The 72,089-nt window shown below is 43.2% G+C and overlaps 1 protein-coding gene across 1 annotated transcript; it reads right to left on the reverse strand.

Annotated features, from left to right (window-relative positions):
* Positions 1-14,963: 14,963 nt before the first annotated feature.
* LOC147880000 (protein IQ-DOMAIN 3-like) lies at positions 14,964-18,681 on the reverse strand. Its single transcript, XM_087371470.1, has 5 exons — positions 17,437-18,681; positions 16,964-17,281; positions 16,488-16,715; positions 16,272-16,403; positions 14,964-16,192 (listed from the first exon to the last, which is right to left on the reverse strand). The coding sequence occupies exons 1-5, from the start codon at positions 17,530-17,532 to the stop codon at positions 15,374-15,376; spliced, it is 1,593 nt and encodes a 530-aa protein (XP_087227596.1). The 5' UTR covers positions 17,533-18,681; the 3' UTR covers positions 14,964-15,373.
* Positions 18,682-72,089: the final 53,408 nt, after the last annotated feature.

Here is a 72,089-nt window from a genome sequence, read left to right on the forward strand (position 1 = left end):
GAGAAGGAAAGAATAGCAATAATTTCTATTATGAAATTGATAAAGATTTGATACTGGAGAAAGGAGAACCATCCGGGAAGGGAAGTTCAAAATACGGTGGAATGGAAAGTAACAGGTGATGGTCTGCATGTCAAATTTGATAAATAAGTTAGGACCCATTGCTTCCCGTACACAGATACACCAACGGCAGTTGCGAGAACCAGATGGAGAACGTGTACTATTGAAATGAAAGTTAGAGGAGAAGAACCCTCCACGGCAAGTGGTGGAAATGAAAGTAAGAGGAGAAGAACCCTCCAGGGCAAGCAGTGAAAACATCCCAATGTCATCTCATGATGATGCTGGTATGGCTTTGCCAGATGAACAATTGCAGCGCAATTTGGTTTTGGTAATCGAAACTATGACCGTTGCTTATGGTACAGCCCAACAGATCATCTTAATAGATTCAAACAAACTATGGCGAACTCCTTGAAAAAAAAGATATTTGGATTTTATTCCTACATATGGGTGCACTCTTGCTTTTGATGGATGGACTAGCAAGCAGGCCAGACCCTTGATAAATGTAATGTGCATTACTCCCAAGGGAACTAAGTTTTTGGAGAGTATTGATACGTCTCTAAAAGAAAAAACTTCAGCAGAGTACACACGATACCTATAAGGGAAGGTGCTCACCCTAAGGTATGTGGACCTTATCGCACAAATCCTAAGTATGGCACCATGGTTTATGACGAGCTGGAAAAAATCCTAGATGTTGAATTCATCTATGAGATAGAGTACACTGATTGGGTTTCACCCATCGTCATTGTGCCTAAATGCAACAAGAAGCTCGGGATATGTATAAACTTAAAAAATGTGAATGCCGCCACAATTAGGGATCACTATCCCCTACCCTTAATAGAAACAGTGTTGGAAAAAGTGGCAGGCTCCGAAATAGATAGCTTCTTGGATGGCTTCAGTGGCTATGACCAAGTCCAAATTGCTCCTAAAGACCAATCAAAAACAGCATTTGCTATAGAATGGGGTATTTTTGCATATAGAGTCATGCCATTTGACCGTTGTAATGCCCGAAGCAGTCCTCTATTTTAGTTCATGGCCTTCTTGGGCTTGCACTCTTAGTAAGCCTCCCGAGAGATCCTCTGACCTTTGTCAACCTGCGTGTTCAAGCTCCAGAGAGTGTTGTGAAGTATCCGTGGCCTCCTTGCTCTCTCAATGCAGCCCAAACCTGAGGCAAGATGGATGCTGATCTCTGGCCTCCATGCTACGTGCAAGATAATACCTTGGCCCCATCGATGGGGCCCTATTATAGGGAAAATGCCCACCTGATCAAGCCAACCACAATCTGTGTAGATACCCGACAAACGAGCCCTATGCCGATGGCCTGCCACATGACAAGAACCTACTAGCCCAATGAAACTCGTTACTCCTTGCAAACTGCTCACGTCCATTATCTGCGGTCTACCAAGCTGTCCTCCTTCTACAAAGTACCAAGCATGCTTGATTTGTTTCAACCCAATCATTCTCCAACATCTGCAAACTCGAGCCTCAGAACTTATAAAGTGAGAACCTTGGGACTGCTCCACATAGCTCTTCCAAACTGATCCCTTTCTGGTAAATCTGGAACTCCTCACAGAATCACTATCACTTTCTTGGATGAAGAGATCTGGTGATAGAACGTCTAGGAGCCACTCTTGTCCGCACCTTTTGGCTAGCTCACCTTCCTCCGATAGCACCAATCCTATCGGTTTCAATCTACATAGTGGGAGAGCTCCAATCTATGCATTGAGTGTTCTTGATCTCTTCAAGCTGATGTAGCTTCAAGTAGTCAATTAGCTCTTGTGCGCCAAGTTGCTCCTAAAGGTACTTGTGCTTGAAAACCTTATGGAGGCAGCTTGGTGATTCAGAGTTTTCAATTGGCATTAGCTTGACGTTCTTCTAGCTCGTCCTTGTTGGTTCGATGTGCAAAATGCAAAATCATATGAACCCAAGGAAGGGCACGTTCCTTGGTCTTATAATTTTTGGAGAGGAAATGTGCCGACTCTCCCCCCACACGAATGTGTGGTTAAGTTTATTTGTTTATGTGTTGGATACAAAGTGCTATTTGCTAAACATAAAAATGCTAGTTGATCAATGCTAAGTGCTAATTCTAAATGCAAAATGATATGTATGAAATTTAGAGTGCTATTTCTCAAATTCAAATTGCTACCAAATATATACAAAGTGATAAATGAAAATTGCTATATCCCAAATTCAAATAGCTACAAATGTTTGGCTTAAGTTCCCCGTCCTTTGAGTTATAATCACTATCACTTTCTTGGCTGAAGAGATCCGGTGATAGAACGTTTAGGAGCCACTCTTGTCCGCACCTTTTGGCTAGCTCACCTTCCTCCACTAGGACGAGTCCTCCATCGGTTTCAGTCTACACAGTGGGGGAGCTCCAATCTGTGCATTGAGTGTTCTTGATCTCTTCAAGCTGATGTAGCTTCGAGTAGTCAAGTAGCTCTTGTGTGCCAAGTTGCTCCTAAAGGTACTTGCGCTTGAAAACCTTGTAGAGGCAGCTTGATGATTCAGAGTTTTCAATTGGCATTAGCTTGACATTCTTCTAGCTCGTCCTTGTTGGTTCGATGGCCATGCTATTGATGCTTGCAATTTGAGCTGCTACGCATGGGTGATTGCCAACAACCTCAAAGTTTTTTGTACTATAGAATTGATCCATTAAATTTTCAAAAATGCAAAATACTATGTACAAAATACAAAATCATACATTTCTAAAAACAAAGTACGATGTGCAAAATGCAAAGTGCTATGTTCTGTATCCCAAACTCAAATCGCTACATACTATATGCAAAATGCTATGTGCAAAATGCAAAATCATATGAACCCAAGGAAGGGCACGTTCCTTGGTCTTATAATTTTTGGAGAGGAAATGTGCCGACTCTCCCCCCACACGAATGTGTGGTTAAGTTTATTTGTTTATGTGTTGGATATAAAGTGCTATTTGCTAAACACAAAAATGCTAGTTGATCAATGCTAAGTGCTAATTCTAAATGCAAAATGATATGTACGAAATTTAGAGTGCTATTTCTCAAATTCAAATTGCTACCAAATATATACAAAGTGATAAATGAAACCTGCTATATCCCAAATTCAAATAGCTACAAATATATGCAAAAAAATATATGCTAAACACAAACTGCTATGTGCAAAAAGAAAGATCTATTTACCATGTTCTATATTCGAAATGCTATGCTACATTCAAATTCCTATATGCTATATTCAAATTGGTATCAACATAAACTAGAGACGTTATAAATTTTGAGTGAAAATAATAAAGTGTTAACAACCTTGATATTTTGTTTGCAGATTATTCGAAATGGTGAATTTCAAGTAATTTTTAATGATCTCATCCACAACGGGAAAATAAAGTAGGTGCTTCTACTTCAACATATAATTTACTTTACAAATATGAAAAGGTCTCTTATTGAAAGGAGAGAACGTGCTTCCTACATTAGCATAGAAAGCAAGAAAAGATGCTTACAACCAAGTTTCTCCTCATGGTTATTCATCGATAATTTTCTAAAAGAATGGAACCAAATCACTTCTCAATATATTTCAAAGATGCAATATTGTGTATATTGTGGTAGAATAGAATTTAACACAGGTTCTTTTACAAAGTTAAAATCAGTAATATCAGTACTAGAATCAAGTATCCAATACATTCATAAGTTTGCATGTAGAAAATGGCCTAGCACATAGATAAAAAATGCTTGTAAAGCATGCATAGATAGTCCATTCAGAAAGTTGTACTCGGTTCCCTATGATCCAGACTATTTACAGAATGTATTAGGTGCAGACATATTTCAAATGCAAATGCTTTCTATAATTGATATATCACTAAACGTTTCTAAAGGTATTACATCTTTAGCAACAGGTATACTACAAAGGAGATCGATGTTGGATAATCCACTAATATGTTGGAATCGCCAACAAAGATTTTGTAGTAACTCAACAAACTTACTATCAACAACAAAACACGTTCTAGCGTTTAACTCTAGAACAAACCCCATATTTAAAAAATACTTAACAATGTATGAACGACCGCATCCAAAACTAGGAGTAAGTGTTCTTTCTTCAGAAGTTATTTCTGATATTCTTGAAAGACACTCTGCTGACTCACCATTCGATCTTATGAAAATTGCACATGAGGACAACTACTTGTCATTACTAGAACAAATCAACATGCTACCTACAACTCATCAATTAAAAAAAAATACATCACATGAAGTCGGGACAATTGTACTTCGTGATTCAACAAGAATTATTGAGCGTCAGCTCATAACATCTATGGAAGGTCTGTCACAATGTGACGAATTAACAATAGAGTATGCATTATTCCCATTCCTCTATCCTTTCGGATATGGTGCTCATGATGGTAAGATGTTCTTCAATGTATATTTAAAAATGAGAATATCAACATTGTTCTCCGTGTTCACTCTTTACAAACCATACTTGTTATTGATGTACCAAATACGTCAATCTATTTTAATAGCAAACTCTACTCAAACTACAGTACTACAAAGAGATATTGACCAACAAAGACGACAAGATCCAAGAATATCTGAACAAGAGATAATTAGACGTATTCTTAAGTTTCAGATACCAAATTCTATTCCTGGATCTCCTTCATGGCACCGTAGAAACTTAAAAGATCTAATGGCAATGGTTGACACATGGGGCCTTCCCAATATATTCCTTACACTTATTGCAGATGAGGTATCAACCACAAGATGGTGTGAAATCGATCAAATAGAAACCATTGCTAAACAATTCAATAAAAACTTCACATGGAGAGATTGTCCAGTTGAATGCACAGTGCTCTTCCATGTTAGATTGCAACAATTCTTAGCAAGATATATTCTGTGCGATAAAGGACTACTAGGTAGAGTCAACCATCACATCATAAGATACGAGGTACAAAATAGAGGATCTATGCATGCACACATGATGCTATGGATAGATGCACAAGACATAGATATTGTATCAAACCAAATAGATGCACATATCCCTTACATGAATGATTTTAATAACTGGCCAGAGAATTCAATTCAAAGAAAGCTTAACTATATGGTAAAGAGAAAACAAATCCACACATGTAGGCCAACATGCAATCTATTTGACTCAACCACAAACCACAAATGCAAATACGGATTTCCATATCCAATACATTTAGATACTAAACCTACTATAGATCCTCTCACACAAAGATGGATCTACTTCCGTCCATCACTAGAACATCGTAATGTCGTTCCATACCATGCAGGAATATTACTCTTGTGGCAAGCACATATGAATATTCAGAAAATAACAAACACAGGCCTCTCATATTACCTTCTAAAATATGCTATGAAAACCGAACCCATGGGACACATGAACTTGAATCCAGGTGATGCGAAACTTCTAGGACTACATAATCTAGATCCAATTAAATTAAAAATGATATCTGCATACATTCTTTCAAATCCAACAGAGGCAGCATTGTCATGCTTACAAATATCTACCATTCAAAGAAGCGAATCTGTACATTTCATTGACTCCTCTCCCCCATCTATGCGCCAAAAATACCTTCGTGAACATTGTGTTTCTGTAATGCATCCTATAGATACATATTACGGTCATCCAAGTGTCATGGAGAACTTGACCTATGAATTCTGGAAAAAATTCAATGTCCAAAAGTCAAAGAAAAAAAACAAAGATAACATAACTATCGTAGATTCTTTCGGAAATTATGTGTATCCATCAACACGGATCGTACGTTTCATAGATTACCACCCTGCTCATCATTTTGAAGGATTTTTTTACAACCTTCTACTAAAGAACGTAAATTTTAGAAATGAGAATGAGCTCATTTCTGAAAACAATCATACAAAATCTTACTTCTTAGAATGCCATATCCGAGACCTCGTAAAAACAGAAGAAGACATCGAAACTCTTATCGTTCAATATTGCAAAGTGCACTTGCTAATAGATCAAAATCGCCACCAACTAACAAACATGATACTCCAAAAAAGCCCATTACGTGTTATTCAGAACTCCTTCATGGCTTCAACCGACCTTCATGAAGATACCAATATACATAACACAACACGCATAAAATTACTTCAAATGATGAACGAGTTCAAGGATTTCGAAAATGCAACTCTTTCTTCTGAACAACAAGAAATTTACGAAAAGATAAAGGGATCACCCACAGGACTTCATGTCATTTGTGGTACTCCTGGTTTAGGAAAGACATTTATGATCAAGTACATTACTTATAATTATGTAAAACAGGGAAAATCGATTGTTCTAGCAGCAACAATAGGAGCTGCTGCAATGAGACTAAGTCGATTAGCAACTACTGTCCATCATCAGTTTGCTCTACCAAAGAGACACGATATGTTTCGTGCCTCCTTACCAGTGTCAGACGAACGATACATAGAATTGCAAAATGCAAAAATCATAATAATTGATGAGATCTCAATGATGACATGCCAAACATTAAACACAGTAATCAGACAACTGTGCAAAACTTGCAAGCAAACAATCTTGCATCCTTTTGAAAATAAAAAGATGCTCTTATTCAGAGATACGTCCCAGTTACCTCCAGTATGCAAATGCAAGGTGCAAGAAAATGAATTCTGTAGAAAATGCTATATTGGAAACTCGGGTTTCTGGACAATTGCCACCTTTTCATTCCTTCACACATCAATACATCACCTAGAAGATCCAACATACATAGAATTCTTAAACATAATTAGAATAAGACAACCAACGGTAGAAGAGATTCAGTATTACCTAGGTAATTTAATCATAACTGATAGTGAAGCAAACGATTTCATTGACAAGGACACAACTATATTGTGCACCCATCAAAAAGACACACGATACTATAATGAGCTCATACTACATAAGAAATTCAAAGAGCATCAAATTAAAAGCGTCACTGTAACATCCAATGCAAATCAAATCTTAGAATTAAAAGAATGGATAATGGATCCAAATTTCCACTCCATACAACAAATAGCAATAGGAGCAAAAGTGATGATTACAAAAAATATAGATCTCACAATCGGAGCTACAAATGGCGCTATTGCAAGTGTCATATCACTAGAAATAGATAATAACACAAACAACATTTTAAAAATTTATGCCAAGATCTTATCAACAAATGAAAAAATCACATTAAAGCGATCAAAACATAAACGGAAGGTATTAAACTCAATATGGTATCACAAAACAACTTTTCCAATCACACTAGCATATGCAATTACAGGACACAAGTCACAAGGATGCACACTCAAAGGAAAGGCTCTTGTAGTAATACAAAAATCATTTGCACCAGGACTAACATATGTCATGCTTTCACGAGTCGCCACTCGAAAGAACATAAGAATCTTAAATAAAATCAATCCATCTGACTTCATTCCAATACTTACATGAACTTTAAAAAAATAGTAATCAATAGAAAATCCTTTTATTAAATATTCATCATTTAAGAGAAAAGAAACTTTTGATATACAAACTAATATGCAGGATCTATCAGAAAACTTATTTGAAGAACAACCAATAATAAAATATGGCAACATCAGACGAGGTATGTTTTCAATATTAAGCATTGTAGTATTTCTTCACATTAGTTTATATTCTAATTTATAATAGATTACTATTTCGTAGATCTTTAATCAATTCAAAAGTAAAGCCCGATAAGAGAAATCAACAAAAAGAACAAAGGGACAAAATTACTTCTTGTATATAGCTCAAATGCGTCTTGCAAACATGGCTGGAAAGGAACCAAATGAATACATCTATGGATGGAGCACATTGCAAGACCTTAGGAATTTCATGGATAACAATCAACATGAAGTACAACAATGGAAGGCAGAACATGGGGACAAAGAAATGAGAGCAAACGGTTAGTAACCCAATTTTATTTATAAAAAATGATTAAAATTTAAATTTTAAAAATACAATAAATAACATATACATAATATCAATTCAAACATAATGCAAGTCTAACTAAGTACATAATTCAAAAAATCACAAAAGAGGACGATATCATTACTCCAATGATGTTGAGAACAGAAGCACAAGCTATAATAGATAAGCACTCAGAAGGAATTTCAGCTTATTGCCTTGAACTTCTACACTTTGGCTACAATGTAAGCTTAGCCGAACTCCTCAAAATAGATCATAAGACTGGAAATGTCATACTAGCGGAGTTCAACAACATGTTCCAAACAGATGATAAAAAAAAAGCAAAAGAGTTGCCATTTACCATAGAAGGTATAACTTCCATTATTGATTTAAATTTTGCAAAAGAAACATATGGCGAACATTTTGAGTTTTTCCCGACTCCAACAAAGAATAATATATTTCAGCCCCCTACACGTACATTCTTGACTCCATATCTTAAAATACATACAAACTTCATCTTCTAACACACAAGAAAAACTCATCGTACTTCATTTTGCTATTTCAAATAGGAAATCGCGAAGAAGACAAAGAAAAAGGCACAAAAGACCCATATTACATATATTCTATTCTATGTATTGCTACGAAAAAAAAGATATATTGGACAAACTAGAAATCTTGAAAAATGGATAGCATAACACCAAACCAATCCTCCATTAAAATTGAAACATGATGTTAACATGTACAAACCGTTCAACTCGAACTTCAAAACAGAAATCCTAGCCACCACAAACTTTAAAAGCAAAGCTGATACACTCGAAGAGAAATACATAAGAGAACTAAACACAACCAACTCGAAATATGGATACAATAACCTCAGTGGAAATCCAGCATCTACAAAAAAAATTTACTTTCTCAAAAATAGAGACATAATCTAGTATACATGTAAAGGACTTCCTATTTCAAACTATAGTTACATCATACTCTTGAAGGACTCTTAATTCATAACATATATTACTCATTTTTTTTGGTTTTCAAAGCATTACTACTTTTTTTCAATACACATAAAATAATTCATATATAAGCTGTATTAAAAAATGCTTACAAAAGCATCATGTTTTTATTGATATATAACTCCATTTATAACAATTCCAATAATAACCACTTTTAGGTATACTATATAAATTTTCATGTATTGTTACTCTTATAATAATATTATAGTGTATTTCAAAAAATTCTACTATTATAGTGCTCTTCTTCATATCATAATTAATTCTTCTCAATTAATGTTTACATAAATCTAAGTTCTAAATTCACTTTAACAATCAAGTCAAGATGGAAAATATTATTTAACAATTTTTACGAAATAGCACTAAATTCATTCATATATATTCAAGCTCAATACAGCTACCTGCCCGGATCTAGTTACTACTTTGTAGGATGTGACTATGTTTAGGAAGATGGTTGGAAGTCTCATATATCATCACTAGATTGGACTTGAGTATGATAGATATAGCAAGAAGCCGGAAATGGTTTAAACCGAACCTTCTGCGTATACACAACCTTCTCAAATAGATGCACCACCACAAAATCAGGCATGGGTTTACTACAATCCCATAAAACCCATGCTCTTTTAGCACCAAAAACCTTATGAGCAGACGTTAGCACAACCAAAATTTTACCGAGCAGACGTCCCTAGAAAATCCACCAAATTGTAACACTCCCTGAACAGAAATTCATGAATATTGAAAGGACTTCACGGAATCGACAAAACCATCGCTCCTTGAAACACTAGAGACGAGCCATAATATCATCTCGCGAATAAGCTTAGACACACACCGCAAAAGAAAAAATCCTTTACCCATAAATCTTGCTTCATACCCTTTCATTGGAATCTCATAATTGGAAGCCATAAATTCTTGCATTTTTCCCAAAGTAGGCACGTGCCCGGTAAAGAACAATTATACACCTCCATTTGCAAGTTTTTCCACTTATGGTTTGATTGTACCAAAATGCACATAGCACTGTGTTGCATGCCTAACCCTGACCTCCCTAAGATATTGCTTGGCTGGCTCAGTGTCTCTCCTGACAATATCTGCACAAATGATATCCCAAGCCTCTTCATTTATTAGGGACGAAAATCCAATTGCAAGTGTCTCTGCATACAATGCCGGTTCCTCCTCCCTACCCCTTGAAGAATCATCTCCTTCCGCAGACTCCCCCCTGCCTCCCCACTCTAGCCTCGCTACATGCAAGCTATCTTCAACCCCCGAGGTAATCGAATGCTTAATCTGTTCACAACACACCTCACCCACCTCAACTAGCGCGTTGCTCATTGCACCGTGCACCACCACCTCACTCAACATCTCCTCACATCTTCTCCTCTTCACTCGTCCACTTCCTATTGATAGACGACAAGATGGCTCGCCTTATCACCCTTCTCTCCTTATCACCCGTAGGTTTCTTCTTCACGTAAAAAAGCCCTTCTTGCCCACATTCAAGTTATATTAGTGAGCTTAACATACCAATTCAGTGATGATATTAGAAAATATATTTCCATTGGTTCCCACCATGTTATGTAATAAGTAGTCTTGACTAAATCTTTTATTGCATTTTTTAAACAAACTGGTTTATTTTATCAATCCAAATCATGTTCTTCAAAATTAAAGTCACAATAGATTCTTCTTTTGGAGACCCTTCAAACAAGTACCCATGTTTCATAACAAGCTTGCTTACAATGGCAATCCCATTGCTCACCCTTAACCATTATTTATTCATCCTCAACTTCTTTCTGTTTGAAAAAGTCCTACATTAGCTATACCCTCTCTAAATGCCACATTAACACCCTCCACTCACCCACCCATTTGGCCCTATCTAGGGACATCTTGCCCTAGGCCTATGCAGTAAGTTGTAGGACTCGAACACAAGGACTCGAACCCGAGCTAACCGCCCATGTAAGCAAGCATACTACCTTTGGGCTACCAGAGGCTTGGTGTTCGCTCTATTAACACCCTTGACTAAGTCAAAGAGAACAATCTTATTCAACTGTGGCCAACACCATAATTCCACAATCAACTTTAGTCCCAAGCTAATGCTATTCTATGTTAAACCTTGAACAAGTGTATCTAATTAAGTATTTAAACTAAGGCTCTTAACACATGAGAGGAAATATAATGGGAATGGAAAAAAGTGGTCCCAACCATGCTCAATGTATTTCTATCTTATTCCCCTCCCACCGTGTGGATTAGAGGCTTAGCACATGGGAAGAAATAGGATGGGAATGAGAAAAGGTGGTCCCATGCATGCGTCTATCCTATTCCCATCCCACCATGTGCTAACAAAACAAGGTGAATGATAATAAATCATTCATAAGGCTTGCCCGAGATCCAATAGCGATAGAGGGTAGAGATGATGAATTGAAAGCCGTGAGAGAGAGAGAGAGAGAGAGAGAGAGAGAGAGAGAGAGAGAGAGAGAGGCTAAAAATGTGAAGGATTTCTAGAGGAAACAATTTTGTTTTCACAAGTGGCATGCATTTAAACAAAGGCAACCCAAGGCGAAAATTTTTTTAAAACAATTCTTGAGGGCAACTCTAAGGGCAGAAAGACTAGGCATTAAAGCACTTTGACGATGGTGCCTCCAACAATAAAGAAACCTCCAACAATAAAGAAACCTGCAACAACAAAACACTTGCAATAACTAATGACCAATTGCAAAAAAGAAGAATTTCCAAATTTCCAAGCTTTGTAAAAGTAGAACCTTTGCTAAGGCTACCAAGAGGGCAAGCCAAAAAGAACAAGGATGGGTTTAGGTGGAAGAGAACACATGGCATCATTTCATGTGTTTAGGAGGTGGGGACCTCTGCCCATTCTAAATCCATCCTAGCCCACTTGTCTAGGATGGGAGTAATGATGACAAAAAGAGTCCCATCCTTGACCCATGGTAGCCCCATCCATGTGCTAAGGCCCTTACTAACACTCAAAAGAACTAGGGATGAGAGGCACATGGCATCAATTTTGTGTGTTAGGAGGTGGGGTGTCATCATTCCATGTTTTCAAATAGGAATCCCAATAGGCAACCCCCCCCCTCCCCTTTGGTAAAAAGGAAATCCCATTCTTGGTGAAAAGGGGATCCAATGGCTATTTCCATCTTGGATGGGTTTAGGATGGGAATACTCAATACAAAAAAGATTCACAATCCTAAACCCATCTAACCTAAGAAAAGGCAGGAGCAGTGTGGAATACATAATTATCACAACCGAGAAGCGCAATTGCAGGAAATGTTTGGTGGTTCAATCGACTTCGTTCGCTATTGTTCGGGTTTTAAATCAATCCAACGCAGTCGTTCGAGTGTCGGGCAATGGGACGCAGAGACTTTTTGATCAAGCACAGCATCCAGTGCACGAGCAATCCGCCCCTGGGCTCAGCACGGAAATTCAGTGTAGGAGCTCCGATTGAACGCAAGCTGTGGAGGGTAAGGGTACGGAGTCCTGGAGGCTCTGAGAACTAAATAGCTTGATACGCAATCTCCTTGACCGAAAATCCCATACGCGAAGACGCTGATACGCAGCAGGAGGATACGAGGACAATGCCACCGCAAATGCAAGACGATGTAATCAATAATCTAATAACTCAGGCTATGGAGCGAGTGTGAAAGGAGTCGAAGCAAGAAAGAGCATGGAGAGCAGAAGATTCTTGTGTCACACGTTAGCAGAGTGCCGAGAGATCCAGCAGCCTAATGTCACCGGGCATAAGGGAGGGGAAGTTTGGGGCAGTGATGTAGCATAGACGTGAGGAAAGCTATTGAGGGAAGCTAATCAGATGAAGAAATGAGTGCGGAACAGATCGATTTAGATCTGGCAAGAGGAGGGCAATATCATGATGCCGGAGATAGAATTTAATTAGCGTTCAAGATCCATCGTCGTAATCCCTCCACGTTGTCATTTTAAGCACTTTAATACGGACGGGCATGGCAACAATCCCCTTGCCTTGGCAGTGGGAAAATTACTGATGTCCTACTTTACTTGCTCGGGAAAAGAACTCTCACCTCTTTACTTGCTCGAGAAAAGGGCACTCTCACCTCTTTACTCGGTCGGGAAAAGGGCTCGCCCTTTTCTTCAACCCCTTTTTCTTCGTTGGAAAGTGGTTCCACGGCCATATCCCCTATCCAAGGTAAAGAGGCCATTCATCGAACATCCTCAGTGTCTCTAGGATTGTGGACTGGATGGGAGTTCAAACTTTTTTTGGGGAGCGAAATGATGTAAATGTGCTTTTTGCCAACTGTCCAAAGTGGTCCACCACTTGGGATTGCCACGTTAGATGCATTTTTGTTAGTAGTACTTCTCTACATTTTCACAAGGTTTAACTCAAACTCATTTTTTCAAATCTCTCTAGGAATTGCATCACAAATACGACTATAGAAAAATTGATGATTATGAGAGACTCCTTCAAAGATATAAAGAGGTGCCTACGTATCCTTGATGCTAATTTAATGTCATCGTATGCATTTGGTTCATGACGACTTTGTTGGCGCTATTGTCCTTTCCTCTCAAATGAAAAACTAGTAACAAAATGTAAAAATTTTAAAGATTGAGCCAATATTTTCAAAGATTATTATTTCCATAATTATACTCAGGAAATTATGAAGAGGACTAGTAAAATGTAGAGTGAAAAGCAAAATCATTAAAAAAAGAATACAAATCCTCGCATACGATGTTCCTTAAATTATGCCAAAATTTCATTTTCAACCCACTTACAATTTATTCGTTTGTAAAAGCGTCAAACTTAGAGAGCTTAGGTAGATCTCTATCAAGAAAGTCAACTACTAGCACTAACTATCACTCACCATGTGAATAATGAAAACCATTGGGATTCACAACTATAATTCATTCGCTCGCCTTTACCAAAAGCTTTTGGTTTGCTCCCTATTCACCAACCCAAAAAACAAAAAGATGGTGCTCTTGTCAATTCATTTAAGGGGTCGAAAGTCCTGATTACCAAAACCTAAAAAAGAAGGGGTACAACCCCTGGACTGTATTCCAATCTGTCTCAGTTACATGGAAGAGCACAAATATGGGAATTGAATTCTGCATCTACACATCAAAGCAGCACATTTGCCTATACAGCTTGTAACACCACAATTGCTCAGTGTCACTACAAAAGAACACTGAGTGCAAGAAATATGGCAGGTCAACACTCATAAATCAAGACTTTCGACTCCAGGCGTCTCTCTCGACAGTACATCTACTAATTTGGCTTCTAGACTTCTAATAACAAACACATTGGAGTCTGCTGAATTAGCCGTCTCGAATTACACGGAGGTTTTACAATTCCGCTTTTCAGAAGCTTGAGCAAAAAGACTAGAATATATTCAAGTATGATATGTATTATGTATCCTACTACTAATCAGAACAAATAACGTTAGACAATGTCACAGTATCTTTACAATATTAGTTTGGAATCCATAGTGTTTTTTATTAAAAAAAGATTAGAAGACCTTTGAAAGATTACAGGTGTTGTTGACTATACGATTCTTGTCTGCTTCTCCACCAACTGATGTTTATAGCTTGCAAACCACGTGCATTCATTAAGGTTTACGCAGATGCCTGAGGAGAAGCAACGAGTACAAAAGCATAATTCTGGCTACACTATAGAATAAGTTAGGTTGCTTCTCCCACTGGTACAAAACACATTTTATTCCAGGCTCCCAGGCAAGAAGCCAAAAGAACGCCCCACCACAAATTTTGATTTCATGGCAGGAAAAGCCATTCATTTAGTGCAATTTGCAAACCACTGCAGTTGCATCAGAGATAAGACATCTTAGACAGTCGTATGGAATAGCTGTGACTTGTCCACAGTACCAAACAGAACATGCTCTCAAACCGCATACGCTCCTAAAAGGGGAAGTGCTTGCTCCCCGTTGCTATTAAAAAACACGATGAGTGACTCATCTAGAATAGATCGTCTGACAGGCAACTTGGGGTGTTTCACACAAAACATGCTCCAAGGGTCAAAAGCATGACAATAGCTCAAGGAAGACAAATACAGCTGAATACATTATGAATTCAAGATTCCATTAAAACTTCCAACAATTATATGATTGCAGCAAAAATACCGCTAGCTTGAATCAGTTCATTTATAGTCGAAGGCGAAACAAAGAAAATTATTGGACACGGGAAAAAATTTCTCAACTTCTTAGTCAGAAACTAAAACAAATAGTAAGTCATGAAAACCACAGCCACTGAAATGAGGAAGGATAAGATAACTTACCACCCATTCAGAGACCTGTTCAAAGCCTCTTTTCAGCCCTTTAGGAGAAGCCTTGCATTTGTCGTTCAGGCTTCACAAATACAATCATCCAGAGCCATTCTGCTGATAACCCTGAACTCGACAAAAAGATATACAAGACAAGGATGTGAAAAGCTAAGACACACTACTTAAAATGCCTTCTCACATCACCATTCAGAGAAGCAATGGATTCTATGTTCGCCTCATTGAAAGATCGTTCAAACTTCAACGGTCCAGAATGCCCTCTGAGACTTGGACTTCTCTGAGGACCTGGTGGTTTGCTTGATTTCAAGGGTCCAGAGGTGCCAACAAACGATTCTGTCAAGGGAAATGAGAGTCGTTTCTTTGCAGACGACAAGTGCTCCTTCTCTGGAGTGCCGGGCCGTTGCTTTGGTGTACTTTGAGACCTGACTTTTGCTTTTGCTGATTGTGTAGGCGCCATGTAGCTTGGAACCGCAGGAAAGCTGACTAAACTCTCGTCATCACGCACAGAAGAGGTTGCCACACTTTGTCTGGAGCTAAATCTTGGGGGGGCAGATACCAAAGCAGGAGCACTTCTCGCTACAGAAACGGCACTTACATCCTCATCCAGAGTTCGGGTACTGCGAGGACTGGCAGAGCGAGCATTGTTTGCAACCGGCTTGGATGTGAGCGGAGTAATAGGGGACTGGATATGAACAGGTTGTTTCAATGGTTTTGAAGCTGTCGTTGAGATAGCAGGGCTCGTATGGCCTGGTGCTGCAGGTGGTGCTCGAATTTTGGTGCTCGCACTTCGGTGTCCAATGTCTACTGGTATTTCTTCTAAGCTCTTCAAAGATGACACTTCAGGAACATCCTTCTCTACGGAATGACCATCCCATGTTCTGCCAGCCATCCATCTCTCCAACCAGCTCCATCCCCAGTGGGATTTGTCTTGCTCGCTAGTAAAGAGCAGAGCCTCCGACTCTGGTGCAGCTTTCCACAACTATGACAAGGAACAATGCCGATCAGATTAAGCGCCCGAAATTCCGAAATTGAAACTAACGAAGCAGCACCACACGCACCTGATGCCTGTAGGCATATGCCAATGCTCTCTCACGCCTGAGTTCGGCTTCTTGCCTTACTTGTAGCTTGGTCTGAACCTCTTCGGCGGAATGTGCTCTGTCATCCCAGTCGTCTTGATGACTGGCATCGGACTGCACAAAACACAGTGAAAGAATGTCAAATTTGTGATTCCGTTTCCTGCGTGTATCTGCAAGAAGGATGTAGATCGTACGTACCAAGGATCGTCTGGAGGCAGTATCACGTTGCTGCTTCTGCCAAAGCTCTCGCTGTGCGACTTCACGCTCTTCGGACAAGCGAGCCCTCCTTGCACGAACCCGTGCTTGCACTCTTACGAGCGCTTGCATGCATCGCAGAGTAATTGTCGCTTGACGTCTTACAGTATGGCCTCGAACAAGAGCTTGCAACCTCACCAGACCTTTCAAAGCTCGAAGAGCTCGGCGTGCCTGAAGTAGAGGTTCAAAGCTCAGAAACTGACTCTCTCCTGATAAATTCACGTGGCGATAGAGAACTCATCCCAGATCAACACTCTTAAGATGCAGCTCCGTTCACAAGCATCCACAAATGAAGAGCACACAGGATTCATCTGTTGCGGGATTCATTGTTTCGCCGCGTTGTGAACGACGGGAATTAACAGCCATGAATCACTCCTGTCGAGCTTCGAAACGGACAAAACAGAAAGAAAATTACTCACCAGATAACCTCTAAAAGCTGCCTGAATTTTGACGGCTGCACGTTCCTCCCTGCTCCAGCCACCGTAGAACGAACCCCGTGCCGCTCCTGTGAGTCTTACAACTTCGGCAGCCGCTTGTGCTGCTGCAACTGCAGCTTCTGCGGCTGCTGCAGTCGCAACAGCGACGGCCATTGCATGTTTATTCTGCTCGTCATCTACAGGCGAAAAAGGCTTCTCTGGCAGGGCGGGCAATTTTCCGGTCTTACTTGCATCCACAGGAGTCTCTTGCTGTGAAGTTCTTCCGAAGTTCCATCTCTTCTTCTCCTTGGTCGGATTCTTCTGCAGGTAAAATAAAGCGAATCGTGAGGAACAGAAAGAGTGTCTCCGTGATGCGCACACAGATTACGAGAACGTAGTTCGATCTACGACAACCTGCAAATCGAACGTGGCAAGAACAGAATGTAGATTCGAAACGGAAAGCGAGAAGCGCGTACCTGTGGTTCCTTTGTCGATCTGCCTTCTTTATCACCGTCTTTTGAAGGAGAGAAGGCTTTCTTCACTGCACTGAACCAACTTCCTTTTTTCCCCATGGTGCCCTTCGAAAGAACCAAGATGTTCCAGCAGGCTTTCAACTCACAAAAATGTCAACTGGACGGCCGCATTCGGTCATGAACCATCCGTGCAGGGCTGCAACGCGGCTGGATTCTTTACGAAGCTCTACGAGGTAATGAGGTGAGGACGGAATGTTGAGGAGCGGAAGGTGTGGATTCTCTGTGAGTGTGCAAGCGAGAAGGTCGATACGCAGTTTCCGAAACAACTCAGTCAAAAGTCGGGCAAGAAAGGAGGAGGATCTCCCGTGAGTGGAAGATGGAGCTGCAAGGGACCCATCCAGGAGAAGCTGGACGACAGATGAGCTTGTTGGGGAGGAGAGGGAGACAGCTCGGAAGCCAAAACGTGATCTCGATCTGAAGAAACCGAGTCCGTGCCGCTGCTGCTGCTTGCCAGAGCTCCCCCTCCTCCCCTGAAATGCTCGAAAAATGTCTTCCTGCTCGAACGCCGCAAATCTCAACTCCAACGAAGCCACGCTTAATGTATACGCATCGAAATGGAGATGGTCCTGTAGCTTACCCCGGACATCGTCATGACAAGGACCTTGCTTCGCTTCGAATCCTCCACTACCACCAACGCCAGGATGTAGTCATAATCTACCGAAAAGAAATCCGTCCTTCCCACCCCACAGAAGCTGATATCGATCAGCAGCAGCGATGACAACACGCCTACGCTTTCAGGCCACCGATGCGGATACGAGAAGCAGCTTTTTACGACTGGGAGGAAAGCCGAGGATCAGGGAAAGACCTGCAATGAGGTGAGGGAGCCCACGGGAAAGAACTCACTACGGTCTTGTCGCTGGCACAGAGTTCGAGGAGCGATGGAGCTTGTAGCTGTCGAGCTCGGGAGCGACGCCCGGAATGGATGACAGGCGGGAGACAGAAGGGATGAGGCGTTGTTTAGGAGTGAGGGAGAGGGGGCGCCATAGCCAAGGGATGAAGCTGAGTACGCCATAGCCAGGGGATGAAGCTCAGTACGCCATAGCCGCCAGAGCTCAGGTCGCCGTAGCCATAGCTGCGACGTGCAAAGCTGTGAGGAAGATGAAGGGGCGCCATAGCCAGCGAATTAAGCTCAGTTCGCCATAGCCAAAGCTGTTTGCAAGCTCTGAACGGGGGCATAGAAAGGAGGGGAAGCTCTAAGGAGCCAATTAAGCTCAGTTCGCCATAGCCACAGCTGTTAGGAAGCTCTGAGGAGGAAGAAGGGGCGACGTAGCAATGAAGGGAAGCTCAATTCGCCATAGCCAAAGCTGTTTGCAAGCTCTGACGAAGCGCCATCGCCAAAGCTGCCAGCCCGCCCATTAAGCTCTTGTGATGAAGACGATGAAGAAGTCGCGTACCACGTTCTTCTAACTTGACCTTACCTCATCCCCCTTAACCCTAGCTACTGTCCATCCCGTCTCTTAACTCCCTTTATTATTTTTTATTCACCCCTGCCACCAATTTTTTAATGGGCTCTGCACAGACTCAGATTTTGGCCCCCCGCCTATCCTAGCCTTCCCTCTCTCATTGGCACACCCCCCAATTTTATATCACACAACTCCTCTACCACACACTCACATGTGTCTCTGCATGTGTGAGTGCACTCTCCATGTGGGTGTCCATGTGTGCATGCGTGTGTGTGTGCGCGCTTTGCATGTATGTATTGAATCCTCTATGTATGAATGGTCCTTCATGTGTGATGTGTTGAAATCTTGTGGCTAAAACCTTTCATCTCAAAAGTTGATCCTAGCGGTTTTTATTTCTAGCTAGCATTTTTTCACACAGGTATCATCGAGTGGTAGATTTTACTTGATACTTCTCTTATACAACCCCCAACCCCCCCTTGCCCCTTTTCATGCAAAAAACAGTACCTATAAGGATACTTCTCCTCTCATCAAGTCCACAAGTCGTCACCCTTAACTACTTAAGGTCGAGGATGATGACCATGGCACCATTCCTTATTCTCTCTCATGCAAAAATGCATCTACTCTCGACAAACCATGCGTTTGGTATCCACAACACAATTGTAGGATCGTGATTTTGGCTATCAAATTTAAACTATTGTCAATTAGGCTACCAAATGAGGACAACTTTGACTAATACATGCAACAATAAGTCCTACCTGTTACATGAAAGGGGAGAGAGAGAGAGAGAGGGAGAGAGGGAGAGAGAGAGAGAGAGAGAGAGAGAGAGGCTCCACCTTTCAATTTTGGTCCTCAAACGATTAAGTAGCTTTTTATGGACGTGCTCATTAAAATCTCGCTTTTGAAGTTGTGTAACCTACCCTTTATCTTCACGAACATGAAGTCATGAGTCCTCGACCAACCATCATACACAAAGCAAGCCTTAGACTCATGGAGAGGCAATGCATATTCACATGAAACAACATGGGTAGCACTTAGGGATCACCCTCGACAAGTGAGTTGCAGGTTTCAAATGGTTACTCACTCCATTTTAAGGAATATTTTGGACCTTCCATAGGTTCTCGCACTAGACATGGACCATTCTATGATGCAAGTATATGGGTCTTATTTAGGCAATCTCATACAAACATGAAACTAGCACCCACGCTTTATGTCCAATCCAGATATTCTTTCCCATGAATGGACACACGCCTCTTTGTTTAGGAAGGGGGAGTATGGGGATAAGGCGGGAGAGGAGGGGACCGAGGGGACGGGGAATAAGGAGATTCTATTATTTCTACCATTATTTTCACATAATCGCAATATATACCAACTAGGTGCCACTACCAACACCAAAGAAAATCCATATGGTACAAATATACTCTAGTAAACATATTTAAAGGTAGTCCTAGGGATGACTTGCTGGATTGTTGGGGTTGGTGAGGCATCGAAGGTGCATGAAAGTACATTAGTTGGAGCTTACAACAAATAAGAGATGGATTGCTTAGGGCCAAACAAGGATATGATATTATCAAATTTAGTGGGGAACTAGGGTGCTTGGAGATGTCAAAAAGGATGGCTGTGGTTAGTACCTAGTGAGTACCTAATCCTTCATGTTTGCATGATGCTTATATGGTGATAATTTCTACTTCAAGATTTACCAAAGGTAGAGCTCACACTAAGTGTAACAATATATATATGAGCATAACCCCAACCATATCCATTTACTTCATTTATTAAGCTTGTCCATCGTTCCCAACTCTAGACATCATATATTTTATCCCACTTTTACCAAGAGGTAGTTGCTATTAGCCCCCCTATTGGAATTGTCCCCTATTAGAAATGCACAAACATGGCTCAAGCCCACTACTAGTGCTAGATATATATTTGCTATTTTGTATTTTCTTTGGAATTTTATACAAAGTTTCCTTCACAATAGCCAAAAGCCACCCCACAAGAGGGAATTGAAAACATGCAAGCATCTAAGGGATGCACGTGTTACCACTTAAGATCCAAGGCCGTCCATCCCAAAAATAAGGGATGCACATATTGCCCCCCTATTGGAAATGCACAAACATGGTGCTAGATATGAATTTGCTATTTCGTATTTTCTTTGGCATTTTATACAAAGTTTCCTTCACAATAGCCAAAGGCCACCTCACAAGAGGGAATTGAAAACATGCAAGTATCTAGGGGATGCACGTGTTACCACTTGAGGCTACACCCATCCAAGGCCGTCCATCACAAAAATAAGGGATAATAAAAAGGACCATTTCTTTTAAAATCATTCTTGTACATCCCTTCCCTTTAAAATAATCCCCACGATAATATAGTTTGCCCATCAATTCACTTCCTTGGAAAGTCACCTTCCATGAGTAAGTGGGCCATTGAAAGCATTTATTACAAGTAGTTGGATCACTTAACACTTCACAGTAAAGCTACCTACTTCTCAATCAAAGTCTCTTCTTAAAAATTTCAAAAAATTGCAAACAAATTCTCTTTACTTCACCATAATGTTTGTCTCAAAAGTTGGGCGCCATTTAATAGAGAAGATTTATTATACTTGAAGCATGAACTACAACATCTTCATTGATGTTGAATTGATATGCATGTTTAAGATTTTGAGAAAATTAAAGTTTCACTTCCTCAAAGGAAGGCTTCATAACCATTATAGGTGGACTTTTAAAATGGCTATGGTACTCGGTATCTCATGACATGAACCCAATTCAAAGATATAAAATTTTGAAAACAATGTTCCACTCTTGATTGGACTTTCAACTATTGCCTTTATGTATCTTATTCTCATACACTAAATTCCAATCTTCCCTCATAAAGGCATGTACCTTCTAAATAAAATTTTGTTGGACCTAAAGCTTCCATCAATAGATGCTTACCTAATCATTTCTCGAATAGAAGCCTTAAGGGTTAGTTTTAGCAATCTTAGCAATAGAGGCTTTGCCATCTTTCACAAGCATTGATCTTCACTAGAGTTTCAATGGAAAGTTAAGATATGCAATATCAAGTTTGTCGCCCTTATGTATTGATCTTTCACAAGCATTAATCTTCACTAGAATTTCAATGGAAAGTTTAGATATGCACTATCAAGTTTGGAATATGGTGCTGAAAGTAACACATCAACAGACAAAATATCCATCATAGTAGCAACAATTCCACCACCAAGGATCCACTGAAGACTTATGAAGCGGTGCACCCAGGAAGGTTCAAACAAGTGTACAAAACAAATGATCTTGATTGACAACATTCCAAACACCATGACCCTTGCACGATCCATGGGACTGGATCTAGAATAGGAAGGGGGGCATGTTAATCCTCTGTTAATCACATTGGTTAACAATGTCATTTGATGGATGCTAACAACTCTGTAGAGCTAGGATCCAAATGGGCCCAAGATGATTCTAAAGAAGGAGGAAAGAGCTGGTAGAGAGAGCATAGGGTTGGCCCTCCCTACAGAAGGTGGCATGTATAAAAGGCCAAGTAGTTGACTTTGGTCTTCACTTGTTGTGTGCTCACATTGGAATACAAAACTCTCTTTCTTCTCTTGAAGTTTGCTCTTATTTCCTCTTCATGCCTTTCGTGAATGCCATGTTCTCTTCCCCTTTCCCCTTCCCTTGACCTTGCATCCCCTCTCTCCCTTCTCCTCTCCCCTTTACCTTGCATCCCCTCTCTACCTTCTCCTCTCCCCTTTCCCTTGACCTTGCATCCCCTCTCTACCTTCTTCTCTCCCCTTCCTCCTCTCCCTCCCCCTTCTTCTCTTATGGATTCACGATTATAAGAAGCTAGGAGCTGCTAGAGTAACACTAGCAAACGACTGTTACATGCATTGCTCTTCACCCAGAGTTGTTTGGAGGGAGTACCTCAGCACCATAGCATAACCACCTCCTAGCCTTTGCACTATGACAACCTCCAATGAAAAAATACTCATAAGCATTGGTCTTTCAAAAGTCAAAGCTTCTCTCGTCATGGAAATGAGCAAGATCCACCATGATAGGAAAGGCACCACATTGGCAAATGGATTTATTTTCATCCGAGCCTCAAATTAGCCAAATGCAGTGGATGTGGCTCTTTGAATTCTAGTGGTCTCCTTCTATTTCTTGGATCAACAAGAGGCGTGTGGATCTTGTTTACCTATAATAAAAATTTCATAACATCCACTAGCTTTGTCTATCAAATTTCTTCTCTTAAAGCATTATGTTGTGTAATAACTATACCAAACTTCATTAGCATATTAGCAAGTGACTCGACACCTACCTCCCTAAATTTGTCATGAACCCAACTCTCCCTACTAGGACATGAGCTTTTGCTTCTTGTGTGACCCCTCAAGGCTGCCCTCATTTGGAATGAGCGAAGAATCTAACATCAAATGGCAGAAATGCAAATGCACTTGTCCACATTAGAAAGTCAAGTGGACAAGCATCAACCCCAATCTCATTACTTAAGCCATGCAACAATGTGTAAGTGAATGATTTTTCTTTACTAAGTTGGAGTGGAGGCACTAGTTTTCAGATAGATTTAGAAGAATCTAGAACCCCACACCAAGGTTGACATGGGACATAAAGGTAGTTGAAGTTGGAATACAAAGGACGCTGGATAGCCATTCTATCATTACATTCCAAACTAGAGAAGGTCAGTTGCAACTCCTATGTCAATCCAAACTTAGAAAGGCACCTGGATATGGGTAGCAGGACCTCACCTCCCAACAATTAACAACAAAAGGCAACTCAATTAATGAAAGTGAAGTCAACTTGAAAGGCAAGTAATCCGGCAAGTAGCTGGGTCATCTTGAAGCTAGCTAGAAAGGCAAGTAACTAGGACAACTACCACGAAGGCAAGGCTCCCATTAGGGATTTCAAATCAAAGCCTAAAGACCCTTAGTCTATAGTTGATGTATCTAAATAAGCTAGTTTTAGAAATGGATGCCCACTCTAATGGCTCCACTTTGTAGTTTTTTGCTAATGTATATGAGTTTTTCAATTTCGTGGACCTTTCAATCTACCTCAAACACCCAAACCACACAACTCACTTAGAGAATCTTTCTCGGACTCAAAACAACAACATAAACCTTGGTGTGCATTGATCTAGGAAGAGAAATCCCTCGATACAAGCTATGAGGATACAATGGCATCAACTAGTTGAGGAAGAAGAAGAGCGATATGAATCATCTATTGTAGTAGGAAATCAAAAATCTCTTTGAACCCATCAAAACCTAGATTGTAGTAGTTTGATTTTGGTGGATTCTAGAAGATCCTACACCATCTACCAAATCTCTTTGGTGAGGATGTGGAATGTAATACTAGCTTTATATCATCTAAATAGGGCAGGTAGATATGATGGCGTGATTGGAGGTAGGTGGCCTCTAGTCCAGGCAGGTCTAAGAGACTCCCTACATTCAAAGGAGTAGCTCCTAAAAAGGGGCAAGTCCCAACGTCTGGTAGATGAGTTCAATTGGTGGCATTGTCTTACCTAACAATTCATCACGTTGTGGAGCACCTACCATAACATTTGTGTGACTTGGATCATGATCATGGCCATGTGGCCAGAAATAGACCACTTAACTTGTGTATCCTTTTTATGTTTCGATCCATGATCCAACTACTAGTCCAACCATGCATGGACCTAGTTTTAAAAGGACTTTATAACATTAGACATGATAAAGCATCCACCTTGGTTGCACAATCTTGGCTCGAAGTCATAGCAACCTAAGGGATAAAAATGACTCAAGATTCACAAACAAAATGTTGCCTTATTACAATCTTGGACCATGTGAATCATGAATCCAACGGTGGATCCACAACATTACCTACCTTCCTAAATTTGAGACTACCATAGTCTCAGGCAAGTGTCGAAACTTGGAGGTAAGAGTCTCCAAATCCATTCAAATAGCCTTGGAAGGAATATGTCCTTTTCTACCAACCAAGTACAACTTCTTGGGTTCTCTTCTTGCAGTTACTCATATTCAAGTTGGTGATACTTATATGGATCCAAATATGCAGGGTGTTCCTATGAACACTACCAAAGCAATTGGTATAGCTGATATTGCTAGTCCAAGCGATTAGTCAATTTAATTTTCCATCATCTCAATTTCCAACTATGTTTCTTTCAACACATGTGACTTACAGACTTTATATCAAATGTGTTTTTAAACATAGTCAGTTCACAGTATCTATGCTTTACTTTAGTTTTTCTGTTTTCTAGCTAGTATAGAGAATAAATGCTGGTTTTGGTAAATATTTCGAGAAACCGCAAGCAATTATATATGGAAATTGTCAGAATCTTGGTATTGCACCAAGCTCTTTCGCCAATTAACCGCATAGGCTTGGATTGGGGAGATGTGGCCTCATGAAGAGAGCTTAGTGCTGTTCCACTAGAAGTTATTGATAAACACTCAAAGGTGGCTTCAGTCATGAATTTGTTCCAAATTCTTATCCATCGTATGTGCTAGTGATACACAGATAAATACCCATACAAATATCCATATAGGTATTTCCTATTTCAATATAGTTATATTAGGTAGTTTTAGATGGCAACGGACACCAATTGTTGGGTGTACCCCTTGAGTTTTCCAATCCATGTATGAGGGAGAAGTTTTCCAATCCATGTATGAGGGAGATGCTTACGATGAGTAATGCATGGATTTTGTGCAAGAAAACCAATGGAGGACTGGTTTGCACATAGCATTTTGCATATAGTATGTAGCGATTTGAGTTTGGGATACAGAACATAGCACTTTGCATTTTGCACATCGTACTTTGTTTTTAGAAATGTATGATTTTGTATTTTGTACATAGTATTTTGCATTTTTGAAAATTTTATGGATCAATTCTGTAGTACAAAAAACTTTCACGTTGTTGGCAATCACCCATGCGTAGCAGCTCAAATTGCAAGCATCAATAGCATGGCCATCGAACCAACAAGGACGAGCTAGAAGCACAAGAGCTACTTGACTACTCGAAGCTACATCAGCTTGAAGAGATCAAGAACACTCAATGCACGGATTGGAGCTCCCCCACTGTGCAGACTGAAACCGATGGAGGACTGGTGCTAGCGGAGGAAGGTGAGCTAGCCAAAAGGTGCGGACAAGAGTAGCTCCTGAACGTTCTATCACCGGATCTCTTCAGCCAATAAAGTGATAGTGATTATAACTAAATTGTTAGAAGGATGAAAAAATAATAAATCATAGATATCAGTATATTTGGGCTTTGCCATGCTTGTGCCACTACCTCGACCTTGTCTTGGAGGATTGGCATAAAACGCTTGAAACCTAGGTCTTTAAATTCACTATGAATGAGGCTAAAAAATTTGTGTTGTAATTCCTTAACCACAAGCGATTACTTGGTATATTTAGGAATCACATGTCTGCAAATAACCCACTAGGCTTTTGAAGGAGGTAGGTGAAATGCATTGTGGCACAAACTACATAATGTTATGGAGCATCTACTGAAGGTGCAGGGGCTTGTAACCAAAATTTTGTTTAGTGCAAAGGCTGCAAAGTGGATAGCAGATCCATATTCGAGCAGTGCCCATGTAGAATTCCTCTATACCCATAGATTAACATGAGATTTGATCATGCCCATGACATTATCCAAATCACACTGCATGGGTGGCGCTTGACATGAGAAAGATCATAGAAACTTCTATACCTCTATGCAATTGCTAGAGTGTGGGACAATGTAAAAGAGGTGTGCAATGATGGTGGTATGCTAAAGTGGGTACACATAGATATCCCAGTCCCTTGCATTATGCTCCTATGCTTACACATCCTAAATTGAATTCTAGCAATTCATAAGAATAGGTGGTGGCACGATGTACATTGGTTTGTGCTAATCCACAGTGTAAAGCACTCCACAACGAATGCACTCTGCAAACATGCATGCTGACTGTTCAATGATCATTAAAGAATACATGTCTTGTACATCCTTGCTTGTACACATTGAGTCTAAATGGATGAGCACGGTTTTTATTTTCACATTACAATGGAATTTTAGGGCAATCTTTCATCGTTCATTTTATCATCGTGTTATAATGCAATGCATTTAAAATTCAAATGAGATGTTGCAATTCATTGTTTAATGATGAAATTCATTTAAAATGCAAATGAGATATTGCAAAACATCATTCTTTTACATCATCGTTTAATGTAGCAACTCATTTAAAATGCAAATGAAATGTCACAATTCATCGTTCTTTTTTATCATCATTGAAGGATGTAGTTAATTTAAAATGAAATTCATCATACATATATGACATCCTTACAATGCACCTCATGATTTTGCAAATAACATGTGGTGGAGCATTGCATTATTTAATTTTGTTGTGTTCTAGCATTTATTGAAGGCATAAATCTTTCCCAACAAACTTTTTCTGATAGTCGATGGAATAAGATGACAAAGAAATGAGAAATAAATAGAAAATTACCACCTCATGTATAAGTGTAAGGGAACGATTTATAACTTCCTGAAAGCCAAATTTCGTGTAATGTAAGTCAATTCCACCTAGTTTAAGGTGTGTGCAAAGTATTGTACCCATCAGATATGCTTTGCATGGGAGTCTGGCAAGTTCTCAAAGAATTTGTAATGCAGCACAACTAAACGATCAACAAGGCGTGATTTTTAATGGTGTCATAATATTATACATGGGCAAAGTATATCTGGTGATTTACATTGAACATGGGAAAAACCAAAAAATACAAGGAGTGCCCTTTTAGCAAAAATTATGATTACGTTCGTCGTGGCCAAGAAAAAAAAGGCAATCCTAGTGAATATGAAGAACCAAAAATGTTGTCATTTTGCAGTGCCATAGTAGAGTGTCAATTTGCCGGTCCGCATGAACAATTGCATTGTTGGAATTATTCAATACAACTTTGAAAAGGGTGCACAGTAGGATGATTTTCACGAGGGTAGCTAGGACTAAAAGTAAAATCACCAACATCTTGATAGTTTTAGAGCATCTAAAGAATACCAAATTTTAAAACTCAATGACAACATGTAACACATTTCTAAAAAAATGTGATATTTAAAGTACAATCCTCAAAAATCAATTCTAGAAATAACACAATATAGGTTAGAAATTTTCGAAAACAACTTATTAGAAATTCTCATAACATCTCAAAAATCCATTAATAAAATTGATGTATGTCATTACAATATATGTCCAAAGTGCAGCGGCTTAACTAACTTTGATATGAGTCCCAACATGTTACAATCTGCACAACTGAGGATTAGATGAAAATGTTGCTCCGATGCTAAGAGTATCATACAATTATCAAGCTAGAGGAGTATTACCGGTTGGACATACAATCCTAACCTTTCATGTATTTACAAGGCTATTGAGGTGAAACCAGCGATGACATGTGAGAGCACAATAACCGGTCACTGAATCAAAACTATCTTGGCATATAGGACATATAGGTCCATCATCCACAAAAGTAATCAGTAGCGGAATGGTATAATACTTTCTCACAACCAAGCCCACAAAATTAGGATCAAGGTTATGACCACGGCCTCATTCTTTGATATGTTGAAGTGTGGTCTATGCATCTCACACTTGTTGAGATGATATGAAGATGAAATTTGGAATTGCTCTTCATAGGCATTTCCAATGTCTAACCTTTGTCTAGCTTGTTGGAGTAATTTATTCAAGCGATTCATTCAGCAAGGAGCCATTTGTTCTCACTCACTACCTGTCAGTATATTCAGACATGGCATCTTGAACTATGTTACTGGGAAAAGTTAGATCTTCCCTTGAAGAATATGGGTCCTTGTGTGGGTCTCAGCGGTGACTCACGTGTCATGGGGATGTTGAAGAGATGTCGATGGAGCCTCCACTCCAAGCTACTCCTTGTGAGAGCAATGCCTGGATTGTTGCAATGTGTTTCCACACGAGAAAGAGGGAAGGGGAAGTGGGGAGAAGAGAGGGAGAAGGAGAAGGAGAAGGGAAGAGGAGAGTGAAGGGGGATGGAGTGGCAAACACAAGGGCACTACAATGGAAACAAGAGAACACCCAAAACAGTCTCTTGGAAGAGAAGAGGGAGCTTGTATTCAAACTTGTGCAAACAACAATGAAGACCAAAGTCGACACTTTGGCTTTTTATACAAGTCACCATTTGAAGGGAGGGCCAACCCTTTTCCTTTAAGCACTCTCCTTCTCTTTATAATCGAAGGCTCTTGGGCTCGTAGGGTATTGCTATTCTTTCCTTCTCTCCCTACTAGTAGAAAAAAGCACTTGTGTTAACCATATTAAAGCACTTGGGACAAACGTAGAATTAGGAGGTGGTCCTGACCGGCGGTTCCCAAATAGTGCTTGTGTTAGCTTCATGCCTCCAAGGCTTAGGTGATTTGGGGCTACCAGACTTGCATGACATTGTTGTGCAAATTGAGAAAACCAAGACACATGGGACACACCTAATTTGGTGAGACCTATGTGGAGAAGAAAGTTGCATCTCCATGAGGAACATACAATTTTGTAACACACATACACCCTCCATCAAGCTCTAGCAGCCAGTGAGCTTCCACTTTGTGGAATTCAGAGCAAGAGGAGCAGAATTATGCTCCTAGAAACAACAAGGATTTAGAGGTAAAAGAGGAGAGGGAGGCCATCTCTCTATGCATGTATGAAATGGCAGATATTCACCTAGCTAGGTGAGTTCTCTTCAGTGAAGAACTATAAAAAAGCTTCCATGTGAGCATCAAACAAAGTCTAATGGCAAAAGGCAGTTCTCAACTAGACTTTTCTAATGGTAAATTGTAAGCTAGCATATTTTTGAGCAAGCTAAGCTCAAAGAGATGGTATAGCCAATAAAAGAACATGGCAAAGGCAAGCAAGGCTAAGTTTAGAGGAAGGGGAAAGCCTAAGGAGGGAGGAGCAAGGCTTCATGCAATGAAATATGTGATGAAGAGACAGCTGTCGGAGGAGGAGGGAGAGAATATTGGAATGGACAAAGGCAGAGTAGTGAGCCTCATTCCAAGCTCTAGGTTTGAAATAGGGTGGACTTTGTAAAGCCGCTTTCAACACTTCTATTAAGCCTCCAAGTGATATGATATCTTTCACTAGCACCTATTGAATTCAACAATTAGTCTATATGTTTACAGTTACCATGTAGGAGGTACCCTTTGTATGCTATGATCTTGCAAGACAGAGAGCTAGAAAGATAAAAAGGTAAGGTTGCATAGCAAGCGAGGGAGTGGAGGTAACAGAAGGTGAGCAAACATTGAGCTTGCTGGGAAGCACTATCTCACGCATACTTCCTAACTTCATATTAAAGGCCAATGGAGCCAAGCTATATACACTAAACGACATAGTGGGTATCCAAGGGAAAGTTACCAGTGTTTGGATTCTCCGTGGTGATTTGGCATTATATCTTGACTTCCCATATGTAGTACTTGGGATAGGAAAAGCATAGCAAGGGTAGAGTAATGGGAGTTTGGGGGCTAGCTACAAGCTCAAGTACAATTGAGAGAAAAGAATTCAACCTCATGGGCTCGGTTAAAAGGCATCCCAAAAGTGGGTAAATGTCCACACTAGCATAAATATTCCCAATGATAGGGATGATTAAAGAAGAGAGGTTGATTATCTTGGGATCCTTAGTATGTTCATATCTATGTGAAGACTATGCTATAAGCGAAGGTCAAACTTAAAGTTTGGGATCTTAGAGATATTTGAAAGCATACAAATATATTACCCCGATCTGACAGCATGTGTTTAACTTCAAACAAAACAACATGATTATTTACACGCATGTATGTGTGTGTGCACGTACGTGCACATGGATGTGTGTGCGTGCATGTGCGTGTGTGCGTGCATGTGTGTGTGTGTGTGCGAGTGTCCACATGTTCATGCAAAATAGAGGCTACTAATGACATAAAAGACAAAGAGAGAGAGAGAAAAATAGAGAGCTAAGGGCTATAATATGGTAAGAAAGATGAGAGAGAGGCTTCCCTAGAGAGAAATTCTTTTTTATAGCAAGAGTCAATTCACTCTTGCTTTTTAGCAAGAGGAGCTACATTCAACTTGCTCAACCTTTTAGTTTATTACTCTCTCTCTCTCTCTCTCTCTCTCTCTCTACACACACACACACAAAATAAATTTGATTAGTAAATTTATCTCACACACACAAATACTTATTTCTTTACACATGAACACACACACACACACACACATGTATCTCACACACACAAACACTTGTTTCTTTACACACACACACACACACACACACATGAATACTTCCCTAACTATGAATTATTCTTTTATGTACCCCCGTGAAATCTTTCCTTTACACTTTCTTTTTAACCACCCCACATACCAAGCCCATTAATCGTCCCATACCTACTCTAATCCCTTCTTAACCCATGCACTCATTCGCTCCTTATTCCACTTGTGACTTAAACTTCACTTGTGGCTAAATTGTTTTTTAATTATCTAAGAATCCATATGGTTGTCTATATTCCTAGATAAAGCAATAACAAGCACATGTCGACCCATTCGGGTGTTGCATGGTGTAGCAACAGTATACGGTTGGAGTGCAGAATATACACTACAAGAAAACTAGGTAGAAATGGCAATAGGAAATGGCATCCAATTTTCATTTTGGCCATTTATTATGTATGAAATGGTAATCATTTCTCAAAGTGCCATTTATTTGGTGGAGATGGCAATTGGAAATGGCAACCAGATCTTGAACTGCCATTTCTTATGAACAAATGCAATAGGAATATTGATTTTGATGCATGCAGAATTTGCATACTACACTCAGGGCATTTATCTATACTAAGTTATCTAAACTACAGTATTCGCACTGCACTTTTGGAAAATGTCACAAGAAGAGGATACTCCTCCTCTGCACAAGGAGGAAGAAGTCTCTAGAAGAGCAGGACGGTGCCCATTGACACAAGAGGAGGTTGAAGAGGAGGCACAATTTGCCGAGCATCAACGGTTATAATTTGAGCGACTATGCAGGGTTGCCAATGTAGCACCCGAGCATGTACCAGAGACTATTGGGTGTACATTTGTGTACGCTCAACCCAAAGGTCTGTATGTTTAATAATTCATTTTTTGTTTAAAGATATTGCCAATAACTATCTGAATAGCAATTGACACCATGGGCGTTGGTTTTGCAGCCATGCAATGGAAAGAAGTACACAAGCTAGTCTCCAAACAAGAGCTCTAGGCAATCTGACCCTTAGAGGCAGATGAAGAGGCAGGCTCAGGCAGTCAGACGAGGAGACACAGAAGAACAGAGGGAGATGGAAGCACCCAAACCCAAGCTTTAGACCATCATGGGAGGTGGAAGATAAGCAATTGCCGAGACGAACGAATTCGACAAAATGCCAGGGATATCTACATCGAGGTATATGGAAAGCCCCCACACAATAATGAAGTGGTGATGTACTTCGCCAAATTCTTGTATGTGCACTTCATTAAGGGTATATAGGTGGACTTCTCCTCCTACAAGGACAAGTGTACACATGGTCGTACAGAAGTGATGATCACCCAGTTGTCTACGGCATTGGAGGGTGCATGTGGCCCATTGGAGCAACAAGTGGCGCAACTTCATGAAGAGAATGTGGCTCGGTTTGAGCAGGTCCAACGCCTAGAGATTGAAAGACTGCGAACTAAGCTAGAGTTGTAGAACGAGAATATTGCTCTATGTGCCCAATTGAAGAGCTTGGAGGACCTCAACATGCGGTTGCGGCAAGAGGCCCATGAAGCACATGCAACACTAATAGGAGATGCAAGCGTGGAGGCGCAGTTAGCTATTTTTCACCATCCATCGTCACAACCATATGTTGTGGAACCCCTTCCCTCCGATAGCCCAGACAATTGCTTGTGCCCAATATGCCAATGCTTGTTTGATAATTGTACTGGCTATTACTCTTTGCCTTGCGACCACAAATTTCATCTATATTGTCTAGTAGATTACTTGCCAACTAGGTTAATTGAAGCACGCTCTAAGATATCGTTTCGGTACAGCCAAAATGATAAGCCCCCATTGATTTGGAATAAAATCCCATAATCACCTGACAAAGCATAAAAATGCTAGTTAGATGTGGGGAATGTAAAATTCCTACACTAAGTACATAGCGCCCGTCTCTGCAAGTCCGTTAAGCATGTTCTACATGAAAGGATCTGCATCAAAACTGCTCAGCTTTGACTTCACAAAGCGTCCTTCACAGCTTGCAGACCTGCAAACACAGCCTTGAATCAATAACTACACTACAAAAGCATTTAAAAACATTGTAAATTAACCCGTTGTTGAAAGAAAGGTATGCCGGACTATATCATTCCATAGAATATTTGCCATATTAAAGATGAGGTAAGGGTCTAGTAAGCCATCCAATGTTGCATGCAAGCACAGAGAGGTGCGCTGCCATGAAGAATGTGAAGTCAAGGAGACATGCAGGCACCGCCGACGAGAACACTAGGCCACAGAGGGTGGCCACCAGTGAAATAGGCCTCTTATTCAAGGATGGTGAACCACCGGCAAGGAGTGTTGCCATGAGGAAGGAGAAGGAGAGGAGTTATGTAGGCACTGCCGAGAGGAACAGCACGCCACAGCGTGGGATGAGCAAAAAACCAACGAGGGAAGAAAGGTCGACCGCCGACCAACAGGGAAGGAGAGAAGAACAACAAGGAAGGAGTAGAAGTCGACCGCCGCGAGTAGCAACGAAAGGACCGGAGCAGCAGGGAAGGAGTCGCCACCATCACGTAAGACAAAAATGCATTCACAACCATCACAAGCCAACAAAACAACAAAACAACAAACCCTAAAATGCCCTAACCCACTTATTAAAACACTAACTACATCTAAACCGCACTTAAACCACAATTAAGCATGGTGAAATGGACCAAATGAACTAAAACCTAAACAATGGCTCTCATTAGCCAACAAAAACACCACTACCCTTGCAGGCCAAAAACCATAGGTGCAACCCCTTACACTATGGAAAAGATAGACGGGTGCACAAGATTGTCCCATATACCAGCTCCTCGAGGCTGGTACTTAGGGCGGTTACACACCAAGCAAGCACCCGCCCGAATATACTTACAGTGGGCGGGCAACGTTGCATGCACACTACCATAGGGGGAATGGTAGAAACTTGGCCTACGTGTGGGAAGAAGGGCCTGAGCTCGAGTCCCACCAGTGTTAACGTATTTATTAAGTTTTGTGAAGAAAACCCCCGCCTGGGTGCTTGGGCAGGGGGTCTTGCCTGCCCAAACTTGAGCGGGTGCCAAAATTATCGCGGCCACTCATGCCTCGACATGTGGCAAAATTTTTCTTTTTCCCCCTGGGCACCCGGTGCGTAACCACCCTTAATAAGTAGCTTGCTTACTAAGCACTCAAGTCGTACCCTCCATAGCTTGCATGCAATTGCAACTCCGAGCCCCTATGCTAAACTTCCGTGCCAAAGTCAGGCGCCTATCACTCTAGCACTGCTCGAAAGGGATGCTGTGCTTGATCAAAATCATCAAGCTCTACTTCCTCGTCTCTTGTGTCACCTTGTCGAACCATTCGCTCCACTAGACTACGTACGATTCATTAATTAAGGCCCTGAGCGATTTGTAGAACAACGGCTAATGGAGTTGATTCAAGCAATATGTCCCCCTAGAATCTAGCAGTTTTTGGAGAGAATGCAAAATGTTGCTGAAGAATGAGCATTGTTCCAACAAGCGAGCATTTCTTGCACTTTGATGAACGCTCTTTTGCCCCTCTCAATTTGAATCCTGCACTCTTTCTTACAGATCAAGCAGTTTGTGGAAAAATATTTTGGATAGGAGCTCCTGATGTTTCTATCTCACAAAATACAACAAAGTTGGGAGCAAGAAAGAAAAGTGGGGACAAATGTATCAAGCAGCTCAAGCCAAGCTTGCCAGAGTCAATTCATGGGTCGTGCGTGGTGGCAAGTTTGAGTCAAAACCTCAATGACCTAGGTCCTGAAGTGTCGAGGACTCGAGGTCCTTCACACGCCTTGGTCGTGATGATCCTTTCATCAAAGTCTACTCAATATCAACACGTTATGGTGCTAGCGGCCTTGAAAAGGTTGGCAATTGGCCTTTCCTGGCCAGTACTTACTCCATAAAAGCTACGTTTAGACCCAACATGTGTAGCTTTCCCCCTTGTTGAGCATCTTTGCACACGATCCCAGCAATGTGACACTGGTGGTGTGTTTTCAAGCTCTGCATAGATATCTATGCAACTTTGGAGCACCATTGTAGCTCAAACTCGCACCTCATTTCTAGAGGGTGCAGATTTCAGCACTTGGATTTGACCTTACACTCCAGAGCTTTGAATATGCTTCCTGCATCTGCCCAGCCAATCAGAAATGGGCACGGAGAACTCTGCAACCAAGACAGAGCTCACTGCAGCTCATCAGATGGCAGCTGATGGCTCCAATGCAAGTATTGCAAACTAATAAATGCTTGAGCAATTTTGTTCACACGAAGAATTCACGTCCAAGTCTTGGCGTCGCACCAGCTACGAATTTTTGACCCTATGTGCATAGGCTCTGAGAGCCAGAGTGCCATGCCAAGACCCAATGCCTCAGTAGAGACAGGAATTTCCTCTCTCTTGAAGCCTCCCTACATCCAATATTCACAGCTTATAGTACCATGTTTATAGGGTTTTTGGCTTGCCCTCTGGATAGCCTTAGCAATCGTTCTCATTTTGTAAAGCAATCCAAAGGAGTGTAGTAATGTTAAGTGCACTAATGGTTTTGAGACAAGTTTGGCAGTGAGCATTCAAGACCCTCAGTTTTATTGTCATTTCGTCTCTCTCTTCATTCACTACCTCCTTTGTTTTACATTTTGAGCAGGCCTTATGAATGACTAAAGTCATTCATTTCTTTCACTTGTTTTAGGTTTTGCAGCTTTTTAGTAGGTCTTATGTAGCTTGTAGTAGTGTGTTTACAAGTTTTGTAGCCTTTTAGTACATTTTCTACAGCTTGTAGTAGTGTGTTTGTAGGTCTTTTACAAGTTTTGCAACTTTTTAGTAGGTTTTTGGAAGAGTCAGGTGATGATGACACAATGGGAATGATTTCTCATCGAGGCTCAAAAATGCCAACGCGCCGCTGCTTTAGCATGGACGAGGGGCAAGTGGGAATGTTCTCTTAGTAGATCTATGGCACCTCAAATGGTAGGGCATCTCCTATTGGAACTAGCTACTCGCATTCAAGTCCTACTACATGCAACCTTGGTCTAGGTAGAATGCCCCTCGCTAGACCATGGGTAGGTACTCCAAAAGACAATAATCACCACCAAATCACATTGACCAGCAATAGCTCAGGCGGTTTGGGTTCTACCCACATTGATTTGGTTGCCCACACTCGATTCCCTCGAGAATCTCCTGTTAGCATAGATCACTCATAGGTTCTGTGTGGGGGGGCAGTGGGAGGAACCCATCAAATCACTTCTCCCCCCCCCCCCCCCCCCCTCACATTATTTAAAATGCCAAACACAACCACTGCCTCCCTTTGTTTTTGTGAAACAACATTGATTGCTCAACAATTGCTCTACCTCCCACTAGTGCCATATGTCACTCTTGTATGTCTCTTGCAATCAAATGTGCTATGACTCCTGTAGATACCTACCCTCACCACACACTAAAACAACTGCATAGTCCACATTGACGTGTGCTCTTGACTTCTAGGATTCCTTTGCGGTCATCAAGTTCCATAGAAAACTAGTGAGAGCCACCTCCTAGCCTCTAATCCATCACTATTTTCCACAATTTTATCCTTGAAAACTAGATCTCACAAGAGACTCCCAATTCCATAAAGAAGGTAAATTTTGGGCAATCTCACTTTACTCTCCACATACATGTATGCAACCCCTTGTGCATTTTTGCATGTATATGTCTTTCTCTATATGTTTTTGTGTGCATGCATGAGTGTGGGCCCCATATCCCACTTTACTTCCAACCTTTAGCTTCCCTTCCTTTGCCCCATAAAAAACCTATAGCCCCCCTTAGGAATGTTTGCATGTGTGTGTGTGTGTGTGTGTGTGTGTGTGTGTACATGCGTGTATTTTTGTGTGTTCCCCCCCCTTGCCCATTGCCTTTAGGGATGTGTGTGTGTGTGTTTAGAATTCATTATCCCCTCAATAATTGAACCATACAATCGATTTAGTCATAGATTGTCCTTAAAATAAACAATTAAATTTTAAAATTAATTCAAAAATGGAGATTTAAACATTTAAAAGAAATGAGATATAATTTTATTTCAAAGATATTATAGCCAAACCAGGTAGGCTTACAAAAGTGTAAAATCCATCCGAGGTCAGGGTTCACTTACCTGCCACCATCCAAGAGAAACTAAGTGTTAGAACATCAGAGTTTCAAGTGGGTAGACAGGTAATGCATGCATTCCCTGGCTTGTTATTGCTTTTACCAAAGCACCAAACTACCCTCCAGATTAAAAGTGTGGGAGAACTGTGTAAGAAGTAAAAGGTGTCATGGATAAATTTGGAACAAAATTCTCAAAAGAATAAAATACTATGGAAAAATCTCCAAATAATGTGGATAAATCATTTCAATACAAGTAAATGTAAGTAGATTAATTTGAAAATTAAACTCCATAAAAAAGATAAAAAATCAACGGAAGCAAAAAATTACTCTAATAAGAGGAAAGGTTTAAATACACATAATGCAATAGAAATGATCTTTCCAAGGGATTTATAAGATCATATGGTTTGCTTTTTTTTTGAAAAAATAGAGAGAGAGAGAACAAATAAATTGGCAAATCAATAAAAAATATTACAACTATATCTAAGCATAAAGTAGACTATAAATCAATTTACCATTATAACTAGGCATGAAGGAAAAAATGGGCTTAATTAAAAGAACCATTTAATAAGAGCAAATCAATGTGTGTGTGTGCGTATATATATCTATATATACACATACACACACACACACACACATATATATATGCAAAAGTATGAAATGCTCAAGCAGTTCTTGATCTACGGGACCAGGTGCTAGCTCCTAAGCCCACAATACCATCCGATTCCACAAACGTCCTAGAGTTGTCCTGTTGATTGTGCCTGCATCCAAACATGAAGTCCTAGATGATAGTGAGATCGGACGTGAATCCTCTTGAGGCTAGTGAAGTTGCTTTTGTCTTTGTATATCGTCTTGTAGGGACACTCTAAGTTTGAATAGCCATGGCCTATGACGATCATCACCAAGCAGAGGGGGGAGTATAGAATGATTTGGAAAGGGAGGGATAAGAATATTAAAAGGATAGCAATTTGTATACGGCAAGCACTGGATCACTGCTAGTGTCAAGCAAAACAGTTTTCAACTGATCCGGTGATCCCACTTTGATAGGGAGGAGATGGAGGGGAAAAGAGGGAAGTTGAGAAGAGGGGTGAGGAGACCTAAGAAGAGGTTGACCATTGAGCATTTAGCGTTGAGCGTTGAGATGAAGTTGGAATAGAACTCCACAGGATGGTGGAGTATGAAGGGGAGACGTGAGACCTTCCATGTCCACCGTGACATCTTGATGAGTAGGTCGTTGCTCAATCCATAAACTTGTTGATGAGCAACCTGAGTAAGGCTCTCGGAAGCATCCACAGAGGAGAGGTTACTGACCTTCTAGTATGGGGGCAAGAACTGGTTTGTCATGACAGTATCTGTTGGGGAATCGAAACACCTCCACACGATACCATTGGTGGAATTCTCCAAAGCCAAGCAGCTTGCATAGGAGTCGATGTGGATACGGGAGATGGCAAGGCTGGAAGTATTGTAGGACCAAGTGGGGGATACATTGGAGTTGGAGAGCTACAAGTTGCCATTGATGAGGAGTTGGAGGCCGGCGCCATCCGTGGTGACGATTGGAAGACCAGATGATCTGGGCATTGAGGAGCTCAAAGAGGAAGCCAGAGATGATGATGGCCAAGATGAAGAGGGTTGGCGATGTTGAGGAGGAGGGGGCGACGAAGCAGAGAGTGGAGGCTTCACTAAGAAGGTTGAAGCTATGCTACAAGGTGGGCCGAAGATTCAAAATTTGAAATGTGTCCAACACTCCTCTTGCCAAGGACTCTCCTCTTGGATTTCACTTGGCTTCCTCCCCTTCTTCCTTGCACGACACATGGTAGCCTCTTGTGCCTCCCTCCCTCCTTAATATATAGTAAGATGCTCTCTCTCTCTCTCTCTCTCTCTCTCTCTCTCTCTCTCTCCGTTTGTCAGTTGCGCTTACTTCGCAGGGGCAAGCACATGGATGCGCACGCACACACACACACACGCATGCACGCATGCACACATGCATGCACACACATAGACATACACATATTTATGTACATGTATGTCTATGTATAAATATAATTATAAATATAAATATAAATAAATAAATAAATATATTTGTGTATGTATGTATTGTATAATATTAGAATATATACGTATATTATATTGTATTGTGTGTGTGTGTGTGTCTGACTCTCTCTCTCTCTCTATGTCCCGCTTTTATCTCTCTCTCTCTCTCTTATTTGTGTATGTATATATTGTATAATATTATAATATATACGCATACTATATTGTACTCTCTCTCTCTCTCTCATCTCTCATCTCTCTCTCTCTCTCTCTCTCTCTCTCTCTCTCTCCCTCTCTCTCTCTCTCTCTCTCTCCCTCTCTCTCTCTCTCTCATCTCTCATCTCTCTCTCTCTCTCTCTCTCTCTCTCTCTCTCTCTCTCTCTCTCCCCCTCTCTCTCTCTGTCTCTCTCCCTCTCTCTCTCTCTCTCTCTCTCACACACACATACACACACATTTCTCTCTCATCTCTCTCTCTCTCTCTCTCTTTCTCTCATTTCTCTCTCTGTCTCTCTCTCTCTCTCATTTCTCTCTTATCTCTCATCTCTCTCTCCCTCTCTCTCTCTCTCTTAGCTTATCTCTCCCTCTTAGTGCTCTCTTTCTCTCTCTCATCTCTTATCTCTCCCTCTTAGAGGTCTCTCTCTCTCTCTCTCTGTGTCTCTCTCTCTCTCTCTCCCTCTCTCTCTCTCTCTCTCTCTCTCTCTCTCTCTCTTTCTCTCTATGTATCTATCTCTCATTTCTCTCCCTCTAACATCTCTCTCTCTCTCTCTCTCTCTCTCTCTCTCTCTCTCTCTCATTTCTCTCATATCTCTCATCTCTCTCTCTCTCTCTCATTTCTCTCTCATCTCTCTCTCATCTCTCATCTCTCTCCCTCGCTCTCTCTATTATCTCCCTCTTCTCTCTCTGTTGACTCTGTTTACTCTCACCGCCACATGTCACCATGCCTCCACGCATCTGCCTGTGCATGTTGTGGCGTGCCATGTGTCGGTTGTCTTCACCGTGCTACGTGTTTCGTTGTTGCAAGCTCCCCTCGTTCGATGTTCTGCGGCATTTACTCTCTGCCGCCGCCGCCACGTCTATGCCACCGCATTTTCACGTGCCACCGCCACCACGTCATCTGTGCTGCTACCGTTGCGCTGTAGCTGCTACCTCTATTCTTGCTGCTGACTTTGGCATAGTCCTCTGGTCTGGCCATGTGGCTACTGCACGCTCCTTCGTGCTGCACATGTGGCATCGTTCTGTTGAGCCATGTGGGAGAGCCACCATGCGTAGACTACGCCATCCTTGTGCGACCTTCTCAGATTGTGCCATGTTAGCACTCTGACTTTGGACCATGGCACAGTTCGAGTCTTGCGCCATGTGGCTCCACATTGGTATGCCACGTCTCCGCACATGTACGGGGCCCGCGTTGCTAGCCAATGTCAGTTGGTCTAGCCCACCGTCTTTGCTCCTCGTCAGTTTACGCCACATCACCTACTATCTACAGAGCTCACCTCCGAACCATCTCCTTCTTTTCGAACCTTGCCAAACCTCCATGGAGCTCCCGCGAACCTCTAGAAATAATCCCCGAACCTCCTAATCCCTACCATGTGGCTGCTTTGGGATTTGTCTCCTTAAGAAATAGTTTAGATTAGAAGGTGATGATGGTGGTGATTTTTGCTAGTTGATCGATTGTTTTCTTTGAGGTTGCAAAAGAAGACCCTAGCACCCTACAAGCATAGCAGAGTTCAAATCAACCGGTGCATTTAAGACTAGCCTTAAATCACATGTAATTTGATTGCAAGCTTGTAGTAGTCTAGAAAAAAAATTCGAGCATCGTGAGTCATCCTGTAGCTACCAACATGCATCAAGGCTTTTGCTCGCTCCCATCACATAGTCCTTGTTACTCAAGGCTACCTTGAAGAATTTCAAGGGGGTCTACGTCGGCCAAAGTAATTGCAGCTATTCAATGCTCCACCTAGTCATGGAGCCCTGGCCAGCCCCTTGATGCACTATGAACTGGATTGTTCTACTTGCATAGCTTGTCTCCTCTACCCATAGTCATCCGCCATTATTCAACTCTTTGTTAGTGCCTCTGCCAGTCCGCATCTATAGAATCTATGTGCCAATGTGCCAGCTCTCATAGTCCCACCCTATATTGAACTCTAGCTCTATGAGTCCTCTTGACAAACATATCAAGCCAAAGGTTACCTTGACCCAAATTGAAACCTGGAATTACAAGGCTAAGAATTCCACCGGTTTTAGACCCCTCTAAAGGAGTTCTAGATTTTAGGCCTACAAAAGGCTTAAAGGACATTTCCACAATAAATTCGCAATCAAAAAAAGTCATGAGACGCCTCGACAAAGATTTTCTTCAACAAAGACAAAAAGCACAGCTCAGTTTGAATACTTGAATCAAGGAAGGAATTCCCATCCACACAAAAAACGAGCAATAAATTGAAAAAGCGCCTAGACACAAAGGCGACTCAAGCGACACAAATTGATGACAAATCTTCTAGTCCAATTCAAGAAAATTCCATCTAATCAAGAGTGAGATAAGTGATTTATTTTTGTTTAATATCATACACTTAATATCTTGTATTGGTTTGGTAGGAAGCCGATTAAGCAAGTAGTTAGCTGTAGCTATTACTTTTGCCCAATACTGATTCGGAAGATGCTTTTCACTAAGCATTGCTCTAGCACTGTCTGCTAAAGTCCCATTCTTCCTTTCAGCTATTGCATTTTGCTGAGGAGTATCTGCACATGTGAATTGTCTTCGAATACCGTGAGTTTTGCAAAAGTTGATGAAGGCTGAAGACATGTATTCACCTCCTCTGTCTGATCTCATGACCTTGATCTTTCTGCCTGTTTGGTTTTCTACCATGGCTTTGAATTCTTGAAATCTGGCAAACACTTCAGATTTCTCTTTCAGAAAGTAGACCCAACAATATCTGCTGTAGTCGTCGATGAAGTTCAAGTAATAAAGTGAACCATTGATGCTGCGGGTCTGGGCATAACCCCATACATCTGTATGAATCAAATCAAGAATACCTCGTGCACGAGAGGTACTTCTGACAAAGTTGGTTCGCTTTTGTTTGCCGAAGCAGCATGCTTCACAAACCTTTCCAAGAAATTGTAGCTTCGGAATCCCAATTGCCATATTCTGATTCCAGAGATCTAACAAGTACTTGAAGTTGACATGACCATATCTCTTGTGCCATTTTGCAGATAGTGGCATCTGTTGCATTTGAGCTGACATGGCATGCTTATCTGGTACTGTAGCTAGCATCCTGTATAAGCGTCCTTCCTTGACACCTTTTGCTACTAGCTGACCTCTTTTGGATTTGTCTCTGATAGTGCATTCATCACCGTCAAAGATGACTTTGTAGTTGTGTTCCGTCATTTGACCTACTGATAAAAGGTTTTTGCTGAGCTTTGGAACATAGAGCACATCTTTGACTAATCCTTTTGTACCAGTGAAATTGTTCATAGGGATAACACCTGTCCCTTGAACCAGATTTGGTGTATTGTCTGCTGTGTAGATGACATTCTTTTGACCTTCTAATGGCTTCATTTCTGTGAACCATTCCTGATGATTTGTCATATGAGATGATGCACCGCTGTCGATGTACCAAGGATCCTGTTCCACTTGGTCGACTTGATAGCTGAAATCCTCTTTGGGATTGAAATCAGTGTCTAGGTGCATTGTATCAGTCTGATGCAATTCCTCACTTGCAAGAAACATATTTCCATGTTCATTTGCAAAATGACTGTGACTAGAATGTCCACCATGATGATTTCCTCTTCCTCGGGAATTCCCTCGATTATTGCTGGATTGACCGCCTTGGTCATACTGCTTCTTGCGGCAATCTCTTTCATAGTGTCCAAACTTGTGACAATAGTTGCATTGAATGTTTGACACATTGGTGGATGGATTCCCTCGTCCTTGTAATCTTCCTCGGTTGGAATGATTTCCTCTTTGCTGATTCTGATGTTGCTGAGGATGATGCTGATGCTGATGCTGATTTTGACTTTGTTGATGATGACCACTTTTCTGATATGATCTACCTCTGTTTTTGCCTTTGCCTCTGCTTCTGTCTGAAGCTGTGAATGCCTGATCATTAGAATGACCTTTACGTGCTTGAATGGCCTGAGTCCTGAGTTCTTCACCAAGTAGAACTGACTGAAGTTCTTCCAGTGTTGGAATTTGCTGTTGGATGGCAATACTCTAGACTAGATTCTCATATCCTTCTCCTAGTCCATTCAGGATTACTTGACCCATTTCTATGGGATTCATAGTTTCTCCTGCTGCTGCAAGTTGATTGTTGTAGTCTTTGATGCGGAGTACATAAGCATGACCGGTTTCACTGCTGTTGCGGAAACTCTGGTTGATCTGGTTTCTCAGGGTGAGAATCCTGGATGTGTTCTTGGACTCGTAGAGAGCTGCGAACATATCCCATGCTTCTTTTGATGTCTTGACTGTGTTGAGCTGTCCTAGCATGACATCTTGCACATTCTACTTGATCAGGTGATAGGCATACTTGTCTTTCTTATCCCATTCTGCTTGAGCTTGGGCAATGGCAGGATCTGCTACTGGTGCAGAAACTGTTTGTGTAGATGTAGATCCCGATGTAGATTCCGTTGCTGGTGCTGTGACAACAGATGGAGTAGAGCTACTGGTGGCTGGATCGGCCAATGGTCTAGGTATGGATCCATCGACATACTCCCATTTGTCCTGAAGCACAAGAATGGTCTCCATTCGGTATTTCCATGTACCGTAATTGGAGTTGTCTAACTTAGCAGATGCCTCCAGATTGAGGTTGCTAGTCGACATGGTGCAAACAATGTACTCAAAAAGTGTCCTGGAAAACTCTGTATGAATCAACTGCAAATACACTGAAGATGCCAAGTGAAATCTTTGTACCGTCGGTGAAGATAGAACTGCAGTAAATAAGATCTGACCTGTGTTACAAGGCTTGTGGCAATGATGCCGGGAATAGCCAAGAGGCTTTACAAGGCTGAAAAATGATGTGCACGATGCCGTGAGATAGCCAAATAGGCTTTACAATGGTGGCATGTGTGTGTGAGATCAAGTGCTTCTGCCCACTGAATCAATCTGCAATGCCTCTGAACTTTGAAGTCTGCTCACTGAACTGATGAACGTAAGGTTTCAGGTAATGTAATGATGTGAAATCGGATGTGAGCGTATGGACTGACTCCGAGTAGGTACTAGTCGAGAATTTCGGGCATGGCTTAGATTGGCAACTTGGGGAATTCAAAGCGTCCCCTCTATGGCGATCTAGTCTACTCTGATCTAGATCTAAACCAACCGTCGATCGATGAAAGAGCAGCAAATAATTCCTTTTCCTTTGTTCTTTTTAAGTGCTGGGTCAGATGCGTCGATGTAGAGGCAAATGTGCGTGAAGGAAGTGGTTTTGTCGGCAAGTCTTAAATGTGAGTGTAACTTGCGCCGAAATGTGCACGTGATGTAACGAGCGCGTAGAGCACGAAAAATCGAGCGACTTTCCTTTTTGGAGCACCCTCAAATTCTTCCTGGATCAAGAGATATGACTTGATCTAGGTGGAGGGGCAAAAGGAGTGCAAATGGTGCTCAATGATGATGTGTCACTGTGAGTCACATGCAGTGATGATGTGGCACTGTGCTTAGCAAGAGGTGTGCCAGTGAAGCTCTATGCTGAGGTGGCAGGAGTGTGCACATGCAGTGTGTGCACAGTGTGCCTGGCAAGAGACTGTGCCTGCAGGGGTCAGTGCTGACTGGACTACTGAGGTGGCAGTGCTGAGGTGGCACAAATGATGTCAATAGGGTGATGTGGCACTGATGACATGGCCTGATGACGTGGCCTGATGACGTGGTAGTGTTGACGTGGCAGTGCTGACGTGGCAGATGATGTGGCAGTGCTGACGTGGCAGATGACGTGGTAGATGACGTGGCAGATGATGTGGTAGTGCTGACGTGGCAGATGATGTGGCAGTGCTGACGTGGCAGATGACGTGGCACGTGGGTAGGATAAGGTTGCCACGTGGCACAAATTTGGCCAACCAAACCTAACCCAAGTAAACTTGACTGTACCAACCTAGCATGGTTATCTGAACCTAACCGTAGTTATATGTTATCCGCCAGGTGTCGATTTCTGGAGGACCGGAATCTACTGGAGGTTTTGTCGAAGGTTCCGATTCCGTCGTGGAGGAGCACGTTGACTCTGCGTTGTGGAGAAGAGTCGGCCGTCCGTCGTTCGGGACAGAAGGCTAGGAGTCACAGGAGCTTCGGAAGGTGTTGCGGAGCGGTGTGTAAGCAGAAGGTGTAAGCAGAAGGCACAAGGCGAGTGACTGAAGTCCCGGAGTCCACTATCACTCCTCCATTACTGCTCGGCTGTATAGAGAAATCGGACGGGGTAAGAGAGAGCGCAGAGCCTCCTACACTGATCCCTTCCAGCCCCACATAATAGAAAGTCCTCAGTCTGGCATTTTTTTAGGAGAGGCGTGAGCTTAGCGGCGGAGCTGTTCGAGGCGTAGGAGTCATGGAGGAGCCGCGTAGGCTTGGAGACAGCTATTCAAGGCGTGAGGCTAGCGGCGGCCGATCGACGGAGAAGATGACGATGGAGGTGGCCCGTGATACAAGAGGCTGAGAGCCCGTCTGCGTTGCTGTTTGGAGAGGTAGGAGGGTCGTTGCAGCTGAAGGACATTAGTTGCCCGTGTGCGCTTGCAAAAGAGAAGATTCGTGGGCAAGGTCGTTGCAACCCTCAGCCGTTGCATCTCGTTGGAGCATCAACCGTGAAGAAGCGCATTGCTCGTTGGAGAGGCTTGGAGTTGTCAGAAGCTTGGCGCAACCTTCTCGTAGGTGGCTACAGATGGCTTACGAGGGGCTCGTTGGCACTGCGTTGGAGTCTTCGCAGCTTGAAGCCTCAGGTCGTTGGAGGCTCACAAGCTGCAGTCGTTGTATTGGGAGGCTTAGAGCCTTAGAGCTGTGGAGTCCAAGCTTTGGCTAAGCGAGTCATGGGCTTTGCTTGAAGCCTTAGATAGAAGCTTGAGTGTTGGATCTGGTGATGCTGCTCGGTGGTCGACGTTGATGTTGGGTCTCTGTTGCATGTGGGAGCTCTAAGTTCTTGCCCTTCTCTCAAGCTCTCTCTCTCTTTCACTCACAAAAGTTCTCAGAGAACTTCACACATCTCAAGGAAACCTTTCTTTCTCATAAATCGCAAAGCTCTCTCACACAAATATAAAACAGACATATCTAAATCTCTCTCTTTGGAAGAGAAGAACTCTCACTCTCACGGAAGAATGAACGGAAATATCTCACCAAACGGATGGAATTTTCTCTCAACGGAAGTGAAGGGAAGGATCTCACAATCACTCAAGAGAACTCTCAATCTCACAATCTCTCTCACACTCTCAAGAAACTCAATGTCTCAGCGGGAGACAAGGAAGCTCTGATACCATGACAAAATATGAAGAGGGGAGAGGAGAAGAGTGGAGATGAGGAGAGAGGGCACAGCTAGAGAGCACACCACAAATGACTAACTGTACACTAGAATTAGTTGAAAAAATAGAATATATACAAACCCTTTTAGGGTTAGGTTAGGGGATCTAACCCTTTCCTTTATAGCACTCTATAAGGTTAGTGCTATGCACATATGATCACGTGATGGTGCTATGCACACATGATCACATGATGTTGAGCGTGAACTCTCAACAATTAAGGCAGACATATTTGGGTGCACCTGGTATTTGGTTTGATTTCTCTCTTGGAGGTACGGTTGAAAATCAGTCAAGTAGAACGCTTAAATGCCTATGGACTGACAATGGTGGAGAGTATCTCTCTCATGACTTTCAGCATTTCTATGATACACATGGGATCAAGGGGGAGCTCACGTCCACTCGTATTTCAGAGCAAAATCCAGTTGTAGAACAGATGAACTGCACCATTCAGGAAAGGTTGCAATGTATGCTTTCCAATGCAAGAAGTTTAAATGCCCTTGAGAAGATCATCTAGAGTGGACAGAGACAAAATGTAGGAGGAAAGGAGCAAAAGGTAGGAGGATGATGGAAGTGGAGGAGAAGGAGAGGAAAAATAGTGAATAGGTTCAAGTAGAGTTGGATCATAGTTCGAGATCAGAGTTCGAAAGCTCCAACAGTACAAATGTGTACTTATGATAGGTATGCTCTTCATTAGGCCATTGATTCTATTGGATTATTAGTTGCACAAGTATGCCCCCCCACATTGCCAAAAATATAAATAAATATTTATATATGTTTTCTTTTCATAAGGCTATTAATTCAGAATCGAGAGGATCAGAATCAAGAATTGAGAGGATCGTGCATGATATATTTAAGAGGATATGGGTCATTCAAAAGTCGTGGACTTAATGGCACCACCTTTAGCTTATGGGCAAGAAGATTACATGCTCACGGGTTTGGGCATGTGTTCAGGATGATGGCTGACATGGCAGAGTGGCCATGTAGTTGGGTGAGGCCATATACTTGGGGCAGTCATGTACTTGGGAGTGGCCGTGTACTAGGTGGCTGACATGGGGGGCAGCCATCATGCTCATTCAATGCCCCCAACCATGCTCAACTCAGCCTTGCATTAGTCTCTTGCCTCTTGCCATCTTTAGGTCTCTTTAACTTTTGTTGCCAACAACTCGGTGACCATCTCCTATCTTGTTCACATTGACCTGGATGACTCCACATTCAATCTACCTCTTGCACCGTTTTTCCCTTTCGCATCCTCCCCCATCCTCCCTTTCCTAGACTCACTTTCTGTTTCTTTGATGTATGTGCTATATTAATGATGGAAGAAATAGATTCATGATTCTATGCTTGCCGTCCTCGACAACACTAGACTTGTCCCATGCTGCGGGCAGTAGGGTGGGAACTGCGGTGCCCCAAAGTTGATGAAGGTTGGTGGGGTCGGGACTATTAGAGGTCCATAAGGCATTCCACCTTGAAAGTTCCTGGTATCCCCTCGACTCTACCTCATCCATACATCTTCATCATCCATGTTCTCCCATTGGGGGGGTCTGGCATAGGCAGAGGAACCTGGATCGGCGAAGGTAGTTTCTGTCTTGATCTGTGGGGGGGAACTATATGTTGCTGGCCTTCCCTTGTAGCGAGTCGGCAAAGGGGTTCTACATGTCCTTCGACTCTGTTCGTCCTAAGTGGCCGAACATGTTAGAGAATGTACCTCTAATCCTGGATGCAACCAAAGGTGCAGGGGAGCTAGGAGACGCTACACTCGTGAAGGGGCCTTCTGATGCCCTTGGACCCAAGGGGTCTTGCATCACTCCTTCAAGGCTCTTTGTTTCGTCTAAACTAGATGGAGTGTCTAGATAGGGAACTATGAACCAGTGGAGGCTCAGGATCAAGCTTTCAGACTCCCAACTAGGACGGAGAGTGGGCTGAGCGTAGCTCTACATGCTTTCTTCTGGCATTGGACCCTTTGGCAAAATCCTTTTGGACCTCAAGTGCATGTGGGATGTCTCTAGCTGGGGACACCCAAGCTAAACTGAGGTTTTGGAACTTCTGTTAATTCCTTAGCTACCCCAGAGGTATCACACTAGTTGGCGGGATAACTCTACAGCATCGGTCGATGGGCTATGGGTATAGCAACGGGCAGTGTAGTATGATTTTGGCAATGAGTGGTGGTGTAACCTTTCAGCGTGACGATCGACGGAATAAGTAAATAGCACCAATCGATGTGATGGATGTATTGCCGATGATCGGTGGGGAAATAAATGCCATGTGGTCGGTGCAATTGGTCGGAAGGGATATCCCCACGGGCGTAGGGATACAGTATGACACCGGACGATGGGATTGGGACTTGGCGGGGTAAGCAGAAAACACCGGACGGCGAGATTGCACAGCAATGGGCGGTGTGATGGAGTAATGCGATGGTAGAGGGGAACGATTATGACTACAGATGGAGGGGTGGGTCCATCGCACCGGCAACGAGATAGTAAAATAGCAACAGTTGGCAGGGAACCACTACAGCACCGGTCAATGGCCTGTCAGATTGGTGCAAAAGTAACTCTAACATGCATTAACTTTGGGCGGCAAGGTAAACCGTAGTCAGAGGTTAGGTCGGTGGGAAAGTGTTAACTACGGCACCGGGTCAACGAAGGTTGATCGACGGGATCTGGCTAACATGCTGGTTAGTGGGGAAATTGTTCGATGCAATAAGGCTACTGTGCTGACTCGGCGGGATAGTCATACACAGTTTCACCGACTAAGATTTGGTGATTTTTGAGGATTTTGCAGTTTCTATTCATGATTTTTTGTGATGGAGGGGTGCTACACTACCTAATCTACCTATTCAATGAAAAAAAACTTAAAAACAAACACTTTTTGAAAGTCAAAATGCAAAAACTCAGAAAAGGGAGGGTTCTAGAACATGAAACTACTTCAAAACTTGACAAAAATCCTTAGTTTTGTTGTTTTTTGAGGTGATTAGACCACACATACACCTTAGCAATCAAGCCTACTAAGTTCCTATCAACTTGAAACACCAAAAATCATCCAAAACAAGCTTCCCAAGCTCACAAATGGCATTCCTACATGAAAAAACAGATTTCCATCCTCTCTCTCTCTCTCTCTCTCTCTTTTTCCACCTCTCTTCTCTCCTACAACTCCATAACAAGCTCCAAGCTAATCTTGAAACTCGTGCAATGGGAATATATCGAAGGGAGACAAGTGCAAATGCAAAAGCATACCTTTTCTCCCCAGCAGAGGCACCAAAAATGTGGTGGGTCTCAGCGGGTGGTGACTCACGTGTTGTGGGGTAGTTGAAGATATGCCGACGGAGCTGCCACTCCTGGCTACTCGTTGTGGGAGCAATGCATAGCACGAGCCATCCGCAAGTGTCACTCAAGCGGCCTCTAGATTGTTGCAATGTGGCTTCATGCTAGGAAGAGGGAAGATGAAGAGGGGAGGGGAGAGGGAGCAGGAGGGAGGAGGAGGAAGGGAAGAAGGAGAAGGGAGTGAAGGGGGACAGAGTGACAACCATAAAGGCACTACAATGGAAACAAGAGAACACCCAAAACACTCTCTTAGAAGAGAAGAGGAAGCTTGTATTCAAACTTGTGCAAACAACAATGAAGACCAAAGTCAACGATTTGGTCTTTTATACAAGTCACCTTTTGAAGGGAGGGCCAACCCTTTTCCTTTTTAGCACTCTCCCTCACTTTACAACCTCCCTACTAGTAGCAAAAATAGCGCTTGTGTTAACCATATTAAAGCATTTGGGACAAGCCTGGCATTAGGAGGTGGTACTAACCAGTTCCCAAATAGCGCTTGTGTTAGCCTCACCACTCCTAGGCTCGGGTGATTTGGGGCTCAAACTCTGTGAGCGCCCTCACACCTTCACCTGTTTGTGGTCACGCATGATGTATGAGACTCAAACTTGGAGTGGCGAGACTCAGCTTCGTCCTCGAGACACTCAATGGTAACCCTGTCTCGGGATGATATTTGGGGAACAAACTCCTTGAGTTTGAGCTGTACTCCTTTCATGGATATTTTCATTAGCATCGCTATTTTTTGTGGATGTGGATCTGAAATGTGCAAGGCGCATGCACTCTTCATGACCCAGAAGTGTGCATCTCCTTGTTCTTGGTATGCACCTGAAGCGGACTGTGGGTATTTGGGGATCAAACTCCCTAAGTTTGAGCTATACTCCTTCCATGTGCACATTGCTTGTAATCATTGATCTTGGTGTATTTGGGTATCAAAATCCCTTGAGCTTGTCTAGTGAAGTAGATCATTTGGCCTGGTCACCTTACTTCATTGATTACCCTGCATTTGGTAGTTGTACTCTGTGGATGTTTGGTTGTACTCTGTGGATGTTAACAAACACCAGCAAGTGCGGCTATAGATTTTGCAAACAATGGGTGCACAAGGCTACTCCAAAAGAGTACAACAACCTTGGAAGACCAAAGCCATGGAAGGGTTTCCAACCCCTTCTCCTTCCACACTAACAAGGGTAGTTTCATTAAAAAGTAGGGCCTAGCAATGCCGATCGCCTCACCACAACAAGGACAAATTCTAACACTTCATGAGTAAATGATTCACAAGCATTGGGTTGTGACAAATCTCCTAAAAGCCCAAGGCTACTATCAAGGCGAGCGATATATTTGGGTCCCAAAGCTTCCAACAAAATAGAATACACAACCTCAACTCACTGGGATTCTTAAGGTAGTAACACAAAAACCTACGTCAACTCTTGAGGCAATCCTACAAGAACCTACCCTGGAGCCTAGCATGATGGACCATTTCGCAAGCCCAAGGAATATCATGAACCCACGTATAGTGCAACTCAAGGAGAAACTCACCTAGGTCATGGAGGGAGGAACATAAGAATTGACCCCTGAAAGCAAGGTAGTTACACAAGAACTTTCCTCCAACCCCATGTGAATACCATCAAAATTCAACGCACTCAAAGTACCACTTGCGGTGTCACTCATATCTACTCCTATCAAATCAAAGGCCGAAATACCACAAGAACCTACCCTCGCTTTGGGTACACTCACACTAGAGCCCGTGCGCCTTGAGGGAGGTCCATCAAAGTGTGAGGGAGGTCCATCAAAGTGTACATCGTAGCATCGATACACACTTGACAACTAGGATGATGCACAAATTCAGCACATGCTCTATTTGGCTAATGCTAAGATATGCTGCTGTTTGGCATTCAACTCCACTGCATTCCACATAATCAACCCTTGATTAGGTGCGATCATCAAGTCTAGGTCTAGGTGAGTTTGTATGGTAGGCATATCACCCACATGCACCAATAGCTCACAAGTCTTTGGTATTCACAATGCACCCACCCAAATTCATGGAATCTCTCTAGAACTCAATACCGAGACAATAGTGCATAAGTCCAAGATCTTTCATGTCAAACTCTGCAGATAAGTCTTGTTTCAATTTCTTGATGAAGCTATCCTGATTCCTTTCTTTTGGTCATAATCAATCCATCTATGTACAAAAGTGCAATAATAATTTCTTCCCCTTGAACTTTGTAGTAGAGAGTATGATACTATGATCTACATTGGCTTTCATGTATCCTAAATTAGCAGAATACTTGTCGATTTTGTTGTACCAACTTTTGGGTTCTTGCTTTAAGGCGTAGAAACTTTTCTTGAGATGGCAAACCTAATTCTCCTTTCTTGGTTCAACATAACCTGTTGGTTGTTGCATGTAGACTTTCTCATCTAGGTAACCATTGAGAAATGCATTGTTGACATCGAGCTAGTACACATTCCATCTATTGAGTGTCGCTAGTGATATCAAGAATCATATGGAATCCATGTTTGCTACTGGAGCATAAGTCTCATCATAATGTTGAGTGTACTGCTGTGCAAATACTTTTGCAACTAGTCTGGCTTTGTATCTTTCAATGCTTCCATTTGGATTGTACTTCACTTTGTATACCCATTTGTTTGCTATGGCCTTCTTTCTTTGTGGAAGGTCGCATAATTCCCAAGTGTTGTTCTTGTACAAAGCATCCATTTCTTCATTCATAGCAATTTGCCATTCTGGTTTGTCAATTGTTTCTTTGAAGTACACTAGCTCTTCTATAGCCAAGATAGTAGTCATAAGAGCATAGTTGGTGGTCTCAACCTGAATTTCTTTGCCTTTCTCAGAATATGTGAATCTGACAAGTGGTCTGCTTTCCCTAGTAGACCGTCTGAGTTGCTGTGGTTCTTCTTGGGGTGCTTCTGGAGATTCTTGCTTTTCTTCATCAGCCTTTTCTGTAGATGTTTGAGTAATCAGTGCATCTATCTCCTGTGTATTTGAGGTTTTCCATTTTGATTCCTCATTGTTACATCTCTGGAGAGGGTCTGGAGATAATGACCTTTTGGTTGATGGGATCATAGAGATTGTATGCTTTGTTGTCTTCATAGTAGCAAACCATGATGCATTTGCGTGACTTCGCATCCCATTTTCTACGATGGTTGTTATGTATGTGGGCATATGCTATGCAACCAAATGTATGGAGATGACCAATGTGTGGCTTGTGTCCAGTGAATGCTTCATAAGGTGTCATAACCTGTATCGGTTTGGTAGGAAGCCAATTAAGCAAGTAGTTTGCAATGGCTATTGCTTCTTCCCAATACTGATTCGTAAGAAGATTCTCACTAAGCATTGCTCTAGCACTGTCTACTAAAGTACCATTCTTCCTTTCAACTCTTGCATTCTTCTGAGGAGTATCTACACAAGTGAATTGTCTTCCAATGCTATGACTTTTGCAAAAGTTCATGATGAATGATGGACATGTATTCACCTCCTCTGTCTGATCTCATGACTTTGATCTTTCTACCTATCTAATTACACAAAGGTGGAGGCTGAAAATAGTTTTTCTCTTCTTAATTGTGAAAGCCAAAAGAACTCTAAGTACAAAAGAATAGGTGAACCCTATATATGGGTCTCAAACCAAAATCAGCTAACTAAGGTGGCATACTAACTGAGCAACTAACTAGAGTACATAAAGATAGCTGTCACCCAGCTATTATTCATGGGCGGTGTACCAACCGCATCTGCAACTAACAAGTCGGTGACATAAATGCACAACTGTCACCCTGGCATATCACGAGTGGAGCACAATATCTCAACACTCCCCCTTGAGCTCAATCCCAATTGTTGCACACCAAGTAGGTCTCTGAACTTGTGCAGCTTCTCTGTGCCCAATGCCTTCGTGAATTTGTCAGCTACCTGATCCTATGTGCTGACATAAACTAGATCAATAAAACCTACTAGAACCTTGTCCCACACATAGTGATAATGCACCTCAATGTGCTTTGTTCTAGAATGATAGACTGGGTTATTTGCCAAGTGTATACTGCTCATGTTGTCACAATAAATGACAACATTGATGCATATCATAAAGTAGCTTATGCAACCAAGCTACCTCACATGCAGCCATTGTTGCACCCCTGTACTCAGCCTCTGTGCTCGACAAGGCAACTGTAGGCTATTTCTTGCTGCTCCAAGTGACTGCAGCACTCCCAAAAGAGAACACATATCCACTAGTAGATCGTCTATCAGAAATACTACCAGCCCAATCATCAACAGTGTATTCATGCAACTGTATCTGAATCCCAGTCTCATAAAATAGTCCATACTGCAATGTGGACTTCACATACCTCAGTATGCATGTAGCTGCATCCAAATGCGGTTTCCTTAGAGCCTGCATAAACTGACTTAGCAAACCAATAGCATAGCTCAAATCTAGCCTGGCAATAGTCATATAAATCAAACTTCCTACTGTGCGTCTGTACCTAGTAGGGTCTTCCAGAAGCTCACCTGCATCTGCGCTCAGCTTCACATTTTGCTCCAAAGGAACTATAATAGGCTTACAGCCTGCTGTCATCCCATATTTGGACAGCATGTCCAATCAATATTGCCTCTGTAAGAACCATATCCCACTTGTAGATCTAATCACCTCAATGCCCAAGAAGTAACGCAGCTCTCCCAAAACCTTCATCTCAAACATCTGCTTCAAAAGCATTTTCACATGAAGGATATCTTCATCACTATCACCTGTGATGATCAAATCATCAACATAAATGACAAGCAGCATAATGCCTTTCTCTATTTTTCTCACATAAAGTGAGAAATCTGCCTTGGAAATTTGAAAGCCAATAGTGACAAGATACTGTCCTATCTTGTCAAACCATGCTCTAGGTGCTTGCTTCAAGCCATACAAGGCTTTCTTCAACCTACAAACAAAGTCAGGATGAACAGCATAATCATAACCTGGTGGCTACTCCATATAGACCTCTTCTTTCAAATCACCATGCAAGAAAGCATTCTTTACATCCATCTGATGTAAACACCATCCCTTTGATGCAGCCATAGAAATGACTGCTCTTATGATTGCCATCCTTGCAACCGGACTGAATGTTTCTTCATAATCAATGCCATATGTCTATGCATACCCCTTGACAACTAATCTTGCCTCTATCTATTCACAGAACCATCTGCATTGTGCTTCACCTTATAAACCCACTTGCAGCCAATTGCATTCTTGTCTTTAGGCAAAGGCACCAATTCCCATGTAGCATTTGCTTCCAAGGCATCCATTTCTTCATCCATGGCTTTTTCCCATTTTTGTTTTCCCATGGCTTGCTCAAAAGAAGTGGGTTCTGGTTCATGTATCACTTTCACCATATAGGCATAGTGAATGGCTATAAATCCATCATATTTCAGCCAATCCACAGGATACCTAGCTCTGGTAGACCTGTGCAAAATAGGCTCACTACCAGTGCTCTCAAAACATCCCTTGTCTTCCTTACTCCAGGTGTAACAATAGAAGGAATACCCAACTCATCATCAAGGCTCTGTTCTGAGCCAACGGATTCACCATCCACATAAGAGTGACCTGCATTCACATCAACCATGGGCTGATCTACTTCTTTTCGTGATACTTGCATACCACTATCGGCATTGCTTTGAGGAGATCCTCCTGCCTATCCATGGTGAAGTATGTGAACCACTGCTAGAGGACACTACATGTCCACTAATATTTTGTGATTGCTGTTGTGAATTTTGTGCAGCATTACCATTTTGTACATCTACATCATCAATCACATTTATTGGTTTATACCAACTGCTCATCTCATCAAAAACAACATCTCTGCTCACTGTAAACTTACGAGTAGAAGGGTTATAGCATCTATACCCTTTCTGTTGTAGAGAATAACCAATAAATATGCACTTCTCAGCTTTTGGATCCAACTTGGATCCCAACTCATCAGGCACATGAACATAGGCAATGCAACCAAAAACTTTCAAATGAGAAATATCTGGTTTCCTACCAGTATACCTCTCCTCTGGCATCATGCCATCTATTGCTACAGTGGGAGTCATGTTCATTATGTACACTGCTGTAGTGACTGCTTCATCCCAATCATAACCTGGTAGGCATTTTTTGTTGAGCATGGCACGAGATACCTCTCCAATATGCCTGTTATTCCTTTCGGCAAGTCCATTTTGCTGTGGGGTATGACTGCATGAATATTGCTGCTTTATGCCATGCTCCTGCAGGAAACTACAAACTCATTTGAGAGGTACTCTCCCCCTCCATCTGACCTTAAGCATTTTATTTGCAGGCCTGTTTCTTTTCCAACCATAGCTTTAAAAGCTTTGAAATGCCCAAACACTTCACTTTTGTTTGTCATAAAATACACCCAAACTTTTCTGCTGTAACCTTGAACTTAGGCAATCCTGCAACCTTGAACTTAGGCAATCCTGCAACAATATTTTGGGCCTGCATTAATTTAAGTTGATGTACATTAATATGACCAATGCATTTATGCCAGATATCAATATCTGCATTTACACCGGTCCCATGTGCAAACATTGCTGCACTCAATTCAGGCATGTCCACATCCAACGTAAACATCCTACCCTTCTTCTTCCCTTTTGCTATCAAGCGACCTTTATTTTCCATATCCTCAACAAAGCATCCATGAGGATTAAATCTAACACGCAAGCCCTGCTCAACTATTTGACCAACAGAAACCAGGTTCCTCGTGATATTCAGGACATGTGTTTGACCAACAGAAACTAGGTTCCTGGTGATATTCGGGACATGTATATACACATGTCCCGAATATCACCAGGAACCTGGTTTCTATTAGTCAAATGGTTGAGCAAGGCTTGCAGGTCAGATTTATTCCTCATGGATGCTTTGTTGAGGATATGAAAAATAAAGGTCGCTTGATAGCAAAAGGGAAGAAGAAGGGCAGCATGTTTACATTGGATGCAGACATGCCTGAATTGAGTGAAGCAATGTTTGCAGATGGGACCGGTGTAGTTGCAGAAAATGCATAAGGTATGTGAAGCCTGTCAATTTGGAAAACAGGCAAGGAAACCATTTCCTAGACATGTTCAAGAGAGTAAGAGGCCAGCCATTGGAATTAATCCACTCTGATGTGTGGACTACTAAAGCTGCATCTATTGGAGGCTATCATTATTTTGCCACTTTTATTGATGACTACAGCAGAAAAGTTTGGGTGTATTTTATGAAAAATAAAAGTGAAGTGTTTGGGCCTATGGTTGGAAAAGAAACAGGCCCGTAAATAAAATTCCTAAGGTCAGATGGAGGGGGAGAGTACCTCTCAAATGAGTTTGCAAGTTTCCTGTAGGAGTATGGCATAAAGCAGCAATATTCATACAGTCATACCCCACAGCAAAATGGACTTGCCGAAAGGAAAAATAGGCATATTGGAGAGGTATGTCATGCTATGATCAACAAAAAGGACCTGCCAGGTTATTATTGGGCTGAAGCAGTTGCTATAGCAGTGTACATAATGAACATGACTCCCACTATAGCAATACATGGCATGACGCCAGAGGAGAGGTATACTGGTAGGAAACCAGATATTTCTCATTTGAAAGTTTTTGGTTGCATTGCCTATGTTCATGTGCCTGATGAGTTGAGATCCAAGTTGGCTCCAAAAGCTGAGAAGTGCATCTTTATTGGTTATTCTCTATAGCAGAAAGGGTATAGATGCTATAACCCTTCTACTTGTAAGTTTACAGTGAGCAAAGATGTTGTTTTTTATGAGATGAGTAGTTGGTATAAACCAGTAAATGTGATTGATGATGTAGATGCACAAAATGGTAATGCTACACAGAATTCATAGCAACAATCACAAAATATTAGTGGACCTATAGTGTCCTCTAGCGGTGGTTCACATACTTCGCCATGGACAGGCAGATTGAGATCAAAAGGATCTCCTCAAAGCAATGCAGATAGTGGTATGCAAGTATCATGAAAAGAAGTAGATCAGCCCATGGTTGATGTGAATGCAGGTCACTCTTATGTGGATGGTGAATCCAGTGGCTCAGAACGAGAGCCTTGATGATGAGTTGGGTATTCCTTCTGTTGTTACACCTGGAGTAAGGAAGACAAGGGATGTTTTGAGAGCACCTAGTAGTGAGCCTATTTTGCACAGTTCTACTAGAGCTAGGTATCCTATGGATAGGCTGAAATATGATGGATTTACAGCCATTCACTATGCCTATATGGTCAAAGTGATGCATGAACCAGAACCCACTTCTTTTGAGCAAGCCATGGGAAAAGAAAAATGGGAAAAAGCCATGGATGAAGAAATGGATGCCTTGGAAGCAAATGCTACATGGGAATTGGTGCCTTTGCCTAAATACAAGAATGCAATTGGCTGCAAGTGGGTTTATAAGGTGAAGCACAATGCATATGGTTCTGTGAACAGATACAAGGCAAGATTAGTTGTCAAGGGGTATGCATAGACATATGGCATTGATTATGAAGAAACATACAGTCTGGTTGAAAGGATGGCAACCGTAACAGCAGTCATTGCTATGGCTGCATCAAAGGGATGGTCTTTACATCAGATGGATGTAAAGAATGCTTTCTTGCATGGTGATTTGCAAGAAGAGGTCTATATGGAGCAGCCACTAGGTTATGTTCATGCTGTTCATTTTGAGTTTGTTTGTAGGTTGAAGAAAGCCTTGTATGATTTGAAGCAAGCACCCACATCATGGTCTGATAAGATAGGACAGTATCTTGTCACTATTGGCTTTTAGATTTCCAAGGCAGATTTCTCACTTTATGTGAGAAAAATAGAGAAAGGCATTATGCTGCTTGTCATTTATGTTGATGATTTGATCATCATAGGTGATAGTGATGAAGATATCCTTCATCTGAAAATGCTATCGAAGTAGAAGTTTGAGATGAAGGATTTGGGAGAGCTGCATTACTTCTTGGGCATTGAGGTGAATAGATCCACAAGTGGGATATGGCTCTTGCAGAGGCAGTATGGATTGGACATGCTGTCCAAATATGGGATGACAGGCTGTAAGCCTATTTCAGTTCCTTTGGAGCAGAATGTGAAGTTGAGTGTAGCCTGCCACCACCAAAGGAATGCCTCGTGGAGTGAGCTATCCTAGCCACCTCTCATCTCCTGGGAAGAGCTGTCCAGTGCCTACGAGAATCCTCCAAACTGCAGGGATGGCAGCATCAATTTCCGCTCGCCGAGCCTGGATCCCACGTGCCGTACCTACTGCTGCTGCCAGCTCGCCTGGGCTCAGCTGACTGTAGACATCCCTCTAAACTTGGAATGAGCGCGCAGGCCCATGCGCCCAGAGTGCCCAAGGGATATGGGATCTCTCTCCAAGCTGACGACCTGTATCATCTGTCACCTGGCTGCTCCAGATCAAGGGCTGTCTGTCTGTCTCCTCTCGGCAGCTAGGGGGAACCTGGGAAAGGCTGTGTTGCAACTTCCTCCAAACCGAAATGAGGCTACGGAGGAAGGGGGAACGGGGCTGAGTCAAAGGAGTTGAAGTGAAGATCCATCAGATAGAAGGCTACCAAACACCCCCTCTCTAGGGAGTACACCCACTGAGACCATGCTGTAGCAAGAGCTTCCACGTCTGTCCTCCTAGGGTTAGACCGCAGATGACTAGCTTGCCAAGAAGCGCCTGACTCTGCAACTCTGGATCTATGATGCCGAGGCCGCCCTCTGCCTGGGGTCTGCCTGGGGGAGAATGACCGTCTGCCAGGCTCCTGCCAGGCGACCCTACCTTTGGTGGGGTGCCGGAACCGTCTGAACCAGACCATAGGAAGTTCCATACCAGTCTCCTCAGCTGGCCTACACAAGACCTCGAGAAACACCAGCACGAGGCCACATACCAAGCAGTGGCAAGAAGGACCTGGTTGACCACAAGGGCCCTGCCTGCCAAGGAAAGCCGAGCCGTGCTCCAGAAAGCAAGCTTTCGTCGTATGGAGGCTAGGACCGGCAAGAACTGTTGAGCCGGTGTGATGTCTAGGCCTACCTGGAATCCCAGATAATGTGTTGTCTGTCCTCTAGGGATCCAGCGAAACCCCAGGAAAATACCCCACTATGAGCTGGGCTCTCGGATCTGTAAGAAGACCAACAGACTTATGCCAGTTTATTTTTTCCCCAGCCACAAGGCAAAAAATCTCTAGGGATAGTCTCACTCGCTCCAGTGACTCGACATCATCCTGCACATATAGGGCTATGTCATCTGCATACTCCAAGTCCAGTAGCTCGACATCCTCTCGAATAGGGAGACGCATCAAGCGAAGACTAGTGGTACGAGCTCAAAGGAAGTGTGTCATGGCCTCCGCAAAAAATAGGAAGAGGTAAGGCGCTAATGGATAGCCCTGATGCACCGAGCGCTCGAGTGTGAATGTCTCCCCCATCCTGCCGCTAATGATAACCTGACTGGAGGCCGATCTGTAAAGGCTAGCAATACCTCTGATCCACTCGTCCAGGAAACCGAACTGAGCGAGTGTACCTTCCAAGAAGGACCAGTCTACCCTGTCGTATGCCTTCTCAAAGTCGAGAAGGAGTATGGCAAGGTGCTGGCCACTGTGCTGGGCCCATTCCGTCGCCTCTGAGAAAGTGAAGATGTTGTCCAAGATGTTGCGATCTTGGACAAAACCAATCTGGGTGTCATGAATCAAGTCGTGTAGCAGGGGGCGAATGGGACTGCTGAACATCTTGGCGAGGACTTTGTAGGCAGTCGGGAGGCGGGTGATTGGGCGCCACTATCTAATCTCTTGGCGGTCCCCCCCTTTGGGGATGAGGCAAATCAGGCCTGTCGCAAGGCTCTTTGGCATCTGCCCACTGGAGAAGATGTGCTGGAAGGCTGTGAGCAAGGGCCGGTGGATCTGCTCCCAAAAGGTGGTGAAGAAAGCTCTAGAGAGGCCATCCTCACCTGGGCATTTCTGCCCCTCAATAGCACTCACCGCATCCTGCATCTCCACAACAGTGAAAGGTGTGAGAAGGGTGTCGCTCATGCTGGGCTGCATGAGTCTCGGTGTAGATCTCCACATCTCCTTTCTACAAATGTGGCCACGAGGGTCTGGGGGCTCCTGCTGGAATAATGATCTGTAGAAGTCTATCGCCAAGTCCTGGACCTCATCTGGATCTGTCCTGACACTACCATCCTGCGCCCTAAGAGAACGGAGCTGTTCCCCTGCTGACCTCTGTCCATGAGTCCTAAAGAACTCTCTGCACATCCTGTCACCTTTCCTAGCCCAGAAGGACTTGGAAGCATGAAATGAAAACTCTGAGCGATGCTGGGTGATCTCCTCTAGCATGGCTCAAGCCCAAACCTCCTGCTGTTTGAGCTCCTCAGAGCCTGGAGAAGACTGCTACATCCTCTGAATCGAGGTGAGATCATGTCTGAGACCCCTCTCCCATGCCCAATACCGCTGTCTGACCTGAATCGCCTCCTGCTGGCAAATGCGGCTAGACTCAGCAAGCGCCTGAGCTACCTGTGCTGCCATATCCCTAGTAGGGTCCCACTCCTACTCCCAAAGGTCCACTATCCTGCTGTGAACCGCTGCTCTAGTGTAGATGGAATCTGGGATCCGGCATGAACGTGGAGGTGAGGACTGAGAGGCCGAGGACTAGGATGACTGGGGCATGGTCCGAAAGTGTCGTCCCTGGAACCACTCCTGACTCTCCTCCTCTGCCAAGCGCCCAATCACTGACATAGAAACGGTCTAGCCGCTCCAGGAGTCTGCCTCCCTCCCTCCTGTAACCCCAAGAGAAGTCCAGACTCCCAGGCCATCTGCGAAAGGAAGGCTCCCTCCAACTGTCCCGACCTCCCACTACAAAGAGGAAGGAGTGCCAATCTACTTGCTCTGCCTGAGCTATACCGAGGAACTCTGGGCCCCTTCCTTGCTGATCCTCTAAGGTCTCAAGGTTGTTGAAGTCCCCTCCTACAATCCAAGAGTCCATCTCTGGCAACAGGTCTGTCAAGGATCTCCAAAAAACGGATCTACGTCTGAGATCAGCAGTCGGGGCGTAGATATTGAGGATGCCGATGCGGGATCCCTCAATATGCAAGCCCAACCAAAGCGCACGTCCTGGGATCAAAGTGCCAAAACCAAACACATGCTGAACTAGAGAAGCGTCGATGGAGGTACAGACACCCCCGCTTCTCCCCTGCTCGCCAATTGAAGGTTCCCAGTAGGTGTGGGAGCGTCCTGTGAGGACCTTCCCATAAATACTGGTCTGTGAAGCTAAAAGCTTGTGTTCCTGTAGTAGGAGCACATCTACTTTTCCCACCAAAGCTGGCTGGAGCTCCTGTCTGAGCACCATCTTCCTGGGGCCACAAGTGCCTGATGAGTGGAACCCGTTAACATTCCAAGAGATAATGTGTAAACTCATGAGGAGGGAAGGTGGGCCACAAACAGCTGTCTGCTTGCCGTCGAAGTCGAAGTGGTCGGAGGATGTCCTGTGTGGAGACGAAGGCACTTCTCTGAAGGTTTCGAAGGAGAGGTTGGATCATCGGACCCATCCTCTAAAACCTTCAACAGAGGGGAAAGGCCCTTCATCCCATGGTGGTAAGCTCTCTCTAACCAACTCAACGCCTCTGCCAAGGAAATGCTGTAGAAGCCCGCAACCTCTGAAGTCCTCTAGGGGCGAAGCCCTTCCGCGTAGGCCCACTCCAACGGTGGTCTAATAATGACCAGGAGTCGGAAACGTTTGGCACTGTGGTGCCAACGCAGACGAACATCACCCTCCTGCCACTGCTGTTGAAGAAGCTCCGCTGCTCTGCTACCAATCCAGTCCTGCACATGCTCCTGGGTCTAGTCTCGTATCATCTCGCAAACATTTTCATTCGTCCATTGCTCATTCCCTTCACTGGAGATAGTGAAGGAATAGCTAGGACCATCGTGCGGAGCCAGAATGGACACCTTACCCTCCGCCGGAGGAAGAAGATGCTGATGTCTAGGCATGCAGGAAAGGAGCCAATACCCGCTGCATCCAAGTAGTCCCAAGGACCTGCTCGATAAAACTCCAATGGAAGAGCTCTAGGAGTAGCCCTTGGGCTTGGGGACGAAGATGAGGAGTCTGAACTGGAGGGAGGGGTGCTGGCCACCTGTGGGGAAGGGCCTATCCCCGCCGTCGGGCTCGGAGGGATAGACGAGGGTGAGGTCTGTGTTGGTTTCGGGGCTACAGGTGGCGCAGGTGGAGGGGGGGGGATTCCTTCTGGATCATGCTCGAGGAAGAGAGTGGCACGGAAAGCACTGGTGAGGGGGGGGATCTTGGAGGGGGTGGGGGTCGGAGAATCGAGGAGGAGGGGGGAGGGGGGGGAGGGCGGGGTGAGGGATGAGGGGGAGGCTAGCTGACCTTCTCCTTTCCCTTCTCCTTCCCCTTACCAGGCTTCTGATGAGTAGGGATCATCTGAGGGGCTCTTGCTGTGGCTGGGAAGGTTTTTTGGGGCCTGCTTTATTGCCCTTCTATTTTTGTTTGACTTCTATCCAGCCTTCCCCTTCGGGAGGGGATGTCGTTGACTGGAGCGAAGTATCCTGAGCTGCCTGAACGGGGGTCTTCTGCGGTTTTGTACCCGTGAAGCAAGGACATGAGCGAGCCTAGTGCCCGAAGCCATGGCATCTCAGACACTGGTTTGGGCGACCAGTGACCAAAATGTGCTGCATCACCACACCTGTGTCTGTCTCTATCTCAAACTCTGAGGGGATGCTCTGTGGATCAAGGACTGCCACTTTGCACGTGGCACCCCTTGGGCTGCCACCGCATCAACGTAGGTGTCCCGCATAGGCCAACCAAAGTGCGCCCCCAGGTCCTTGATGATCGGGCGAAGCTCGGTTGCGAGACCTGGGAAGATAAGGGTAATTGGGTGTCGAGGAATACGAAAGCGGGCATCGAAGTCTGCTACACTGGATCCCCTATACCAAGGGACCATGAGGATGATCTTCCCACCCACAGAAGTAGGGGATCGCCTGACTATGTCGCTCGAAGCCTGTGCTGAGGAGAGCTTAAGCCAAAAAATGCCACGTCCCATGAGTGCAACCTCCTCAATGTGACTGTCCTCGAGGTAGAGGGTGGACTGCAACCAGTCCCTGATGGCTGCTCGTGAAGGGGAGTAGCCAATGACCCTCCCATAAACTGATGTCTGGGAGAAGTCTGTGGCGGCCTGCTTCACCAAGGAGACCTGGTGCTCTATCAATGTAACGCGATAGGCTAGTGGAGGGGGGGGTCTGTCTGGGCCACCGGTTCTGGGCACGTAGCCGCCATATCGCTTGACTAACTGCGAACTCCCGAGGTAGGTAAAGGGAAAAGAAGAGGAAGGGGAGAGGTATGGGGAAGCGGGGGGGAAGAAGGTGGGTGGGTGGGGACTAACGGGGTGGCAGGGGAATAGGAGGAGAAAGAGAGGGGGCAATGAGGTGAGCGGAGTGGAGCGGGGTGAGGTGCGGTGAGGTGAGGTGAGGTGAGGTGAGCGGAGCAGAGCGGTGAGGTGAGGTGAGCAGAGCGGAGTGGTGAGGTGAGGTGCGGTGAGGTGAGGTGAGCGGAGCGGTGAGGTGAGGTGAGGTGAGGTGAGCAGAGCGGAGTGGTGCAAGGCAGGGTGAGTTGAGGTAAGCGGAGTGGAGCAGAGTGGAGCGGGGTGAGGTGAGTGGAGAGGGGTGAGGTGAGCAGAGCGGGTGGGCTGAGTGAAGCGGAGCGGGTCAAGGCGGGATGGGGTGAGGTGAGCGGAGTGGAGTGGAGAGGAACGAGGCGGAGCGGGGAGAAGGAGTGTGGCGAGGAAAGGGGAGGAGCGACGGGCGGAGGAGCAGAGGCTGAGAGAGGGGGAGCGTGGCGGAGAGGAGGAGCATGTCAGAGAGGGGGGCGGTAGGCTGCGCGGCAGCAGCTGACGGAGGGAGAGGGAGGGCCACACAGTAAGCGAGGGGGGGTAGACGGGGAACGAAGGGGGAGGGAGCTCGTAGGAGTGTTCTAGTCACATCTGAATGGTTCTTGATATTACTAGCAACACTCAAAGATGGAATGTGTACCAGCTAAATGTCAAGAATGCTTTTCTCAATGGTTACCTAGACCAGGAAGTCTACATGCAATAACCAGCAGGTTATGTTGAATTAAGGAAAGAGAATCAGGTTTGCCATCTCAAGAAAAGTTTCTACGGCTTAAAGCAAGCACCCAGAAGTTGGTACAATAGAATCGACAAGTATTTTGCTAATATGGGATCCAAGAAATCTAATGCAAATCATACTCTCTACTACAAAGTTCAAGGGGAAGACATCAGTATTGCACTTTTGTACGTAGATGATCTGATTGTGAACAGAAGCAATGATAGCTTCATAAAAAATTTGAAACAAGACTTATCTGCAGAGTTCGACATGAAAGATCTTGGAATTATGCACTTTTCTTAGTATTAAGTTCTGGAGAGATTCAGACAGCACCTTCATGAGTCAGCTAAATTATGTTGACAGTCTCCTGAGGAAGTTTCATATGGCAAATTGCAAGATTGCAACCACCCCCATGGAACAAAGTTTGAAACTTACAATAGATTCAAAAAATCCTATAGTTGAAATTATGATAGATTCCATCGCTAGCTCATTGGATCTCTTATATATCTGACTATCACACGGCCAAATATTTGTTATGCAAAAAGTTCACTAGCACAGTTTATGGAGATCCAAAATAGTCTCATTGGAATGCACCCTAAAGATTCTTGAGATACATTAGATGTACATGAGAGTTTTGAATAGAATACAAAGGAAGTCATCCAAGGTTGCATGGATACTATGACAATGACTATGGCAGAGATCATGAGACCAAGAGATCCACACAGGAATATGCATTTTTCCTTGGTCAAGGTGCTATATCATGGTTGTCAAACAAACAGCTGATTGTTTCTTTGGGAATAAGGGCACTCACTACAGGTGCATGTGAAGCTATATGGCTCAAAATACTATTATCAAAAATAGATTACTTTGATGAATCAAAGCCAACAACAATATACTATGATAATCAATCGGCTTAAGCATTGGCCAAGAATCTAGTATATCACTCCAAAACAAAGCACATTGATGTTAAAGAGCACTTCATCAGAGAAAGAGTGTTACTTGGTGATATCACACTACAGCATTATGATAGCAAAGAGAATGTTGCAGACATATTTACCAAACCACTTGGCAAAGAGCTTTTCGAGAAGCACTGACAAGCTCTTGGTTTAACTCTGAGGAAGGACATTCCCATTAAAGGGGTGTGATGGAATTTAATGTTGAGTCCTTCTTCGATTCCCCGAAATCATTATCTTGAGGGAAGGCCTACTTCATGATGTTGATATCGAGGGAAGGTGTTGAGGAACCATCTCAACATCATATGTTTGATACGTGCATAGCACTAACCCAATAGAGTGCTATAAAGGAAAGGGTTAGAATCCATAATCCTAACCCTAAAAGGTTTTGTATATATTCGACATTTTCAACTAAATCTGGTGTATAGTTAGTCATTTGTGGTGTGCTCTCTAGCTGTGCTCTCTCTCCTCATTTCCACTTTCTCCTCGCCTCTCTTCATATTTTGTCATCATCATACCCTTCCTGTCTGACAACCTCTCTCATCACAATTCTAGATTCAATTTGGGCTATAATTATGCTTTTCATAAACTAGTGCAATCTTGTCAAAGGACTTACCCACCAGTAGGCCAAGATCCAAGTTGGTAGCTCAATCCCTTTGAGTCCCTATTCCACTCATATCAGGAGGTCTGGGTTGTGACGTTGGAAGCCTCTCCACAATCCACGTCTAGCAATTCCTTTGACAAATCTCACGTTGGAAGCCTCTTACACAACCCATGTCTAGGAATTCCTTTAACAAATGGTGTTCACTCTCACTTTCAAGTCATGAAGTGTGTGTGTGTGTGTCTAGGAATGCCTTTGACAAATTACATCTAGGAGTGCCTTTGACAAATGGAATGTGACTTTGACAAATGGAGTGTGCCTCATCTCATAGATTTTTGCCACCTTCTTTCAGATCATGAAGTGTGTGTGGTTGTGTAGCTCTTGAATGCTCATACACTCATTCCATGATCAATGTCTCCTCAGCTTGGCTTAGGATAGGGTCAATGCTTCTCCTTTGAGTGTTTGTACAACCATTCAACCAGTCAACAAGGGATGAGGGACCCATAACATATTTGCGAGAAATAACTTTGAGTTAGTGTTCCTGACTCTACCTTTGCCATTGCAGGGACCTGCATATCTTCAACTATCTAGCCTCTTATCTCATGCATCTTAGGCATCCCGTTCTTCAATGGGATTGACTAAGATCCACTCTTTTTCAATGGCTGTTTAGCACTGATGCAATTGGATTGAGGGCTAATACTCTCATGGAAGTTGGTGTATCTCCTCTAGTTTTGGGCCATTTCATTGAATTTGACAAGACTAAGCTAACGTTCAAAGCACATAGGAAGTACACAAGTGAGAGTACAAGATGTGAAGTATACACTATCATGGAGAGAGGGGAGCATGTAGGTGCACGTTTCTAAGGTACTGACATGTCTATGTTTTTTGGAGAAAGCAGGTACGAGTTCCTAACAACTAGATGTGACTTTTGTTGGAACTTGGGAAGGACAACCACCCATGATTGAGCCAGATTACTTTGAAATTCAAACTTGGATGGTGTTGATCCGTGCTCTACTTTTTCATTGGCCAGGTTTGAGCCTCTCAAAATTTGTTCTTTCACTCGTAAGTCCCTCCAATAGTTGTTTCAATTTCAAATTCTATCATATAATCTCCTGCTTTGGTGAAGATCGACTGCATACATTATGTAATCTCCGTGTTGATCTGCCCCTTTTAGTCCAATTGGCATGCTAGAGCTCCCATAGGATCTAGGCGAAAAGGGCCCTGAAGGGTAGATTTCTCAAGATTGGATGTTTTCTTCATTGGGCCCACCATACACACAAGTAGAACCAATTCATGCCGAGTGTGCTCCAAGAGGCCGGGTGATCAAGAACTAGTCACAGACAGGAGTTTTCAATAGGAAGGTGATATAGTCGGACTTTTGAGGCAGGGATAGGCCTGTTGGACGAGTCTCCACGTGCTAACGAATGAGCTTGAACATTGGAGGTTGCAGGCATTCCAACTTGCTAGGTTGTTGAACAAAGCGATAGTAGAAGATGTCTACAGGCTCCCCCATTCACAAACAAAGGGTTCTCCCTTGGTGGAGGTGCACCACAAGAGGGGCATAGCAATACCACTTCCCAAGGTCAGAGGGCTAGGAAGTCGAACAGAGTTCACTCCCACCACAAAGAAAGGTTTCTCTCCTCTACACATATGTGGTAGAGTAGCTGGGCACACAAAGATGAAGAGATGAAATCGTGGAATTTTAGTTTGACTTTAGTGTGGTACTTTGACGTACAGAGGTTTGCAAAAGTTCGTCTTCCTAGCTACGGGTATGTGAGGGCTTATTTGGATTACTTTTGTTGTTTGTGTACCCAAACGGCTTATCTTAGATGTGCAAGGACTAAGATTTTGAGTTGAATAGGCCTGAGAGAACCATGCAAAGAGGAAAGAAACATCTTGCATGCAAAAACTAAAGAAAAACCATGCAAGGCAATGACGACATGGAGACATGTCATGCACACTTTGAGTTGCCATTGTGGTTCGACCATCCCAAAGCTCGAGTTAGTTAGATGGCCCTCCCAATAATAATTCTCAACAAATTGAATGCTCAGGGGGTGCACTACTTAGAAACCCTATGTATCATGTGCGTTCAAGGGGTATTTAAAAAACCCCTCAACTAAAATTTTCCCCCCAATAAAAACACCCCTCTTTACTTATGAACTAAATGATTTTTTTATAAATTTGAATTTAAAACCCCTCCTGTTATTGTAAACTTGTTAAAATTTTTCAAAAAGTTAAATTAAAGTACCCCTCCTTAGGAATGCACGTGGTACACTAAACTTTTATGAGGTGAACCCCTCGAGATTGAATGTGACATGAAAATTCATACACTCCCTATCAAAGGTGTACTGAAGCACTACCTCTAGGCTGCCTTAGAGGCAGGCCAATGCTAATAAAAGTTGAGTAAGGGCACTCTTGTGAAGCCTGACCACAGCACCCAATTGAGCATGCAACGACTAATGCCCAATCAGGGTAGTTCGCGAGAATCAAACTCGAGACCCATACTAACAACCTGACCAACTTTGATACCCCTTTTTGGATGAAAGCATTGCAGCGCATTTATTTATTAAACAATGGACGTCCACCCTCTTGTGAATACAAGTGCGGACTCATTATGTTTTGGTTAAAACTGGCCGGATTGGGGGTTTTCCCCCTATTCAAAGGATAGTATCGTGACGTGTATGAGAGAAAATAATTATTTTGCTAGACCATGATTTTGAGTCGCCATTAAGATCGCGGACTTTCACGAAAGGACCATCACGACCAAGGTCTAGGCAGGAAATTTCGACTTTCACAGGACCTGCATCAAGACCAAGGTCTAGGAAGAAGCTTTCCTGGCAATGCCATCGAGCTTCCCTAGCAACCCCGACGCAGACGTTGCTAGGCCACGATTTTGAGTCGCCATTAAGACCGCGGACTTTCACGAAAGGACCATCACGACCAAGGTCTAGGCAGGAAATTTCGACTTTCACAGGACCTGCATCAAGACCAAGGTCTAGGAAGCAGCTTTCCTGGCAATGCCATCGAGCTTCCCTAGCAACCCCGACGCAGACGTTGCGAAGCTGGTGGAGCTGCCTGGTACCTTCGTCCCCGCGTTGCTTTCTTGCTATATAAGGAGCTTCACAACCAGAATTCTGAAGCTCAAAGCTTTTGTATGTTGTGAGTTAGAAGCGTGAGGATCTCCTATTTCCGAAATATTTTCCACGGCTTCTTTGTAAGCTTGATCTGTAAGCTTGGATCTATCCAAGAGAGCGACTACAGGTTTCATATTGAGGAGGCAGAAGAACCGATTGTAGTGTGGAATGGATACTCCAGACCAAGAGACTAAAGTCCAGGAAATGTTTGCTTGTTGGAAGTACGGTACTCATTCTTCAGCGACGATTCGCTTTGTCTCCAAAAACCACCTTAACATTTCCTTGTATGGAGTCAGTTGGCTGTTGTTCTGTACTAAACAATCGTTCGCAGTCGTTCGAGTGGAGCCAATAGTCCGACGAGGTGACGTAGGAGACGAGGAAGCCGAGCTTGATGCGTTCAATCAAGGACAGCGCTATCCCTTCTGGGCAATGCAAGAGCAATCCGCGCTTGAACTTCGCCCAGAAATTCAGCGTAGAGCCTCCAATTGCATGCAAGCTGTGGACGGTACGGAGTCGTTCCATGCTGTTCTGGAGGCTCTGGAGGACTTCAGTGCATGGTATGCACACTTGACCGAAGGCCCCATAAGTGAAGACTCTGATTCGGAGCCGGAGGATGACGACGATGAAGTCCTCGCATTCACAACGCAAGACGATACTGTAATAAATCGACATCTAATAGATCAGGCTAAGAAGGCGTCTGTGCGGTGCCAAGTGGCGAAGGAGGCGACGCCAGAAGCATCAAAAGCAGCAGCAAACTTGCTGGATGCCCATGGACAGCAGATTCTTGTGTCACACTTGAAGTCCGTCGGCAGTGCCAGGGCGGTGGGCTTGGAGCAGAACACAATCGATCCAGCAGCCTGGCATTGGTTCCTAATGTCAGAGGCCATAGCGGACGGGTTTGTGTTGCAGTGGTGCAGCATAGACGTGAAAGACAATAAGGATGCCGCATTCGTTGAATGCGGGCTTGAAGTGGGCGAGCTATTGAGGGAAGCCAATCAGGCAGATGCATGGAGATGCGTAGGGATGGAAATGGGGAAACCAGTGCGGATAAGAATCAGTTTGAATTCTGGACTTGTGAAAGTCTGGCAGGAGGAGGATAAAGAAGGAGGGAGCGCAAGCTGTGCAATGGGCACGGGAATTCTGCTACCGGAGATAGTGAAGAGGCATCTAGCGAAGGCAGCATGTATGTGTGGTGAAGATAATGTGTTTGTGGGGATGCTAGAAGAGCTAGCATGGTATATAAGCAACCTGAGCTGTATTTGCCCGGTGTGTAGCAAGACGGTACCCATGGGGCTTCCGAAGGCATGCAATCGGGCACTCTGCGAGGCCACATTTGAAGAATGGAAGTCCCAGGCTGCACTGCGTCTCGTCCAACTCGTCCTCCCTCCTAATCTTGTTATGCCATTGAATTGTCGATTGAACTGAGCACATAGCTTTAGGAAGATGATCTTCCAAATGTATTCTTTGGATTTTCGATCACATACCAAAGGTATTATTTCTCTTAGATTTGATTATGTATATCAAATTTATTATTTTATGCTCTCTCCTGAATTTGATGATGATTTCTTTTTTACATACGAGTACAAGGGCTCTATGTAATTTGCCCACGAATAACATTTAATCTTTTATTTGTAAGTCTCAATATTTGAATGCTTTTTAGGGAATTTTTAAATTGGCCCTCACTTAATTTTTAGCATTGCTTTAAGTTGGGCGGCACATGAGAGGGACAAGGAGGGAGAGGGAGGGCAAGGATGGAGGCAAGGGGAGGGAGAGGGGGAGAGGAAGGGAGGGAGAAGGCAGAGGGGCAAGGGGAGGGAAGAGAGAGGGACAAGGGGAAGGCATGGCATTGAGACGGACGAGGGGAGGGAATGGACGAGGAGAAATGCAAGTTGAGAGGGGCGAGGGGAAGGGAGAGCTAACAAGGAGGGCACCATGAGGGGATTGGAGGGTAGAAACACTACAAGGAGGGGACAGGGACATGGAGAGCACGAGGGGGGGGAGGCACACTGGCGAGCACTAGGCGAGGCGAGGGGAAGCGGTAGGCAAATTGGAAGGGGTTGGCGAGAGGTGAAAGAGAGGGTGATAGCTAAGGAGAAATGGGGAGAGCAGAGAGAGGTGGAGCCTATGGCAAGACAAAGGAGAGAGAGCATATGACTGCAGATGAGTGATGGAGAGAAGGGGGGGGGGGTTGTGAGATTAGATTAAGCTTTCATAGGAGTAGGGGGGGGCATACTAACATAGATCATTCATGGGGTGGAGTTAATCAAGGGGGATTCACA

The sequence above is a fragment of the Dipteris shenzhenensis genome, chromosome 33 (assembly GCF_047967505.1).
Source record: "Dipteris shenzhenensis isolate YYH24624 ecotype China chromosome 33, Dip_SZ_1.0, whole genome shotgun sequence".
Lineage (NCBI taxonomy): Eukaryota > Viridiplantae > Streptophyta > Polypodiopsida > Gleicheniales > Dipteridaceae > Dipteris > Dipteris shenzhenensis.

What these genes read in the sequence shown, in the direction of transcription:
- LOC147880000 (XM_087371470.1), bottom strand. Translation starts at nt 17,532, where the DNA reads ATGGGGAAAAAAGGAAGTTGGTTCAGTGCAGTGAAGAAAGCCTTCTCT. An exon ending in CAGCTTTTAGAGGTTATCTG is followed by an intron (nt 16,716 to 16,963) that starts GTGAGTAATTTT and finishes CCTCTACTTCAG; the next exon opens with GCACGCCGAGCTCTTCGAGC. An exon ending in CATATGCCTACAGGCATCAG is followed by an intron (nt 16,193 to 16,271) that starts GTGCGTGTGGTG and finishes TCCTTGTCATAG; the next exon opens with TTGTGGAAAGCTGCACCAGA.